Source organism: Phascolarctos cinereus, unplaced genomic scaffold (genome assembly GCF_003287225.1).
Source record: "Phascolarctos cinereus isolate Bilbo 61053 unplaced genomic scaffold, phaCin_HiC Scaffold_8;HRSCAF=390, whole genome shotgun sequence".
NCBI classification, from domain to species: domain Eukaryota; kingdom Metazoa; phylum Chordata; class Mammalia; order Diprotodontia; family Phascolarctidae; genus Phascolarctos; species Phascolarctos cinereus.
The window spans coordinates 27,376,533-27,448,621 of NW_027556291.1; the positions used below are offsets into that span (position 1 = coordinate 27,376,533).

At 42.0% G+C, this 72,089-nt stretch overlaps 1 protein-coding gene and 1 long non-coding RNA gene across 5 annotated transcripts in view; both read right to left on the minus strand.

Annotated features, from left to right (window-relative positions):
- Positions 1-6,404: 6,404 nt before the first annotated feature.
- Positions 6,405-58,208, minus strand: LOC110199980 (uncharacterized). Of its 3 annotated transcripts, XM_020975039.2 has the most exons (6): positions 46,299-58,208; positions 44,956-45,082; positions 40,165-40,266; positions 37,711-39,107; positions 14,957-14,971; positions 6,405-7,750 (listed from the first exon to the last, which is right to left on the minus strand). In XM_020975039.2, exons 1-6 carry the CDS (start codon positions 46,329-46,331, stop codon positions 6,914-6,916), a joined length of 2,511 nt encoding a protein of 836 aa, XP_020830698.1. In that variant the 5' UTR covers positions 46,332-58,208; the 3' UTR covers positions 6,405-6,913. The 3 variants fall into 3 exon arrangements, with proteins under 3 accessions (XP_020830698.1, XP_078004135.1, XP_078004136.1); XM_078148009.1 differs by lacking the exons at positions 6,405-7,750; positions 14,957-14,971 and having other exon boundaries at positions 35,576-39,107; positions 46,162-58,208; XM_078148010.1 differs by lacking the exons at positions 6,405-7,750; positions 14,957-14,971; positions 44,956-45,082; positions 46,299-58,208 and adding an exon at positions 43,038-43,561 and having other exon boundaries at positions 35,576-39,107.
- Positions 58,209-71,194: 12,986 nt separating this feature from the next.
- The window catches only part of LOC110199997 (uncharacterized), a 13,795-nt gene continuing 12,900 nt past the window's right edge, over positions 71,195-72,089 (minus strand). For both annotated transcript variants that reach the window (XR_002322141.2, XR_002322142.2), the window contains exon 5: positions 71,195-72,089. This exon is cut by the window's right edge and continues 3,149 nt beyond it. This is a non-coding gene — a long non-coding RNA (uncharacterized LOC110199997).

Below are 72,089 nucleotides of genomic sequence, written 5' to 3' on the forward strand. Positions count from 1 at the left end.
TCAACTTGTATTTGTGAAATCAATTTTTAAACCCAAGTATAAGATATTTACATTTATGTCTGGTTGAATTTCATCTTATGATATTCATCCCTAAGCTATAGCCTGTCAGGACCTTTAGCGATCTTGACTGTCATCCAGTGTTGGCTAACCCTATTGGTTTTGTGCCACCTGCAAGTTTGATGAGCATCTCTTCTGTGCCTTTATCCAAGTCACAGATAAAAGTGTTAAATAGTATAGGGCCATAGAGGAAGAGCCAGGATGACAGAAACAGTCTAGTCGAGTTACCCTACACAAAACTCTCCAAACAGATCTAGACAACACCCTTGACTGAATCCTGATGGGGAATCCAGAAAGTCACAGTAAGCCATTTGTCCACCCCAGCTTGAAGGCCCTGGGTTACGGTATACTGAGAAAGGAAGAAGTTCAGAAGCAGGGAGAGGCTGTGTGGCTCAAATCCCAGGAAGAGAGAAGGGTCTCAGTTCCAGCATTTAACCCAGCTTACAGAAAAATAACCAGGGCAGTAATCCTAAAACAAAAGGGAGCCTACAATTCTGCCACTGAACCAACAAAGCTTTCCAGCTGGCTGAGAGGAACTGAGCACAGAAGCAATCTACTCATGCCCAAACCCAAAACAAGAACTTGCAGAGCTCACGGCAAGAAAGTAGACTTTGCCCTGGATCAGACTACTTCAGGAGCACTGAAAGGCTGCAGGCCCCAAGCCTATACCTGAGATCTTTAAGTAAGATAGCACAGTACCCCAAGAAAACAACGATAGGACCGGCCTAGACTTAACTCCAAAAGTACTGCAAAGCCTAGCCCTAACATCAAGTCCAAAACCAAGAAGTAAGCTGGGGAAATGAGCAACAAACAAACAGAACCCCACCATAAAGAGGTATTATGGTGCAGGAAAGTTCAAGACACAAAGAAAAAAAAGAAAACATCTACAAGCAAAGCCTCAGGGAAAAAAAAAACACAGTTTGAGCAAAAATTCAACTAGAATTCCTGGAACAGATGAAGCAAGAGTTACAAAAAGAGTTTTAAATGTTTTCAGAAATGAAATGAAGACTGCTTGAAGAAAAACTTAGAAAAGAAATGAAAACTATAAAGGAAAGAATTAGAATGGGAATAAACTTGGCACTAGAGGTACAAAACCTTACCCAAGCAACAAACTCCTTGAAAAATTAGAATGGACCAGACAGAAGCCAATGATCCCAAGAGGCAACAAAAAATATTAAGACAAAGTCAAAAGACTGAAAATATAGAAGAAAACGTAAGGTATCTCATAACAAAAACAACTGACCTAGAAAACAGATCAAGGAGGAAAAATATAAGAATCACTGGACTAGCTTAATACCATGGCCAAAAAAAGAACCTAGATATCCTATTTCGAGAAATCTTCAAAGAAAACTGCCCAGATCTCAGAGAGAAAAATAAAAACAGAAATAATTCACCAGTTACTTACTGAGAGAAACCCTGAAATGAAAATTCCCAGGAACAACCAAAATCCAGAGCTTCCAGGTCAAAGAAAATTTTCTGCAAGCAGCCAGAAGAAAAGAATTCAAGTACCTAGGAGCCACAGTCAGGATCACACAGGATTTAGCAGCCATCGCTATAAAGGAGTACAACTTTAAATATGATATTCCAGAAGGCAAAAAATGTAGGCGTATAATGAATGCTACAGTGGATCAACTTCATGTTGACTGAACTATTAGGTGCATTATCCTACATCAACTTTCATGATGGAAGAGTAGGAAATAGGCCTTGTTTCCTAAATTAGATTTAAGCTCCTTGTGGAGAAGAGACCAGATTTCCTCCTGTTTTAGTTGAATTCAGACAGACTTTGGGAGATAGTGGAGGATAGAAAGGCCTGGCATGCCATGTTCCATGGGATCACAAAGAATTGAACACGACTAGACAACAACTGCCCCAACTGCCCTAGTATGTTACTAGGTACTTAGATAAATGATGAATCAGTTTTTAATGTGTGTCTGCCAGTACTACTGGATGGTGAAGGAAAAATAAAGGATTGGTCAACACAGGTGAGTCTTTGCCAAGGAAGGCTCCTTACTCATGGTAAGAGTTCTTAGAGATCACCAAGTCCAACCCTCTCACCTGCCAGATGAGGAAACTGAGGCCTCAAAAGATCAAACGACTTGCCCAAGGTTACCCACACAAATGTTCAGGAGGAGGGAGCAGAGGGTGGGGGAGGGGCCGATAACTGCAACTCTTTGGGAAAGCTCCCATCACTAAAGCTTGCAGTTCCTGCTGCTCATCCTCTGAACTCACTGCTGGTCTTTCTCATTGAGTAATGAATGAATAAGGCAATCTGATGGCCACACTACAGCCATAGCATTCCCAGATCAGCAAGGCACCTGTAGAATCTGCAGTGGCCATTCATTCACCAAATTAGGACCACCTTCATAAGGCATAATGCTAAATCAATTGAGAAGGTGTACACAGATCTAGAGGAAAAGAACTCAAACGTGAATGGGACTTGTGTGCATGGTCACTAAGGCACTGTGGATCACAACTGGTGAAGATTCAAGACCGGGACTCTATCCCTCAAATGTCCCATTAATTGACACAGTCCCTTTGAGATTGTTAAACAGATTGCTTCTATTTGCATTGAACAAGGTGTAGATGTTGAAAGCATCATTGCAGACATCTAATTATCTCTTTGAATAAATTAGTTAACATTACTAAAAAAAAAAAAAGAAAAAAGAAAAAATATCTCCCTTACTTAATGACGTTGCCCCCCTTCCCCCACCCTTTCATACCTTTAACAGTATGAAATCTCAACTTTCCCTCTGGAAAGAAGGAACAGGGTGGATGTCAGAGATGCATGAGGGTTAATGAAGTATGAACAGGGGCATCGAGATGTAGTGGAAAGAGCTTAGAAGACCTAGGTCCAAGCTCTGCCATTAAATAGTGGTATGATCCTCATCTACAAAATGGAAAAAAGTAATAGTTGTGCTACCTCAAAGGGCTGAGATAAGGCATGTAAAATATAAATGAGAGTGATGGTGAAGGGGCGGAGGAACTAAGTTCCCTGAGGCCAATGAGGGAAAAGACTCAGTGACACTTTGGCTGCTCTTCAGGAGTCTGCAGGTCAAGATAAGTGGGGCCTATCTCTGGGACTCAGATTGCTTGCCCCAAAATCCTGAGTGTGATGTGTTCTCCCTCACTACTGCATGCATAAACTACAACCCTGGGAGAAAAGAATTCCAGAGGGTGGATAACTAAATGGAGAGTCACAAAGCAACAAAAGCATTAGGTGTGGGGGGCAGTGGGCCACCCGTGAAGGAGGGATGGTAAGTCATTGGCACGTGGGGATGGGGATGATGTTGCAATTGCTGATAGCCACTGAATCTGTAACAAAGAGAAGGAGCCTGAGGTTAGGAACTGACTTTTGTGGGCCCCTGCAGGTGCAGTATCTGCCTACATGGAGGAACCAATCCAGCTTTTCACCTGAATTTGCTATGTTAAAGGCAACTTTGCAATGTTGGGGCCCATTGTAATGTAGGAGCATGCAGCTGCTGAGCCAATGTCAAGGACAGAGTGGGGAGTGAAACAAGGACATCATTCTCCTCATAATCATTCTCTACCAGAGAATCCATGAAATAAAGTAAGCTCATTTGTTCCTAGATACAGAGTTGGAAGGGACCTGAGGTCATCTGGGCCAACTCCCTCATTTTACAGAGAAGGAAACTGAGGCCCAGAGAGGTTAAATGATTTGCCCAAAGGCTCACAGGCAGTAAGTAACTAAGTAAATAATTTAAAAACTGAACAGAGGTTCTCTGACTCCAAATCCAGCATTCTTTCTACCACACTATGCATAAATAGAATCATAATCCCAAAGTTTGGCAGACTGCTGGCATTACTTGGAAAGGGAGATTCCTACTTTTGCTACAGGTCCCATTCACTACCACCTAAGGCATGCTGCAGAGTCCTGCTTTGGCCAGCTGCCTGGCTATCTATGCTGTCTTTCTAGTTCTACCCTGGCCCAGTTAGAGCCACCCCCCCACACCCACTCCACTCCCCAAACTGGTTATGGAAGAAAGAAAGAGGCTTTCTGTCTGGTTTGTTTGAAAGGATTTGTAGATCTTACCTTTGAAGCTGACCATAACGACAGTCTGGCCTACCCTCATCACCCACCTGTGCCGAGACTTGCCTGGAATTGGTTCTCCTTGCATTTCCAGCTTTACTTGACTTCCTCATCATCTTCCCTCCTCCTTCCGGCCTTACCTAACTCGGTTTTTCTTTCTTCATTTTTCTTCCCGATTCATTATATATCATGTTCTCACTCACAGTTCTCCTCTTGCTCTCTCTGTCCAATCTGTCTTGTATCTTATCTGATGCTACAGTTCTTCCCAAATGAAAATGTGTAACTCTATACATTTACACTGAATATACATAAAGTGGCTCCTATCTTTAAGTCAAAAGTGATACACAGAATCCATAAACAATTGGAAATCTTAAATTATTAAAACAGGAATCAGTGAAGCCTTTCCCCGCTCCCCAAACCACGCTCTAAAGAATGAAAAGAAGTTGGTCCCTTTCAAGCAGAACCTCGGGACTATTTGGGCCAAGTGTTTGTGAGCAGGGTCTGTGGCAAAACGGTGAATCTTTGGTGCTTCATTTTTACTTGTTCTTCCCCTCAAGTGAAAAGCTAGTGTGGTAACCTGCAGAAATATCTGAGATCTATAGTAGCAGTGGACCTTAGTGTCCTAAATATGAAGCTAGAAGAGACCTTACAGATCATTTTACAGATTTGGAAACTGAGGCCCAGGAAAGTTAAGTCACATAAGAAGTAACAGTAGAATCAGAGTCAGGATTTGAATCCGGGCTCTCTGACGCCAAGTGTGATGCTCCTTCCACTATCACCAATACAACCTCCAAGCAGGGAGAGATCCCAGGGAGAAGACAGAGTTAGAATGTGAAGCCCCAGAGCTGAAGAAACTGGTGGCCAATAGATGAGCCTCTTTACAGATCTGTTTTATTTAGGGAGAAGACTGGGGAAGAGGGTGTTTTAGTAGGTATGGCATGCCATGCCAAGGTGCTGTGTGCTCTGGATTTTGTGAGGCTCATTTGGGAGCCCCAGGCCAGCCAACGATCTCGTGTGAGTTGCAGGAGTGACTGAAGAAGCTACGTATTTTGGCTACCATCCCCTCCTTCACCCTCAGCTCAACATACTAATTTGTGTTTGTGAAGAGAAGAATAAAGACAAATTAGATTAATGAGAGTGGAGACAACCACAAAGTCTCATACATATGAGGTAGATCCTTTACAAGCCAAGCAACAACAGACTGGGCATTGGGATGTTTAGCTTCTAATCTCCTTCTTTCTATGTCTATCTCCTTACATTCTAGTCTCATTATTTGGAGAAGGCCTGGGATGAGAATAGCTCTTGGCATTTATCGCTCTTCCTCAGGGCAGATATCTTAGAGTTTGTAAAAAAGGAACCATCTTTCCCATAAGGAATGAGCCCAAAGGCTATCGTGGACCCTGTCTGGCCCCCAGATGTTCTCCTGGTACTGTCCCAGGAATGGCCATGATGGGACAACAGAGCATCCATTCCTAGAATCCATGGTCTGTGTAGAGAAAACATAGAGGAACACAGCTGGATCTAGTCTGGCCAATAAATACCATTATGTGACTGACCCAGGAGCTTACCGTTCCCTTGCTTCCATTCCAACACCTGCATTCTCCCCTAATGGAGACTTTCAGAAGGGAGAAAGGACCGATGTTTTTGCCCATTTGTTAGGAGATAAAATAATAACAAAGATAACTAAGTTGATCTCAAAGTACTTTAGGTAACAACGAAAACATGTCTAAAATGTTACAGACAATAAGTGCTACAAGTTCAGAAAAGGGAACAATCAGTGGATGTGCTTTAACAATATAGAAGAGCTTGGGAGGAAGTAAAAGTCTAGGTGGACCTTTGGCAAGCATTGGAGAAACATTTCAGGGCACTCAAGGCTCTTGGCCTGTCAATTCCCACTCACCTTTCCAACCTTATGCTTCCCCTTCATGAACTCTACATTAATGTCATACTGACCAACTAGCTGCCCCCTCAGCTCAACACTCCATTTCCTCCTTCCGTGCATTTGTCCCATGCCTGGACTGACTTCCATCCTCCTTCTACCTTTCAGGTCTCAGCTGAGAAGCTGCCATCTCTGTGAAGCTTCCTTGATCCTCTGTCCCACCTATCCCTCTAGGAGAATAATAGCTCTTTGAGGGCAGTCCCTTTTTGGAGTTTTCATCTTTGTACTCCCCATGCCTGACACTGAGGAGGTGTTTAATAAGTGCTTGGTGACCTTGAACAGGAATAGAAATCAGATTGGGAAGCCAGACATAAAACATAGCAGGCAACTGAGTGAAAATGATTCAGTCCCTCCCTGTGGAGCTTACATTTTATCTAGAGAAATACCATGTACCCACATAAGTAAATACAAGTCATGAAAATTGTTTGAATGGAGAGGACTTTGGCCTGAAAGAATGATGCTGGCATTGATGGAGATGACAACATGGGGATGGAAGCACGTGAGCATAAAATGGTTGTCTAGGTTTGGAGCACGAGGGGTTAAGAGGCAGACACACAAGAAGCAATCAGCAACAGACTAATCACAAGCAAAGGTCATACCAAAGTGGACTGAAGGTGAGAGTGGGGATTTGCATGGGAAAGATTTGTCTTTCAACTATCCCCTGGTCGCTATTTTGATACAGTGATGCCAAACCGCCTTTACTAGGTGCTCATCCAAAATTGCACTTAACTTACCCTATGGAACAAATCAGAGACATAAGCTCTGCCTGTGAAAAAGTTTGAATCTTTTATGGAACCTGCCCCTGCTATGTATTTTCTGGGACCCAATGAAACAAGCCTGATGGAAGCTTCTCTATTTGCTAAACTCAGTTATTCTTTGTGAATTTTTCTGTGCTGAATGAGGCCTGAATTCTGATTGAAGCCTTTCCCACAATCACTACATTCAAAAGGTTTCTCTCCAGTATGAATTCTCCAATGTTTAGTAAGATCAGAGCGCCCCCTGAAGGCTTTCCCACACTTAATACAAGCATAAGGCTTCTCTCCCGTATGAATACTCCGATGGTCATTAAGGCCGGAGCTCCATCTGAAGGTTTTCCCACAGTTTTCACATTTATAGGGCCTTACTTCACTATGAATTCTCTTATGTCTAATAAGGTCTGAGTTCACCCGGAAAGGTTTCCCACATTCGTTACATTCATAGGGTTTCTCTCCACTGTGGATCCTCTGGTGCTGACTAAGGCCTGAGCTCCCTGTGAAGGTTCTCCCACATTCCTTACATTCATAGGGCCTCTGTCCACTGTGAATCCTCTGGTGCTGACTAAGGCCTGAGCTCCCTGTGAAGCTTTTCCCACACTGTTTGCATTCATAGGGCTTTATTCCACTATGAATCCTCTGATGTTGAATCAGGTCTGATCTCCCTCGGAACTTTTTCCCACATTCATTACACTCATAGGGTTTCTCTCCTGTATGAATTCTGCGATGCTCAGCAAGGCCTGAGCTCTCTCTGAAGGTTTTCCCACATTCATTACATTCATAGGGCTTTTCCCCAGTGTGAATCCTTTGATGTTTAGTTAGTGATGAGTTCTGAATAAAGGCTTTCCCACATTCACTGCATTTGTAGGGTCTCTCTCCACTATGAATTCTTTGGTGTCGAATAAGGTGTGAGTTGCCTCCAAAGGCTTTCCCGCACTCGTCACATTTATATGACTTGTCCCTCCTTTGTTTGTGATTAAAGCCTGAATGCCAACTGCCATCTGTCCCCTGGCTATTGGGCTCCTCTTCATTACTAGTTACCTGCTGACTGAGAGCCACTGCATTTTGTCTGGGCCCCTGGTTAGAATCCCATCTCTGAGCTCTTTCTCCTACAAGATTGCTTTGATGTGTAACAACCTTGAGGTCCAGATTCTGGTACCCCTCCTGCTTCTTGAACTCCTGGCATTTCTCCTCTGCAGGACCATTCCTCTGGGTAAGAGTCACATGTCTGAGTCTGTTGCCTGCCGGGCTTCCCTGCTGCAGCTCTAACCTGCCTTCACAGTCAGAACCTTCTGGAAACTCTGGGCCCTGGACAATAGCCCTTGAGACTCCTGCTGACAACATCCTCTGTGATCCTATATCTTCATTAATTTCCTGCTCTGGATTACAGGGCTTATTTTTAGCCTCTGTCCCATCACCTGAAATGACAAAGAGAAAATAATAACCTGTTCCCTATATTATATCAGTTCTTCTTACATGGACTATTTGTGCCAGACCTGTGGTAGAGCCTCCCAAGTCTGATCAGCCACAGTCAGACACACCATACCTTGACACCAACATTGTTTGGGTGCTCTTTGAGAACAAAGGATAACAATCAACCATCCAATTCTTGTTACCACAACATTGTCTAGGCTCTGAGAGGTTGGCCAAGGAGATCTGTTTTTAGAGGGGGGGGAGTGACTCAGAGGAAGGATGGCAGCAAGGTCACTATGGCCCTGAAATAGCACATCTCTGCATTGTAAAAAATCTGAGGGAAGGATTTCTCTTTGGTGAGGAGGTGAAGTTAATTTAGGTTCATTTCCTTTTGTTAATGTATTCCTTTACTTATTGGTCCAGATCTGTGATTTCATTGGCATGGAAACTCCCTCCACCCATGCAGATCACCAACTCATTTGTAACTTACAGTTGCCATGGATACTGAGAGATTAAGTGGCTTGTTCATGGTTGCTAGCCTGGTAAGTGTTAGAGGCAGGCCTTGATCCCAGGTCTCCCCGACTCCAAAGCCAGCTCTCTATCCAGGATGCCATCCCACCCTGGTATTTATTTTGTGTGATGAAATGTAGACACTGCTACAAAAATTAAGGGACACCTGTCACTGAGTGTGATAAAACATGGTGCACAGTAGGAAGACGTTTACTAGTTGTGTAACACTGGGCAAGACATTTCACCTTGTTTGCCTCCCTTTTCTCCTCTGTAAAATGAGCTGGAGAAGGAAAGGGCAAACCACTCCAGTATCTCTGCCAAGAAAACCCCAAATAGGGTCATGAAGAGTCCAGACAGGACTGAAAAACAACTAAACAGCAACAACAGAGGGAAGGTGTATGGTACATAGAAGTCCCAGGGGCCAATTCTGGTCCAAAGTCCAAATACTGTGTTACCATGAACCAGTTGTTTGCTTGACATTATTCATCTAGAAAATGGAGATAATAATATTTGCACTGTCTCCCTTGTAGTAAAACTTTTTGTAAACATGAAGGTGCTGTGTAATTGCATTTATTCCTTGCCTTAGGACAAGGTCAGATGGGGTCTGTTTGAAGAAAAGAAACTACTTTTCACTAGGGTTGAAGCTGGGGACAGTTTCTTGCATCCTTCCCCCTTCTCTCCACTTACCCAACCTCCACCCTAGTTCAATCTCAAATCACGTCTCACCTGGACTATTGCAATAGAACCCTATCCTCAAATCCTCCCACTGCAACCCTAAATTGGTCTCCCTGCTTCCAGTGTCTCCCCTCCAATCCATCCTCCCTGCTCAAAAAATGTAAGTAGCTCCTATATAGTGCCTGGAGGATAAAATGCAAATTCCTTTGTCTAGCATCAAAAGCCCTTCCCAATCTGGCTCCAACCTCTTTTCAGATTGGTTGCCTATTACTTCCCCCTGCCCCACCACATACCTGATAGCAATCAAATGATAATCATTTATTAAGCACCTACTATGTGACACAAGTGCAGGTATACTAACAGAAAGACTGAAACAATCCCCACTCCCTGGGAGTTCACGTTCCAGCCAAACTGTCCTCCATGCTCTTGTATAGCACCTGGCCCCAAGCTCTCTGTCTGTCCTCATCAGACAGGACTTCCCCCTACCATACACACCTGCCTCCAGCCCTCCGCTGCACAGAGCCCAAGCACGATCTTCTCTATGATGCCTTTCTCCATCCCCTCCACTGGCAATGGCCCTCCCTCCTGACCTTGTGTGGAGTTACTTTATATTGGTACAGGGGATGAAGAGTTGACCTCTGAGTCAGGAAGACCTCGGCTCACATCCCACCTCTGACACATACATGCCCCTCAGTGCCCTGGGCAACTGGGTAATTCATTGCAGAGTGAGTGCCAGCCTGCATTAATAGGGTTTCCTTATCTTGGCATTCCCTACACTCATGAAGTCACAGGTCTAATTTATCTTGTATATATTTCTATACATCCTTGTTGCCTCCTCCGTTCAAATGAAGGCTTGTGAGTAGCAATTGTCTTTGTGTAGGTAGCCTTTGGCCTGGTACACAATAGGCATTTAATAAAAGAAAAGATCATGAGATGAGCATGAGAAACGAGCATGAGACTCATTGGAATGAAATGAATACCTCTCGGGAGTACTTGGAATGGACTGCCAAACCGAAAGGAATAAGGGAATGCCTTGAGGTGAGATTATGGGGGGCGGGGGGGGGGGGGGGAGAGCAGACCAAAGCAAAGGTTAAAGTGGACACAGATCAGAAAGAGAGCCATCGAAGCTGGGTGAAGGCAAAAGACGAGAGGAACACAAAAATAGAGCTGGGAGACTGGCAAGGGAGGCAAGATGAAGCCTAACAAAAATTGTTGAGAATACGGTTAGAAAGGTGGAGAGAAAAGGGGACAAGCAGTGAAGTGGAAGTGGAAAATTCTTGTCAGTGTCTAAGCAGGGGGAGAGCCACAGAAAGGCAGACTGCATGGGCCCTGCCTAGAGAGGCGCTAGTTCAGGCAGCCTCATTTCCAATCTCTTGGGTTAAAATAGGAGAGGAGGGGGACCAGCACCCTTGTGCCTTATTCATTTAGTACCTCTTCTCTAGAGTGAGGAATCAGTGATATCTTGCCCAGGCTGGGTATTTAGGGATGAAATTTATTGTACTACAAATTCAAGGGTTCAAGGGGGGGTGGGAAGGAGGCACACCTTCAGAGATAAAACAAAGGCCGAGCCAGTGCCAAGGAAGCTTAAATAGGTGGGTGCCATAGGCACAGTATCACCTGTCCCAGGACACATGTCCTTTGGGGAACTGTGACAGACATAGACTGAGGCACCAGAGGTCCAGCTGGCCATGGGCATGTATCCTTGGGTCACTGAATAAAAGTGAAGTCAAGGGCACATAAGGAGGTGGGTTGCTAGTCCACTCTGAGGGCAGCACAGAGTACCTCTCTATAAATTTCAGAAGTGAGAGAGATAGATTACAACACTCCCCTTTGTAAAAATGGAATAACAGGCCTGCCCCCCAGAGCAGTGCCAGAGCTAGCCCTAGAGCCCGGGTTTACCCCCACATCCTCATAATGGTGCTTCTCTTCCTTTCACTTGTTTCTAATCATTCTCCCCCTCCCCCCCACTCCCCCACCCCCAGCTTCAGCATCATGTCCATCTAGGTTTCTGTCTATTGTTTAGCTGTAGGGTCCCTGGTTCAACATTTACAAATCAACATTCACAAATACATTCACTTCCAGAAGACACTGAGAAATCAGTCTCCTGCTCACAAAAGGGGATCCACCCAAAGCACACAATACACTGGGCAAGAGGCCTGCTTCTCACAAGAGCTCCCCATTCAAAATACCCAAGCTATCTGGCACCTTAGCACCCCCCTCCCAGCAGGACTTCTCCCCCTGACTCTGATGTGCAGTGGGCCCGGCCTATTCCTCACTTACCCGGTCGGCAGCAGCAGCTCCGTTTCTTTTTCTTCCTAGGTCTCTGCAGAGCTGAGCTCCATGTCATCTCCCCGTGTTCCAGATGCACAATCATTGCTGGCTTGTTAAGAAGGACTCCTGTTCATAGGGAAGCAAGCAGCACCGTCTAGTTTAGGTGAGGGATACTGAACCATCCCAGAGATCAGTGCCTGTCCAGAATACTCAGGGGGCAAAGGGGGGGGCGGAGGAACTATCCAGAATGGTTCTCTTACAGGAAAGCCCAGAGGGAGATTCGGAGCTGAGGGAAGAGAGGCAGTATTTCCCTCTCCTAGAATTTAAGCTAGCATTCCAATAGAGGAATCTCATGGCAAAGCTGTTTAACTCCTTAAAGGCAAGGTTCTATTGGCCCTTCATCAAAGAACAAGACGACAGGTCATTTCTCTTGGCTCTGCTGAAGCAATGACTAACAATGAAATATCCCAAGGACTCCATCAATTCAGAGAGCTAGAAGGAACTCTTCATTTTACAATGGAAGAAACTGAGGCACAGAGAGATTAAACAGCTTGCCAAAGGTCAAACAGGTATAAGTGGCAGGATCTGTACTCAGTCCTTTGATTCCAAAGCCTGTGCTCTTTCTGCTGTAGTCTGCTACCTCTCTGTTCGGATTTCATGTTAATAACTTATTCTCCTAAACAGGTATGCTATGGTCACCCACCAAGTCCAGTGTGCAGCAGCCACCTCCCCCCAAGTCGGATGTGCAGCAGTTACCTCCCAAGTCAGGTGTGCAGCAGCCACCCCCCCCCCCAAAGCTGGGTGTTCAGTAGCCGCCACTCCCCCCCCCAAAGCTGGGCACACACACCCTCCTACATCTGCCTCAAAGAGTCCTCCACTTCCCTTAAGATGAAGCTTGGGCATCATTTTCATCTGTATGAAGCCTTTTCTGATTCTCCCCAACTGTTATTTTATACCCACTCTGTAAACACTTAAATGTATACCAGTTATCTCCCCCCATTAGGACATAAGCACCTTATGAGTAGGCATTGTCTTATTCTTTGTATTTGGGTCCTGACACAGAGTTGGTGCTTAAGAAATGATTGCCATTTGATAAATCTTTGCATGATCTTATGACAGTGAATGCATTACAATAATCATATGTTACTTTTATAGTATGTTTAAGATTTGGAGGGGGTTATACAAACTGTAATAAAGTCTTAATTTTATTAGAATAAAATATGATCTGAAAAAATTACTTAGATGTTTTATTGAAAGTGGGATGGCAGGCTCAATGGTGCTTATTAGAAAGGGGCGGGTCATTGTCACATAGTTTGGAAACTATTGACATGAGGTAAAACTTGTTAGTTATGAGAGCTCTTATGCGGGAGTGGCGCATAGCATATGAGGTGCACATTGCGGGAGTGGCGCAGAACATATGAGGCGCACATGTGCGGGAGTGGCGCAGAACATATGAGGCACATATGAGGTGCCTCCCAATCCCAAGGTTCTGGGATTCTGGGGCCATGAATTATATAGCATTGGTTAGAATGAACTAAAGAAAGTCATTTCCAAAAGGTGCTTGGTCCCTTCTTCAGCTTTCTGGGCTTCCTTTCTTTGTTCTAAAATTCCTTCTCAAGCCTCAAGACTTCAAGTCCCTAGTTTGAATCTATCAGGAAAAATATTTTCACTTTATTCATGCCTTTGAGGATTTTGTAAAGTTCTATCCTATCCTTTTATCAAACTGTGCCTTTCCAAACTCAAAGGATATGTGTTTTTAGGTCTTCCTGATCATTTTTTAAAAAATGTTTATATATTTCATTTTTTCTTTTTTTATTAATTTTTCAATTAACAAGCATTACTTTTCTTTCCTTCCCATCTACCCCCACTCCACCCCTCATCAAAAAAAAAACCCCTTATAACAAATAAACACAGTTAAACAAGACAAATTCCCACATTGTTCCTAACCCCAAATGGGTGTATCATTCTGCACCTCAAGCCCATCACCTCTCCATCAAAAGATGAGTGGTTGCCTTCCTCTAGAATTAAGGTTAATCATTGCATTGATACTTAAGTCTTTCAAAATCATAAGTTTCACCAATATTGTTGTTAGTGTATAAATTGTTCTCCTGGTTCACCTCACTTCACTCTGCAGCAGTTCATATGACTCCTTCCAGATTTCCTTGAAGCTGTCTCTTCCATCCTTTCTTATAACACAACAGTATCTCATTCCATTCCTATGCCGTAAGTTGTTCAGCCATTCCCCAGGTGATGGACACCTCTTAGCTTCCAGATCTTTGCAACCAGAAAGAGCTGCTTCCAACATTGGACCCACCTCTTGGATCCACCTTTCCCTCTATTTCTCTTTTTTTTTCATCAACTTTACCATGCTGATGAGCGTGCATTGGAGCCTCAGAGATGCTTTCATTTGCATTTCTTTGTTAGTGATTTAGAGCATTTTTTTTTTGATATGGCTATAGACAATTTGGGCTTCTTCCCTTGAGAACTGCCTGTTATACCCTTTGACCTCATGTTAGTTGCAGAATGACTGTCGGTAAAATTATTTAAATAGCTTCCAGGAAGTTAGCTTTAATATTGTCTTTGTAACCCAACATGGTGTGTCTAAACCTAGAAGACCGTTTTCAGTGCTCCTCAGCAAACCTCAAGAAAGAAATAACAAAGCTGGAGAATGTCCAGAGAAGGGCAATGAAGGAGACAGGGCCGAGTTCAGATTAATTGCAGTGATTGATCTTGATTCTGGAGGGCAGAGAGTGAAACATTCCCCTCTTGTCAATACAGAGTGGGGGCTGGGCACCCTTTCAGACACTCTTGGTGGATTTGGCTTAACTCTTTTTAATATGTTACAATGGAGGGAGCACTCAACTGGGAAATGACTTGTATAAAACAAAAGCCATCAATCACTTTTTAATTATCAGAGACAAAGGTCCCGTTTCCAAGATACATAAGGGAATTAATTCACATCTATGAGAAGTTTAATAATGGCTTTTCCAGCCATCATGGAAAGCAATCTGGAACTATGTCCAAAAAGTCACATACCTTTTGACCCTGCCCCATACATATCCTGTGCATACACTTTGACCCAGCTATACCCTAAAGAGAGCAAAGGAAGAATAAAAGACAGGTCCTATATATACAAAAGTATAGCACCTTCTTCGAATGCCAAAGACCTGGAAACTAGATAGGTGCCCATCAACTGGGGAATGGCTGAACAAATGATGCTCTATAAATGTAACAGAATACTATTGCTCAGCACAGTGCCTGGCACATAGTAGGCCCTTAATGAATGCTTACTGATCTACCATTGTGCTTTAAGACATGGAAGAGATTTGGGGCAGCTAGGTGGTGCAGTGGATACAGCACCAGCCCTGAAGTCAGGAGGACTCAGACCAAACACTTGACACTTACTAGCTGTGTGACCCTGGGCAAGTCACTTAACCCCAATTGCCTAACAAAACAAAACAAAAAAAGAAATGGAAGAGATGGTTTCAGAGAAACTTGGGAAGACTGATGCATAATGAAGTGAGCTGAACAAAAAGAATTTATGTAATAATGTATACAATATACAAGAATAATTTATATAATAATTTATAATGTACATTACATATTATATGCAATATTTTACATAATTTACAATATACATTGTAAAAACATACAAGTTTGAAAAACTTAAGGACTCTGATCAATGCCATGACTAACCATGATTTCAGAGGACTCATAATGAAGCCTGCTGTCCCCTTCCCAAAAGAAAAGTGATGGAAAAAATAGGTAGAACAAGACACACATGTTTGGATATGGTCAACATGGGAATTGATTTCATTTGACTGTGCATATTTGTTACAAGGGATTTGTTTCTCTTTTTTTAATAAATGTGGGTGAGGGGGTGCTTGTTCATTGAAAAAAATAAATTTTTAAAATAACATGAAATTATAATAATTTGTAATTCTCTAACAAATGCATTTAATTTTTATGATTTTTCCAAAAGAAAATTCCCATGGACTTTTTCAGTTGGCAAGGAGGGATTGCTGCCTGCCTCCCAACAGAAGGTACATCCCTAACCTTCAGAGACACATAGACTTGAAGGTAGCTTGCCATAGTCACCCACAAGCAATCCTGAGGAGCTCGTGAAAGAGCTAGACCACTGAGATTTTTTTGGTCATCTTCATCTAACAAAATAAGTGCCCTCTTCTCTACATAATATACCTACACGGCTGGGCAGAGATGCGCAACTTACTGAGCAGCTCAAGAGCTCATCTGAATACTGGGAATTTACCCTGAAGACAAAGGGATGATTTTTTTTAAAGGTACATTATTTGTGAACTGTTGTTCTTACTAAATCCAGTTATTACAAACTGAGGTAACACATGTTCTTTTTTTTTTTTTTTTGCTTTTTTAGTGAGGCAATCAGAGTTAAGTGACTTGCCCAGGGTCACACAGCTTGAGTAACACTTGTTCTTTAAAGACAGAAATATTTTAAAATACAATTGAGAGAATTAAAAAAAAAAACCTGATTTGTCTGGCTCAGTTTCAAACATGATGAAAAGAAATGCTAGCTTGCAGTCAGGAAGACGAGTTCAAATCTTGGCTCAGAAACTTACTAGCCGTTTACCTCTGGGCCATTTAACCCCTCTCTGCCTTTGTTTCTAAATGTGTCAAATGAGACTAATATATGAGGATCAAATGAGATCCTAATTGTAAAATGCTTTACAAGCTTCAAAGCACTATCTCAATGTTGCTATTATTATCAGCAGTTGCCTTTATTAACGAATGAAACCAAGGACAGATTTAAATCCTAGGGTAGGGGTAGAAAAAGGAGCAAAGTGGCACTCTTACCCACTGAGACTGCATTGTTGTAATTCTCCAGCATCACCTCCCTGTACAGTGTCTTCTGATCAGAGTTCAGTCGCTCCCATTCCTTCTTCACAAGATACACTGCCACATCCTCAAACTTCACACAATTCTAAAACAACAGGGGGTTGATTGTTTGTTTTTAATCGTTCTGGAGCATGTACAGCAGTGATTATGAGGGCTAAGAATACAATGGGCCTGCCACCATAGTAGGAATAGCGGGAATCCTTGGGGGGGGGGGGCTGCTTCTGTGAAACCTTAGACAAATCATAACCTCCTCAGACCCATTCCCCTACAACAAAATGGGAGCAGGAATATCTGAAAATTTTAAAAGTCAGATTGTATCTTTCAGGAAGGTATTTTTCATATTAGATGCCTGGGAGATGCCTGGGAGAAAGGAAACAGACTGGAGGAAAGAAGATAGGATTCAAGGATGTTGCTTGATACAGTGAGAGTGGAAGGGACAGACCAGTAATTCTTAGGGAAAGAGCCATGGATGGCCACATTCAATCATCAGAGATAAGGATCCCACTCAGTAAGGACAAAGTCAACTAGAGCTCACCTGAGACCTGACTGTCAGGTCAGTAGCTGCTATCACTTCTTCTCCCATGTTGCCTCTGAGAGGTGGGAAGAAGAGCAACCTAATACATATAAGTGGAAATGGAAGAGAAAGCCATGAGTGAGTTCAGGCAAATCCTATGGATTCATCACTGGGATCTCCCTTTGCCACCCACAGATGACCCCAGAGGAACCTGAGAATAGTTCCTCTGTCATATCTCAAAGATCAATTTACTAAATATGTAAATCTATTTTTAAAATGTGGTGTTCTCCCCACACAGTGTGAGGAGAGCTAGTCCACAGGTACAAATGGAGGGAGGGAAGGTGGAGATAGGAGGAGTACTGGGTCATTGACTGGGTCATTCCTCCAAAACACATTCCTGTGTTTTGAATCTAGAATATCCCCTTCTGCCTCCTCAACCACCTGTTTTATTTAGGGAAATCTAAGCTTGGTGTTGCCAGAACAACTCTCCAATTTTCTTCAACAATAATGGACATTATTGTTCACCTCCTGGGCCCCACCACCCCCAAAAACCTGTGAGCCCAGGATCAATAGGCTAACCCTTAAAAAAGCTCTGTAGTAGACCCCGGGATGGAATATTCCTGTAATCCTATTGACTGGGGGTGTCCTGGGGAGGGAATGTGTCTGATGAGGCATCAGACGTGACAAACATGGGGCTTGTTGGCAGCAGATGACTCACAACACTCCTGAGTTCAGCCTAAACCAGAATAAAATATAATTGGGAAACATTTAATAAAATAAATGAAAATACAATAAAATATAGATAATATTACACTTTAAAACTAAGTCAATAAGCCCCCCAGGGATCCTCATCTAATGATTAGTGGCCCCTGATTCTATAAATTTGACCCTACTGCCTTAGGAGACCCCAGGCACAACTGTTGTTCAGACTACCAACCAGATGTAGCATGTTGTAATGCAAACATCAGTGAATCTGGAGTCAGAGGGACTAGGTGTGAATCCCACTTTTGCTACTTGCTAACTGTGGGACTTTAGGCAAAGCCTTTTCCCTCTCAGGGCCTTTCTTTACTCCTTTATAAAAAGGGAAGGGGTGTCAGCCTGCTTATATGGCCTATGAGGCTCTTTCTGTCCAGCTCTAAACCCCAGGGTCTAGATTTACAGAAGTGGGAAACTTGTGGCCTCGAGGCCATACGTGGCCTTCTAGGTCCTAGGGTGCGGCCTTTTGACTGAGTCCAAGTTTTACAGAACAAATCCTTTTAATGAGGGGATTTGTTCTGTGAAGTTGGGATTCAATCAAAAGGCCACACTTATGAACCTAGAGGGCTACATGTGGCCTTGAGGCCGCAGGTTACCCACCTCCAGTAGAAGGTTGGTTGGTGTAAATCCGGAACGGCCACATGGCATACAGAGGAAACTGCTCTTGTCCATAACCCTCTGGTAGACTTGGCTCCCATTTCACAGAAGGGCAAACTGAGGCTAGGGGAGAAGGGGTTTATCCTGGATGAGAGAGTTAGAACCCGGGTTCCTGACTCATAGACTAAGGCTATTCCCTCGGGGCGGGAGGGGGAGAAAAAGATCACGAGGGAAAGCGGGGAAGAGGAACGGGAAGGGCAGGATTAAGATGAGGACGAAGAAGCAGCAGGAATAGCGGTTAAAACGGGAGCTGTCCATCCCAAAGGCCGACTGACCAACCCCACCACCCAACCAAGTGGCCCCACCTCCCGACTGACCGGCCCCACCTCCAGACTGACCAGCCCCACCTTCCGCTGGGAAAGAGTTGGTGGGGCGGAGTGCTGGGGCGTTCCGCCGGCAGCGCAGGGGGCGGGGCCTCCCATAGCGCAATGGGGAGGGGGCCCTAGAGTGGCGCAGAGAGCTGGAGGGTGGGGGGTGAGAGGGCTTCTGTGGCGCGGGGGGGGGGGGCGGAGCCTCGTGTGGCACGGGAGGGCCTCCTGTGGAGCAGAGAGGGCGGGGGGGGGCTCTCGCGTGGTGCAGAGAGGGCGGGGGGCTGGGGATCGGTCGTGTGGCGCTGGGGGCGGGGCTTCTCGTGGTGCAGGGGGCTGGGTGCAGGGGCGGTGCTCCCGAGCTGAATCAGATCCTGCTCCCGAGCTCATCGCCTTCCCTGGGAGCTTTTTTCCCGCGAACCCCTTTCCCCCACAATCTCCGAGCATGGATTCTCCCTCCCCACTGACAGAAAAACAAACAAATGAACAAACAAAAAAACAGTGGAGAGGGAGGGTAGCCAAGTGTACCCTCCCTGAGATGTCCGCCAGGGGCCTGCATCCCTCTATCCCTGGGTCAGGCGTCCCTAGAACTTTTGGGAGGCACTCGCACATCGCCTCCCTGGCTGAAGAGCCTGGGCAAGGCTGGGGAGAGGAAGGGAGCAGAGGGAGACCATGACAGAGGAGCGCCTGGAGGGTAGGCAAGGGTGAGGTCGAGGACTAGTTATTTTCCTCGAAGTGACCCTTGAGGTAACAAGGTGGCCCAATAGATAGAGCTCTAATCCTGGAGTCAGGAAAACCTGAGTTCAAATTCGACTTCTTGTTAGCTGTGTGACCTTGGGCAAATCACTGAATCTCTGCCTCACGTTTCCTTATCTGTAAAATGGGAATCATAGCACATACCAAGGATCAAAGGAGATAATAATTGTTAAGCCCTTAGAACAGTTCCTGGCATATAGGGACTCTCTAAATTTTTATTCCCTTCCCAAATCGTTATTTTTTCCCTGGGCTCAAAAAAGATCCTAGTTCTGGATAGTGCCCTCTTCCAGGGAGGGTGCCTCTCTCAAAATTATGAATCCTATTTGGGTGGATCTCCAATTCTTTGGTGGGGCGCAGGGGCGGGGTGTGTGTACCATTTCTCATCTCCCTTGCCAAATACTGCACTTAGCTGACTCCCTTCACTCCTTACCCACTTGCCACTTGGACCCCTTCCTCTACTCCACCTCAGCAGTGATCTCAATGCCACACCCAAAGGCCTCTCAGTCCTTTTCCTTCTTGTTAACCTGTTTGGATAAGATACTTAGTGAAAAGGAGAGAATGAGGAGATCGTGGAGTAGGCAGCTAGCTGAAACTCCAGGTGCCTTTGTTTTTTGGCTAGTGTCTTTGCTTGCCGGTGAGGGGGAATCAGATCACCACTGACCCACAGGTTTATTTTGTGCCTTCTGCCTTTCCCCTTTATCCCCATCTCTCTTAGTCCCCTCTCCCTTCCCTACCTATTTCTGACATCAGCAACGCCTCAGAAAAAATCCAAACACATCCACAAAAACAGGTATATAAAGGTTTTAAAACATCTAAACTTTTACTTCGAGGTGGTTTTGCCACCTGCAGGACTTAGCCTCTTTTCCCTCGATCCCGTTACCCTCGACTTCTTCAGCATGGCCTTAGCAGCTATGGTTCCTAACTGAAAAGCACGCAGAAGAAAGAAACAATGCCTTTTTGAAATATTGCCATTATTGATCCAGAAAAAGTATGCACTAAGTTTTTTCAGTTTGAAAACTATGCATCAACATTGTGACTTAGGATGACTTAATATCCCCTGCATAACTTGGGAGTATCAGTCTGACTTAAGGAGCACACTGGAATCCCCATCATTTTATGCTGGTGATGTGTGACCCTGACAAGCTGCCCTATCTTGACTATTCTTATCAGTGTTGCAGACCAGAATTTTTTCTAAATTCATTTGAAATCATGCCCTTTCTTGTGTTTCTTTAGATTTACTCATCATAAGGTCCAAGTTTGTAAAGTTCTCAAACTACAACTTGCACAAGATTGCCACCTTTTCCAATCCTCAGTGTGTGCCTGTAAATATTCAGTATCCCATGTCACTGCTAAAGGGCAAGGAAGCTTCTTTGATGGTGGTGGAACACCTCTCATGGTGCTTTAAATTTTGAATATTGTTCATGGAAAGAAGAGCACCAAGTCTGGTATGCAATAAATATATTTTCAAAATGCATATACATATATAAATATATACACATATGTGTGTATATATATATATATATGTATATATATATATATATACACATACATATACACATACATACCACTGAGTGACTCTGAAATTCTCCAGATGTGTCTGGCATCACAGCCTTGTTAAAAACAAAAACACAGGGCAGCTAGGTGGCACAGTGGATAGAGCACCGGCCCTGGATTCAGGAGGACCTGAGTTCAAATCCAGCCTCAGACACATAACACTTACTAGCCGTGTGACTCTGGGCAAGTCACTTAACCCCATTGCCTAGCCAAAACAAAAATAAAAAATAAAAACAAAAACACTTTCTTCTACTCCTGCAGGGTAGGGAAGAGTGACAGAATATCAAGTGATCATTGAAGAGGGCTGGGTGTTTGAATAGGAATATGACAGTACAAACCATCTACCTGAGGGTTGTTAAGAGCTTTTAAACAAGAGGGAAATAGGAAAAAGGAAGCCAGTGTTGGAAGTAGATGTTGCAAATTATCCAAGTACTAGATGTGTTTACAAACCATGAGTTAGAGTAAGGGAGAATCTAAAAGCCAAGATTGAGAACACTCAAAGTCATGTTTATGCTATATGTATCTCATAATCTTCAGATATAATAGGCAATGGAATTTACAAATAATTCTGAAAAGCAACTTTGAATACCAGCTAGCATTTATGTAGTATTTGACAAATATCTCATCGGATCTGCACAACAACTCTGGGAGAAAGGTGCTAATGTTATGCCCATTTTACAGATGAGAAAACTGACACAGGCAGCAGTTAAGTGATTTGCCCAGGTCACATTAGCTAGTAAGTGTCTGAGGCTGGATTTGAAGTCAGTTCTTCTGGATTCCAGGTCCAGCATGCTACCCAGCACCTTACTTTGTCACTGCCACCAATTTGTAGCTCCCTCTGAGGCGTTGCTGTCCAGGATTTCCCCTCCTTTCCCTTCTAGGACTGATCCTTCCCCTGTAGTATATGGTTTTTGCTATCAAGTAGCAATGGACAATTACTACATTCTAAGATTTTAGTTTTTTTTAATTGCTTGAGTAACTGGCTAAAAAAGACTGAATTAATCAACAAAACCCTCTCACTAATGTTCCCCTGTTACTAATCCCCTTTTTGTGACTGTATTGAGCTGACAAGTTTCCTAGATCCTGGCATTGGACTGAAGACTTTCCCACATTCCTTACATTCATAGTGTTTCTCTCTCCTCTGAATCTTCTAATGTTGACTAAGGCCTGAGTTCTGCCTCAAAACTTTCCCATATTCATTGCATTTGTAGGGTTTCTCTTCACTATGAATCTTCCAATGATGAATAAGGGATGACCACCCACTAAAGGTTTGATCACATTCATTACATTCATAGGATTTTTGCCCCTTCTTTGTATTCAGATTTTGTATACATTTTGAATTCTGCCTGAAACCTGGGGTCCTATGACTCAGATATTCAGGTGTTCTCTCTTCTAGTATTCTTCTTGCCTATAATAGGACTTGAACATTTATCACACTTGTTCCATTCATAGCCTTTCTGCTCCAAAGAAACATTCCAATGGGTGAGGCTCAGGTGTCTCAAACCTATCTCTACAGAAAAGGGTGCATGCTCCCTTCCCCATGAGGTTCCCCTGCCCTCATTCTCAAAGGCTTCCCCCTTGAAAATGGACCTTTGGAATACTTCCAATAAGATGCCTTGTCATTGGACTTCTGCTTTGGACTAGCTTCCTTGTTCTAAGCCTCAGTACTATCATCTGAAATGATAAAGAGAAAATACCAGCATCACTTGTTTTCAGTGCTGGGAGAAAGGAAATCCCTTTTGTGAAATTGAGGAAACAAAGCCAGCTGAAAGAATGCCCACAGATTGAGGAGAAGATGAGAGAGAAAGGTGAGCAGAAGAAATATAGGGAATGGAGCCTGGAGCCTCTGAAGAATAAATAGGACAGAGAAAATGGGGACAGTCAAGAATGGCCCAGGAAGAACAGTGGTTGGGAGAAGGGAGAAGACGAGAACTTGAGTCACCTGAAGATGAGCGTTGAGGGAGTCTGGGGAGGATGGTCAGTCAAGGCAGAAAAGCTGGTTATATCCCTCCACTTCCCTCCAGTCTTAGTTCCCAGATCGGGCACTCATGGCATTTTGCTTCCTTCCTCATGAGAGTACAAGTCAGCTTTGGAACCTAGAAATCCTGCTTTGGGAGAAAGAAACTGTACATTAATCCATTATCAAGTAACTACTGAGCTTTTCTACATATACCTACTACGTGCAAGGCATTACACTTAGCCACTGATGGAGATGTAATGTAGAATATAACCGTTCTTACCCTCAAAAAGCTTATAATATAAACAAGATGGGAAGATTAGACATATAGGTAATGAAAAATTAATGAATATTATAAGTCTACATCTAAGTAGCAAATGCTAACCGGTCAGTGGAGAGAGAGCAGCGGATATCAAAGGATGAAGAATGTTGGTGTCATGGGAGGGGGAACCATAGTACAATAAAGGCATTCCTAATGCAAATCTAATCCCAATGACTGTGAAGCCTCCACCACAGGGTGAAGGAGACAAGTAAAATAATCGATAGGTCCATGAGGACAGTCTCCCTGCTGTCTCCATGACCATCCCATCATTGTAGACCCAAAGGAACTCTACCAAGCCCCATGTGCATCCTTAGCTAGTTTGCTAATGATTGCTCTATTCAAAACCTGGAGTCTGTTGGGGAATTTGAAAACAAAACAAAACAAAACCCACAACTCCAGCCACCTTTGCCTTCCACAACACAAAAGTGCAGTATTCCTAACCATGGCTGCCATTTTGGACCCATCTGGTATTCTAGACAGGGCTTGCTAGACACAGCGAGGATCTACTAGGACCTACATGTGAGCTATTTCACCTCTGGAGGAACCAGACTAGACACTTGAGAACTAAGAAGCTCGAAGAACTTGGCACATGCATCTTTTTTGTCCCATTGACTATCTGGATGTTAATAGGCACTAGAGAGTTAGATTTAAGTAGTATAAAGCTATTGACCTATTCCTTCAGATCTGGATTAGGCCTACTTTACCAGTGGCATTTATTAAAGGAATAATGTTGAAGGCAAAGGGATACATTCCAGTACAGGGGCGGGGGGAAGGGGGAGTGACGCTCTATAGTATGACATGATATACTAATTGAAATAACATCAAATGTTCCAGAAGACATTACATATATATCAAGGAGTCCTACAGAAAAAAGAAGGCTAAAGGTATATGGCAGGGGTGGGGAACTTGTGGCCCTCTAGGTCAAGTGCAGCCTTTTGACTGAGTCCAAATTTTACAGAACAAATTCTTTTATTAAGGGGATTTGTTCTGTGAAGTTTGGCTTCACTGAGAGGGCAGCACCTGAGGACCTAGAGGGTTTATGGGAAGGGGCACAGACCCATATGTGTGCAGGAAAGGGAGAGGGTAGAAGCCCAGAGCAAAGAGCCAATAGGGCAAACCTGGGCTAGGATAGATTCAAAATCCTGGCAGAAGCCAATATAAAGGAATACATAATCTTTGACCATCACTATTCTACCACTAGGTAAGATTATAGGAGTGAAGAGCTGCACTGTATGTCAGAGATCATTTGGTCCAATCCTCTCATTTTACAGTTCTCTCAGCCTCTGTGACCTTCTCACCATAAGCCATCCCTCCACCCCCACAGATCCTTTCTCCCATTGATGAGTATTCTCAGAACCTCCACTTTGAGGGCGAGCCCAGGCCATCCAGCCTCCATTCCTCTCCCGGCTGTTTCTGACTTTATGGACTTCACCACCATGCTCCTGCCAAGGAACACCACCTCCTTCCTCCCACGCTGTTGTCTTCACCCATTAGAATATCAACTGTTTGAGGGCAGGAGCTGCCCTTTTGCTTATATCTGTATCCTCAGTGCTTAGCACAGAGCCTGGTACATAGTAAATGCTTATTGACTACAGCCTAGAATTCTAGATTAAGTGACTTGCCTAAGGTCACACAGCTGGTGATAACAGAACTCTAAATATAACCAATGTGGCTGCAGAGGGAACATTCCAATAAATTCAGGTATGAAAATGACCTGCACCGAACAGCATGGAACTAAAAACAAATACAAGGGGGGCAACTAGGTGGTACAGTAGATAAAGCTCCAGCCTTGGAGTCAGGAGGATCTGGGTTCAAATCCGGCCTCAGACACTTGACACTTACTAGCTGTGTGACCCTGGGCAAGTCACTTAACCCCAACTGCCTCACCAAAAAGCATAAAAGCATAAAAATTTTAAAAATTAAAAAAAAAAGAATATACATTGAACAGTCAAATTTTTTGAGCACTTACCAGAATCAAGACATTGATCTCTAACAATGGTTTCAAAAAGGTCTGGCCTTTATGGATTGAGGGCTTACAAAAAATACTAAAGATAACAAAAATGATCTTTTGAGCTATAGTTAAAGCAAATGGTATTATGTTTGAATACACCAAGAAGAAGTGGAACACAATTCAAGCCCTACTTTGTTTCCATAATTTTTTTATTAAGGAAAATGATCTTCAAATTTGTTTCTTATCAAACATATTGAGAAGGAAATTGAAACTCAAGATAGGTACAGAGACAGATAGACAACAGCCAACAGCTTTAATTGACTTTAAGTCTTGGGGCCACATAGTAATAACAATAACAGCTAACATTTCTTTGCAAAGTGCTTTACATGTCATCTCACTTGATCCAGATGAATTCTGTCCAAGGAAAATGAAGGAATTTCCAGATGGAACCATGGAACCACTGTCAGTATTTCTTTGGGAATTGTAGAAAACAGGAGAGGTAGTACCCCAAAACTGGTGATAGACTCACATACTGTCATGTTTTTTTCTAGAAATGACATACCAGAAATGAATTCTCTGGCTCCCCAAAAATCTAGGATCACTTTGGCACTGGAGGGACCTTAGAAATCTTCTAGTACATCTAATTAATTTCAGCAGCATAGCTTCATCATGCCTCTAAGATTATTGTGTCAGCTGTTTTGACCTTTTTTTTTGTGAGGCAGTTGGGGTTAAGTGACTTGCATAGGGTCACACAGCTAGTAAGTGGAAAGTGTCTGATCTGAGACCAGATTTGAACTCAGGTCCTCCTGAATCCAGGGCCGGTGCTCTATGCACTGCGCCATGTAGGTGTCCCTTCTGGCAGCTGTTTTAAGGATGTGTAAGAAAAAGGAAAGAAAGAAGCCTAGAAGATAGGCTAGTTGAAGGGGTGAGGAACCTGCAAACTTGAGGCTACATGTGGTCTTCTAGGTCCTCAGATGTGGCCTTTTGACTGAGTCCAAGTTTTACAGAGCAAATCCTTTTATTAAGGGGATTTGTTCTAGGAAGTCTGAATTCAATCAAAGGGCCACACTTGAGGACCTGGAGGGCCACATGTGGCCTCAAGGCTGCAGGTTCTCCACCCCTGTATAACCTATTCCAGGTATTGTTGTGGCTTTGAGGGTTCAAACTAGGTAAGGTGGTAGCAACATTTGTAGAAAGGACAGGACAGATTTGAAAAACATTATTGAGAAAAATTTAAAACTCCAAAGCTTATGGAAGTGACTGTTGATAATTCAAAATAAACTAATTTTTAAAAATACTGTTTAAGAAAAAGAAAAATATTATTGAGGTAAAATCTACAGAACCTGACAACTGATTAGATGTAGGGGATTGAGGTTGAAGGATTTCATGTCTGGGTGAGTGGGAAGAACAACAGAAAAAGATCAATGGATGGCTCGGGCTCTTCCTTGAAATGGAAGTTCTGGGAAGAACTCATCAATGGGAGAAGGGGACTATAGGGTAGAGGAAAGTTCCAGGGTGAAAATGCCACAGAGGCTGAGGGGACTTTCAGTCTCCTCTCTATGTAAAGTGCAGAGATTGGACTAAATGATCCCTGATGTGCCATCTAACTTAGAGTCCTAAAACTTACATACTGGTCGGATGGTGGTGGTAAACGATTGTATGTACCTATGTTCCATAAAGACATATAGAGAAGTTAAGAGCACAGGTAATATTTGTGGGGAAGATAAGTCAGTTTGGGAAATGATGAGTTTAGGCATTCAGCTGGAGATGTGGAACTTGAGTTCAGGAAGAGAAAGGAGATAGATAGATAGATAGATAGATAGATAGATAGATAGATAGATAGATAGACAGACAGATAGATTGATTGACTGATTTGGGATTTGAGAACTACTCGAATACTCAAGTACTACTTCCACTACAGTGGAAGTATCTTGATTTAAACCATGCATTTGACATTGGCAAATTCTCTTCCATCTCTGTAGACAAGATAGAAATTGAAAAATATAGAGTCTAAAATTATATGCGCCAATGGATTCATAGCCACAGGCAATGCGGTGATTAATGGGTTTGAGTCAACTAGAAGGAGATCTTACCACCTAGATCTATTTTCAACTATGTCCTTTTCAATTTGATCACTGGCTTGGATGTAATGTGTTTATCAGATGTAAGAAGAGCACAAAGTCGGGAGGAACAGCTATAAAACATCAGGTGATAAAATACTGATTCAAAACAAACATTCTGAAAAGCTAGTAAAATGGACCCAAAGTACCAATATTTCATTTAATAGGGATAAGCATGACTTGAGAGGCTTGATATAGTGGACAGAGAGCTAGCTCCAAAGTCAAAAGGATCAGGGTTCAAGCCTCTGACACAAACTGGCTGTGTGACCTTTGGTAAGTCTCTTACCCTCTCAGTGCCCCAGGCAACTGTCTAAGATTATAAATTGCGGACCAGCTCCAGATCTGCATTGGCAGAGTGAATTTTCTCACCCAGGAGTCCTCTATGAAATCATAGGTCTAGACCCCCCCCCCAAAAAAAAAGTCATCTAGGTAAACAAACAAACAAACAAAAAACCTAACTGCAAAGCCCAAGATGGAAAAGATCTTGCTTATCAGTGGTACAGGTGAAAGTAACCTAGGGGTTTTACTGGACTGGAAGCCCCATAATGTGAGAAGGCTGCAAAAACAAAGCCTGTTTGATCTTCAGTTCCATCAGTGGACAGATCACATCAAGGAGAGGGGAGGCAGCAGTCCTACTGCACTGCCCCCTGGGCAGAGCCCATGGGGAGGATTCAGTTCAGTTCTGGGTTCAGTTCTGCCCATTTTACTGATCAACTGCAACGATTTTTGAACCTGAAGCATAATCAAAAGAAGGCAAAGAGGGCATTGAAAGGACAGGAGGAATGGCTGGCCAGTCTGGAGAAGTTTTAGGGGAGATGTGACAATTTTCTTCCAATAGTTTAAAGGCCATGTGGAATAGGAATTAGCCTTATTCAATTTAATTCAACGAATGTTTATTAGGAGTCTATTATGTTCAAGGCAAAGTATTAAGGGCCAACAATACACAGATAAAATGGAAAAAAATGGCTCTGCCTTCCAAGAGCTTATTTGCTCTTTGTGGTGACCCAACATTTAAGAAAGATGAAGGGAGTCATTAGCATGGTGCTCAATAAACCCCAAGACCCCAGGTACTTCCATAAAGATATAGAACATGGCATGGACAATTTTGATGATATAAAAGTTAGAAGTTTTTACACAAATAAAACCAATGCAGTTAAAATTAGAAGGAAAACAGGGAACTGGGAAAAAATCTTTGCAAGTTTCTCTGAGAAAGGTTTCATGTCCAAGATAGATAAAGAATTGATTCAAATCTATAGGAAAAGGAGTTATTTCTCAATAGGTGAATGAGCAAAGGATATAAACAGGCAGCATTTAAAGGAAGAAATTCAAGCACACTGTCAACCTCCCGATGGAGAGCTGGTGGACTCAAGATGTAGAATGAGACAGAGATTTTTGGATATGGTCAATGTGGGAATTTGTTTTGCTTAACTGTGCATATGTGTTAAAGGGGCTTTGTTCCCCATCCACCCACCCAAAGGGGGTGGGAGACAGTGATAGTGTATAAAAACAAAGAAGAGAGAAAAGAAGGAAGAAGTAAAAAGAAAGAAAGGAAGGAAGGAAAGAAGGAAGGAAGGAAGAAAAGGAGAAAATAAGGAAGGAAGAGAAAGAAAGGAAGAAAAGAAGAAAAAGAAAGAAAAGAAGGAAGAAAGAAAAAAAGAAAGAGAAAGAAAAAGGAAGGAAGGAAGGAAGAAAACAAGGGTCACTGAGGCATCTTTCTTTAAAAGTGCAGCAAACAGAAGGAAAGCCAGAAAGCATCACGGATAAGCAGGAAACCGTTGAAAGCTACAGATTAAATACTTACATACCTAAAAAGAAAAGCAAATTTGTACATAATAGAGATCTGCAGTCCTCTTTTTCAGTTCTGCTATATATATGGAAATGCCCACTTTTGGTGTTTGTTAAGTTCACAATAGAAATGCATTTTTTCAAACAATAAATATTTGGGAGTGCAAGATAATCTGAAGAGCAAGGCAGCAGTAACAACTTGGGGAGGTGGGTATCAGGAAAGATGTCCTGTAGGAAGTAAAATTCATAGTTTCCTTCAAGACTCACCTTAGGTGCTGAGAGGTGAAAGTGACAAGGGAATGTATTCAAATAAGATAATATATGTACAGCTTTTGGTGAACCTTAAAGTGCAATATGAATGCTAGTTATTATTTTTATGTTTTTATTGATATTTTCTGTTATGTCGCCATGGCATCCTATGTATTCTTCCCCTTAACCCTCACGAAGAACCATCCCATATGACAAATAGTGTTTTTTGCAGAGGAAAAACAATGTCAGCACAATTGGTCAATACATTGACAAAGTCCAAAAACATGTACGATGTGTATCATGTGTGTAGTTAATAGAGAGATCACCTCGCATCTGCACTAAGGAGTGAGCTGAAGGTGTCTTCTCATAAATCTCCATTTACTTTACGTTACTGTTCTTCCCATTTACATTGTTACAGTCATCATATAGACTGTTTTCTTAGCTCTGCTTACTTCTCTCTACATCAGTTCATGTTGATCTTTACATGCTTCTTTGTATTTATCACACACATCATTTTTTACAGTAGAATATTACTATATTCCATTACATTCGTGTACCACAACTCATTTAGCCATTCTCCATTTGATGGGCCTCTACTCTGTTTCCAATTCTTAGCTATCACGAAAAATGTGGCTATCAATATTTTGGGGCATATGGGGACTTGTTCTTATTGATGCCTTCCTTGGGGTACAAACCCAGTAATGGAGTCTGTAGTTCAAAAGGTGTGTGCATTTTAGTCACTTTGCATAATTTCAAATTGCTTTCCAAAGCCATTAGACCATTTCACAGCTCCCCCAACAATGAATTAGTGTGCTTATCTTTTTCACAACCCCTCCAACACCGAGTGTTGCCATTTTTTTGTCATTTTTGCTAACTTGCAGGGTGTGCAGTGAAACCTCAAAATTGTGCTGATTTGCATTTCTCTTATTAGTGATTTGGAACAGTTTTTTGGGTGGCTGTGAATTCTTTTCACAGGGTCAGGAGACAGAAAGTTTGGGAACGGCAAGTAGCCAAGTTTGGCTAAAATGTGAAATAAGTCTGGAAAGATGGGAATAGAGAAAGGAAGGGAACAAACGTTTATTAAGCACCTGCTGGACTAAGGACTTTACAAATGTTATTTCATTTGTGCCTCACAACATCTCTGGGAGGTAGGTGGAAGCCAGACCATGAGAGGCTTTAAATGCCAAGTTAAAAAGAAAGTATTTTATCCGAGCGGCAATAAAAGTGCGAATCGTGCTTAGGAGTGACATGGTCAGACCTGGGTCTTAAAAATATTACTTTGACAGCTTTCAGTAGGGAAAGACTGGGAGCTGGGAAGGAGACCCATTAGGAGGCTATTGCAACAGTCCCAGTGAGAGATGAGGCCCCGAACTAGGGCAGTGACCATATGAATGGAGAGAGGGATGGATACAAGAAATGTGCAGGTAGAATCAAGACATCTTGTCAATTAACTAGGAGGGTGAGGGAAAGATCAAGAATTCTAAGGCTGCCAATTTGAGTGCCTGGAAAGACAGAAGTGAAACAGGGAAATGAAGAAATCTGGAAGTGAAGAAGAGTGGGGGATTTGAAGGGAGAAGTTAATGAATTCCATTTGGGGACCATTACGTTTCAAATGCCTCAGTGGAAATGGCAGTCAGGGAGCTAGTGATGCAAGCCCAGAGGGATTAGAGCTGAGTACATAGATCTGGGGGTGATCTGTGTAGAAATGATCACTGAACCCATGTAAACCAATGAGATCTCTGAGAGAGTAGAGTTTCGGAGTGTCAATGGGTGGAACTTCCAGGGAAGGCAATCTCTTAGCAAAACAGGATTTGTAGCTGGAAGAAACTGTAGATATCCCCTAATCTAATCCTTTCATTTTACAAATGAGAAAACTGAAGTCCATAAAAGACAAATGTGTTGTCCAATTTTATATATTTGTGGTAAAGGAAAATTCAAACCCAGCTCCTCTCACTCCAAATCCAGTACTTTTTTCCTTATCCCACACTGCCCTCTTTGGGCTCGAGATGATAGCAACAATGTGAAGGAGCTGTTAGGAAGTGAGTTCCCTATCACTAGAAGTATCTGAAAGGCTAGACAAATACCCATCAGGGATATGGTAGAGGGGAAACTGAACTAAATGGCCACAGAGTGAGTTTCTTCTCCTATATTTTCAATTTTGTTTTCTCTCATCCTTTCTTCTCCGTGACTTTCTATTTATTACTTTCCTTCCTTTCTCTGCCACTTCTCTACCCTCCAAATTTGCTATAATAGAGAATTAAAATCAATATATGGAACCAAAATATTGGTTGTATTCATTCAATAAGGTTTTCTTTTCTGTTCTTATTTTAAAGAGCAAGAGGCATCATTGTGTAGTACAGAGTCAGCCTTGAAGGCAAGGACATCTGTGTGATCCTGGGCCAGTCATTTAACTGCTCGAAAACTTGTAAGTTGCTGAGAAGGTGCCAACTTGCATTGATAGTTTCCTCATCTGGGATTTCCCTATACCAATTTAAGAACAGGTAAGTCTAGTCTTTTATATGTTTTCCCAAAAAAAATTAAGTTAAATTATTTTTTACTTCCATATGGTTCTTGATTTTTCTCCTAGTGTGTCAGATCTTCGAAGAAAAAAGCTGTCCACTCCTAGAAAGGAGATTTTATAGGATGCTGTGATATTTACATAATTCACTTAGAAAATGTTTTAAATAAATCAGTTCGTTTTCTTCTCATTTCTCAATATTCTGCCTTCATAATGTTTCTCATATGTGCTTCTTTCTGTTCCCTAATCCAGGCTCATATCCCAATACACCTGGATTATTCCAGTGGCCTAATTGGCTTTTACATTTAATATAGCAGACACAAAAGGAAGTATTTTATAGTGGCATGCTGGACTTGAAGACAGGAAGACTTGGGTTCAGGTCCCACCTGTTACTTACTGCTTGTGTGACCCTAGTCAAGTCACTTCACTTTTCTGAGGATTAGACAAGTCTCTTAAGACTTGGGATTATGGGGTCATAGATTTAAAGCTGGAAGGGTTTTGGAGGTCAAATGGTCCAAACTCTTCATTTTACAGAGCAAGAATCTGAGACCCATTAAGGAGAAGGGCCTTGCTCACAATCACACAAGTCATAAGTGGTAGAGCCAGGATGCAGACCTAGGTCTCGAGGGCAGCTAGGTGGCGCAGTGCATAGAGCACCAGCCCTGAAGTCAGGAGGACCTGAGTTCAAATACGGCCTCAGACCAAACACTTGACACGTACTAGCTGTGTGACCCTGGGCAAGTCACTTAACCCTAATTGCCTAAAAAAAGGACAACAAAAAACCTAGGTGTCTGCCACTCCAACATACTGACTCATCTACTACTTAGAGCCAGACTGAATCTGTGTCTGGGAAGAGAACTTCTACAGGTCCAACCTGGACATTCCTGTATCTTTGACTGATGAATGTATGTAAACATAGTGATCAGTCAATGAACAAGCTCTTATTAAGCATCTACCACGTGGCAGGCACTGTGCTGGGAATACAAACAGGAATCGAACTATCCCTGCCTTTAAAAAAAGCTTGCAACTATATACATAAAAGGACGTTATATACATCTTTGTTTCTAAATTAACAAAGGGACTAGTAAAGCTGGGCACTCACGTCACTCCCCCAAGGTTTTTCTCAGGTTTCTCCTTTCCCTTTCCCTGCCTCCTAACGGGGAGAGGGCACCGGAGGCCCTGCCTCTATCCCCAGCCGCTCAGGAAGCTGACTGCCCGAGCCCAGGGATGCAGGTCGGGCTTCCCCGGGGCGGACTGGCTGCCCACGGAACCTCTGGCCCGGGAGAGGGAGCTGCTGAGCGCCGCCCTCAGTCCGACACGAGGGCTCCCGCCCGGCCAGACACACTCAGCCAGCAGAGGCGAGAGGGAGCCTAGGGCGCAGCCGCAAAGGACGCACATGCGCGCGGGACAGACATGCGCGCGGAACGTGCGCGACGCTCTCGAGAGCGTCTCGCGTGGGGTCGCGGGCTGCTGAGCGGGCCTTTGCATTGTCGCTCTGGGATACGGTGGAGGTCTTGGCGTCTCTGTGGTCGGCCGGAAGACAAGCCCACCGAGAAAAGGGAAACAGAGGTTGGAGAGGGCTGAGATAGGCTGGAAAGAGGAATTTGACATGGAGAGTATGGAAATACATATGAACAGACGCAAAGGAATATAGCAGAATCAGAAAAAAACAATATAAACAAAGACAAAAATGTATATGGAAACAAACAAACAAAAAAAACCTGAATGATCTAGGTCAGGGGTGGGGAACCTGCAGCCTCAAGGCCACAGGTGGCTTTCTAGGCCCTCAATTTCGGCCTTTTGACTGCGTCCGAGTTTTACAGAACAAATCCTTTTATGAAGGGGATTTGGCCTGGGAAGTTTGAATTCAGTCAAAGGGCTGCACTTGAGGACCTAGAGGGCCACCTGTGGCCTCGAGGCCACAGGTTCTCCACTCCTGGTATAAAGAATACCCCAAAGAGATTTTTTGAAAGTACATCTCTTTTCCTCTCTACAGAGGTGGGGAACTATCAGGATACTGTTTAATGCTGGACATTTACTGTATTGATTACTTTTGCTGAGCTATTTTTTTCCTCTTTTAAAAAATTATTTGCAATAAGGGATGGGACAGGGGAAGGAGAAAGATTGGGAAATTAAGTGATATCAAAAACATAGTAATGCAATCTTTGAAAAATTGTCTGGCTGACTCAGTTCAGGCCTTCTGGGGTTCTATAACTCGGTGGAGGCACCACCATTTAGCTTCTCACCCTCTCTCAGCTTCACAGATCCAGAAACTAGATTTTACTATTTCAGGAGTAAGCGGGGCCCTGGTAAATTCCTTCCCATTAACAAAACACAAGAAACTGATTAAAGTAAGATGCCCATTTGGTAGTTTATAATAATTATATGACAACATTGTAAAAACAACAATTTGGAAAGATTTAACTCTGATCAACATAAGGAGTAACCACAACTCCAGAGAATCAATGATACACTCCTTGCCTAACAAAGTGGTGGTGGATACAGGGTATGGAATGAGATATACCTTTTGGACGTGGCCAGTGTGGGGATTTGTTTTGCTTAACTATGCATATTTGTTATAAGGGTTTTATTTTTCCTTCCTTTTTTTTTTCAGTGGAGAGATGAGAAAATATTTTTTGATAAAAAAAAATTGAAATTTAAAAAAAGATGAGTACCCATGCACATGGGTTGTCTAAATGTGGATCAGGGGAAGGCATAGACAGATATCCCTGGAATCTGGGCCATCCCTCTTGAAAGATATAACGAAAATGTTTGTTCCCATAAATTTGGAGCAAACAGCTACAGAAGTAACTAAGTAAAACAGTAGGTCTCATGTTTTGCTGATAGAAGTTAATCAGAACAAAAGATTCCATAAAATTGAAACAAATGCTAAAAGTAACTAGGTAAAATGAGATAAAGCTGGTCTTACCTTGTTTTGCTGATAGAAGTTAGTAAGTAGGACAAGGTTAAGCTTTGCTTAGAGTGTGCATGCTTAATAGACATAAATATTAGCTTCTCCACCTCCAGGAGGGGCTAAGACACCATTTTCTGAACATGGGATGTATGAAGAAATGACATGTCAAGGAGTAGATGTGTAATAGGTCTACTGGAAAGTTGTACACTCTGGAGTACTCAGCCAATGAGGAAACAGAGGAGGGACTTTGCAGCCAGGATTAGAGATAAAACTCCTGCTTTGGTACAGTGTGTCCTAGTCCATAGGACCCCCAAGGCTAACTGCATAATAAGTTGGGCTTTTAAATTCATCCCTCCTGAGTCTGAATGAGTTATTTCTTATATTCTCCAACAGAGATTTTGATATCTTCCTGGACATGAACAGAAGTTGATATATGGTTTCTCTGTGTCCATTCTCTGTTTTCTGCTGAGAGGTAGTACTGGATTAGAATTACATCTATCTGCCCCCTCAAATATTTCAGGTCTAGGAGAAAAATCTGTTGTTGTTGAAAAGTAACAAAGCCACTAGCTTCTCTGATCACTATCCCTTAAAGGGGAATCATTCAAGATTACTTTTTTCAATCTTGACTCCTTTCCATCAAATGCTAGTTACACAAAAGACCATGACATACATAGTGATTAGAGTAAATCCATTTATCCAAAGAGAGAGCAAACAGAAATCAGAATTATACAGAGAACATTACAAGAAATACATAACAGTGAATGGGCTCTTTAGACGACAGCCACTTGAGAACTTGCTCGACCAAGAGAGCAACCTGTCTCACCCAAGGGGAAGTGCACTACAGTCTCCAAGAAGGCAAACTGAAAATTATCATGTCAAGGTACCAGCATCTCCTTACATGTCTACAATAGAGTCTTTCACTTTCTTCTCCCTGGAGTTGGTTCTAAAGAGAGTTTAGAACCACATGTGCCTATCTCCCAAAACAAGAATAAAAAATGTCTCTCCTCTCCAAAGCTCTCGAGCCAACTCATATAGTCTGTGAGTCATGCGGGGTCTTGTCTGCTTCTCTCCACCATATGAGGAGTCACACCTGGGCTTGAAACCCAAGTCAAAAGTACAGCCATCAGAAGGAAGCCTACTTAGAAAACCAAAAGGTTTGTTTGTTGAATCATAGCAAAGGAAACTAGATGATTTTGGGGCCACTATCTTTGGGCTGACAGTCTGATACACCATTACCCACTGCTAAGATTAGTCACAGCAGATTCCTTAATTTCCAACCCAAGAGTGATAAAGCAAACTTTAAGTTTACTGCTTACTTATGATGTATATGAAAGCATCTTGATTTCAGCAGCAAATTATCTCCAAATTATACTGTAGGATGGGTTGTTCTTGGAAAATTTTCCTATACTTAGTGTTTCCCAATTTGCTCATTTATTGGGACAATATAATGGTTTCTGAGGTTTCCTTCTCTTTGGCTTCAGGGAGTTTATTTTAGATGAAAAGTTATGAGTTCAATCACAATCTCTCCAAACCCCTCAATTAGGAAAATTCCTAACATTTGTACACAGGTTGGCCTTTTGCATTTAGATCTATTGTTAGTTACCCCCTGGCCTGCTGACAGTTGAAGCAAAACTCAATTTACTGAAAATACATAGTGATAAAAAAAACCCAAAAAAACCACTACTTCACAATGACTATAGACAGGCACTGAGAGGGGAATTTGGGAAAAGATGCAACTTTATCCCCATCCACACTGTGCACATCCTTGCTGGTAGGGAAGGTTTTCCCACATGGACTGCATCTAGTTTCATCATAGCTAGTTTCAAGCAGACTTAGCTGTTCAGGACTCTTCCTGACTTCTGGCTACATTTAAAAAATCTTTTTCTTCAACCTGTTGTTCTCTGTCCACTGAACTGATACTGTACAAGGTACAAACTTCCTCTCACCTCTCTCCCTCATTCATAAGGTTTTACTCCTTTTTGAAACCTGATGGTTAGTAAAATAAAATCATCACTTGAAGATTTCTCATATTGATCACTTTTAGAGAGATTTTTTCCTATATGAATACTGCTTCATAAGGTTTTCATGTACCTGGAAAGCTTTACTGCAACTATCACATTCAGGGTGGTTTTCTTTTGCTGCTGCATTTAAATTCTTGTTGTTTTATAAGATCTAAAGAGCTCCTGAAAGTTTTGCTCCTTTATTACATATATACAGTATTTTTGTCTTTATTGTCTGTGTGGTGACTTAATTCTTTCTGTAGATTTCTAATTTGTTACGTTCCAGAGTTTCTCTCCAACATAAATTCTTTCATAGCTAATAAGGTCATATGAATATGGTAAGTCTAAGGCTTTGCTCACATTAATAGGGTTTCACTCCACTATGAATTTTCCAATGCTTAAGAAATTCTGACCATTTAAGGCTTTCATAGTCTTAGCATTTTCCTCCACTATGAACTTTCTAGGTTATTTGATCTTCAATAAGTTGTGAGCTCTGGTTTCCCCAAATTTTTTCCCCTTCTTATATGCATACTCCAATGTATAGAAAGGCCTGATCGCTCCCCTAAAATCTTCAGTACTTCTTTATGGGGCTTTTCTCTTTATAGAATTGTTTAACAAATAGTAAGGCCTAAGCTCATTCTCAAGGCCTTCCCACATTTGTATTTTTCTTTGATGTTTCATAGGTTTCAAGGCCCCTTGAAGATTTTTGTACATTTGTTACTATACACTTATCACCTAGATGAATATTGTTATTTTTAATAAAACCTGAATGTGCCCTAGAGCCTTACCCATATTTGTCACAATTATAGGGCTTTTCTTCCATGAGTTCTCTGGTGGCTAATTCGAAAAGCTTTCCCACATTTCTTATACCCATAGGGTTTTGCTCCAGTATGAATTTTCTGATGTTTACTAAGGTCTGAGTTCCCCCTGAAGGCTTTCCCACATTTATTACATACATAGGGTTTCTCTCCTGTGTGAATTCTCTGATGTTCAATAAGGTCTGAGTGCCCCCTAAAACTCTTCCCACATTCATTACAATGATAGGGTTTTTCTCCTGTATGGATTCTCTGGTGGCTAATAAGGCCTGAACTGACCCGAAAGGCTTTCCCACATTCATTACATTCATATGGTTTCTCTCCTGTATGAATTCTCAGGTGTTTGACAAAATCTGAATTCACCCTGAAGGCTTTCCCACACTGCCTGCATTCATAGGGTTTAGCTCCTGTATGAATGCTCTGATGCTTAATAAGGTCTGACTGTGCCCTGAAGCCTTTGCCACATATGTTACACAAATATGGTTTTTCTCCTGTGTGAATCCGATGGTGGCTAGTAAGGCCTGATCTAATCCGGAAAGCTTTGCCACATTCTTTACATTGATAGGGCTTTTCTCCAGTATGAATTCTCTTGTGTTTAGAAAGGTCTGAGTGTCCCCGGAAAGCTTTCCCACATTTGCTGCATCTATAGGGTTTTTCTCCACTATGAATTCTCTGGTGTTCAATAAGGCTTGATTTTCTACTGATGGTTTTGCCACATTCGTTACATTCGTAAGGTTTCTCCCCACTATGAATTCTCTGATGCTCCAGAAGGCTTGAGTTCCTGTTGAAGGCTTTCCCACATTCATTACATTTATAGGGTTTCTCTCCACTGTGAATCCTCTGATGCTCAAGAAGGCTTGAGTTCCTACTAAAAGCTCTCCCACATTCATGACATTCATGGGGTTTCTCTCCACTGTGAATTTTCTGATGTTCAAGAAGGCTTGAGTTCCTGCTAAAGGATTTCCCACATGTATCACATTCATGGTTTTGTTCTCCCTTGTGTTTACTCTGATATCTCATCAATTTTGAACCCTGCCTGAAACAATGGTGAAATGAATCACATATCTTAGATTTCTTTCGGACAGGATATCTCTGTTGTGTAACAGAGTTTGAACCAATGTCACTTTTAATGCATTTGTGCCTTCTTGTTACTTTAAGGCCACTGCTATAAATACCAGTCACCTGCTCAAAATCAGTCTCCTGGAAAAGAGGGCTTCTCGGTTCCTCCTTCAGAGTATTTCCAGGAAGTTGGTCTAATCTAGCCTCACTATCCGAATTTTCTTCAATGGTATGGCAAATGGTCCTGGGAACTTTTGCTAATAAAATCTTCTGCGCTTTGCCTTCTTCAGCAATGTCTTGCTTTGGAATACACACTTTCTTCTCAGACCCACAATCTGAAATGATACAAAGAGGACAGTGTTGGGAGAAAGGAACAAGGTCGTCTGAAATAAAGGACAAGATCACTGAATGAAGTAATGGGCCTTTAAAATTTTGACTGTATTCCGTGGGAAGAAGGTGGTAATGTTAGGAGTAGAGAGGGATTGGGGCCTGTGCTTTCATTGGAATACGAAACTCCCAGTGAGGAACTCTCATACCAAATGCAAATCGGCAACAACTATTTAATTTATAGTCTTAGAATTGCCTAGAGTACTCAGAGGTTAAAATGACTCACATAGAATCACATAGCCAATGTGCTAAAGGTAGGATTTGAACCCAGGGCTTCATTAATCTGAGGCCAGCCCTCCATCCACTATACCATGCTGCATTCCATATGGTCACCCAAACCAAATAAATACAAACAAAGTCACAGTCATCTAAAGAATGAGAATGAAACAAGCAAGCCACAGAATAAAAATATTTAGGAATGAGTGACAAAGAATAAAATAAACTCAAAGGATGAAGAAGAGCCTTGTGGTTGACATAAAATAGATAAAAGAAGCAAAAAACGGCAGGAAAGGGAAAAGAGAAGGTGAACTCGATGAAGATGAGATTTGAAGGAGTGTGGGAGTGATGCCCAACGGAAGTACAAAGAGATAAGCCTGAGCATAGATGAAGGGCAATATGGGAGCAACTGTTTTCTTCCATGAGAAACTGCTAGCCTAGCTAGAAGAGCACTGGATTTGGAGCCAGTAGACCTGGTTTCGAATCCTGGCACTGTCACTCATCAGCTAAGTGACCTCAGGCCAGTCATTTTATGGTCCAAATAAGTGAGTAGAATTAAGAGCTGCACTGCTGCTTTGGCTTAGAAAGGGGGTCATGATGGTATAAAAAAGTAACCCTGGAATCTGAGACTGAAAAAGGAGGTCATAGGATCATAGAATTTAGGGTGGGTAAGCTGAAGTGGTACTGGTGTTTCCTCTCCATGCAGTAACTTAAGACTGCCTCTACTTTAACTCACCTATTTTTATTCCTGTTGACTCCCATAGATGTTTATGTTGTTCCCTCACTCACCAAAACGAATCACTTGAATCTTCGTTCTCAGCAGAAATGGCACACATGGTATTTCCCCTCGCTCCAGCCGAGAGATTAGGTCTGGTTTGGGAATTGGAAATCCTGATCATGAGAAAGGAAGCAGATTATAGCCATTTGATTTTAGGACAGAGAGCCATGGCAGAGCTCAACCCCAGACACCTTCCCTCTGAAATTACCTCCAATTTATCCTGTATATATAGTTAGAATGTGAGCTCTTTGAGAACAGACCATCTTTTCCCTCTCTTTATATCCCCAGTGTTTATTTAGCATGGTACCTGGCACACAGTAGGCACTTAATAAATTCTTGTGACTTGTTGACAGACACTGTATGTTTAGGGATTGGGTGAAAGAAATATACACAGGAATATCTCTCTACAGGGACTTCAGGAGTGTTCTACCTAGAAGGGGCAGTGGTAGGCAAGGGATTGCAATGTCAAGGAGCAAATGATCTGGGCAGAGAAGAACAATTTTTTTTTTTGTCTTGGGAAACTCTTGGGTCCTAAGATATGGACATTGAGAATCACATTCATAGAATCCAGAAAGCTTTCCTCTAGGGACTCACTGGGGCTGGGAAGAGGCAGACCTAGGGATAGTTGCAGGATGCCCCCATCTCCACCTCTATATCAAATGAAATAATATTTCTAAAGCACTTAGCTAATGCCTGGCATTATATAAATGCTTATTCCTTCCCCTTCCTCCTGCCCCCGGCCTCGATAAAGGCCAAACCAATGACCTGAGACTAGGGAGCAGAAAAAGGCCCTGATAGAGGATGCAACAAGAACTGGGAATTTTCATTCCTGAAGCTCAAGTTCACTGAGTGCATAACAAATCTCAGAAATAAGGCAGAAACTTCAGAGAGGTCACAGGAAGCAAAGGATCAGAGGATGAAAGCTGGGAGTCCAACCTCCTCATTTTACAGATGAGGGCAGTGAAACTGGAGGAGATAAAGTGACTCACTGCCCTTACCTGTAAAATAAGGAGGTTCTGTGACTCCAAATCCCTTTGCAGGGAGACATGGCACAATATCAATTAACAGCAAGGAGCTAATGCAATTTTAGGTTAATTTCCAAGAGGCAGAATACCCAGGATCAGGGAGTTGACAGTGGAGTTGTGTACGGCTGGCCCAGGCAGACCTCACCTGAAGTATTCACTCAGTTCCAGGTGCCTCACTTTGGGAAGGACACAGGTAAACTGGAGAGAATCCAGAGAAGGGAACGGATCAGAGACTTAAGAGTTGGAAGGAGACTTTCAGGCTTCCAGCTTCCAAACCCCTTCATCTTACTGATGAGGGAAACTGAGGCATAGAGACGTCAAGTGTCTAATCAGCTAACAAGTCACATGGCTAATAAGTACCTAAGGCAAGATTTGGACACAGATCTGCCTCACTCTAAGTCCAATGATCTCTGCACTAAGGCAATGTTGCCTCCAAGAAGGTGAAGAGTCTTTGAGATCACACCATATCAGGATGGAGGGAAAGAACTGGAGAACTTAGGAAGTGACTATTTCAGAAGGACAAGTTAGCTACCCTCAGGTATCTGGAGGGCTGTCACATGGAACAGGGATTTGGCTTACTCTTCATGGCCCCAAAGGACAGAATAGGAGTAATGGGTAGAAGTTGATAAGATGCAGAAGCTCAATGTCAGAGAAAATGTCCTAACAATGGTAGCTACCTAGCATTGAAGTAGGCCACCTCAGGAGTCAGTGGGTTCCTCCTCAATGGAATCCTCCTAACAAAGTCTGGGTGACCAGATATCTGTTATGCTATATAAGAAATTCTGGGTGATCTAAGGGCCTCTAAGGCCCCCCCCCAATTCTGAGAGTCTGTGATTCTAGAGAACGGTCAGAAAACCAGAAGAACAGGATATCACAAAGATATAGAGAACCAGAGAGGAGAGGCCTTCAAGAAAGGGGTGGAACAGTAGTGTCAAATTAAGAATTACATACGCACACAAACCATACACATACACATGTGCAGAGCCATTGGACTGACTGATAAAGTCATAAGCAACCTTAGAAAGAACAAGCAAAACAGGTTTGACCACGTTCCCGTTCCACTTAATATACTCCAATGGCTCCCTAGTACCTCTAGGATAAGATATAAATTCCTCTATTCGGCATTTAAATCCATTTACTACCTGGTCTTCTTACACTTTCCTCCTCCACAGAGTCTATGAGACCACTTTCCTCAAACAGTATGATTCTATCTCCTGACTCCATGGCAGAGGCACTGGCTGTCACCCCCTGTGCCCAGAATGCTCTGCTCTCTCACCCCTCACTGCCTCTTACTTTCCATGGCTTCCTTCAAGACTCAGCTCAAATCTCACATTCCTAATGTGTCCCAACTCCGACACGTGTTCTCACCCCACGCTAGTGCTTTCTTCCTATATTATGTTCAATCTACTCTATATATTTATTGAATGTACATATTGTTTTCCCCATTAGAATATAAGCTTCTTGAGGACTATTTTTGTCTTTCTTTGTATCCCTAGCACTTGGCCCAGTGTCTGGAACACAGTAAATGATTAATAAATGCTTGTTGACTAACAGTTTCAGTAGAGAGGTGGTCATAGAAGCCAGATTGCAAGGGATGAATGTGGCAATGGAGTCCAGTGAATGAAAAGAGCACTGGTTTAAGTGTTAGGAAACCCAGGTTCTAATGCCAGCCCTGCCACTACCCAACTTCAAGACGAGAGTTCAACAGAACAAATTTCTTTAAAAAGATGAAGTTTAAGTTTTCAAGTTTACAAAGTTGAGGGGGGATGTTCTCACAGTCTAGAAATATCACCAATCCCCCCCCTCAGTCTAGTCCAAGCAATCTGGTGCATCACAAACCAGAGAGGTTCCTAATTTACCTGTCAAGGAAACAGCTCTTGAATCAAGCAAATCAAGTCCAACTTGGGAGAGCATCATGTCAAAAATTCCCATCCAAAGTTGTCATGAATTACACAGAAACAGTCTTGATAATTCTGTTGAATGTGTTACTTTGCTGCCATGTAAAGTCCCATTTATTTTCATTTGTCTCAAAATTCTGTTTCAGTCACATGGGGTGGCCCCTTGCTCCACAGGCCAAGTCAACTCTTTTTATGCTCTTCAGATGTTCCAACCTTGGATCACGTCCCATGTCTTGGCCTTTGGCTCTTAATATAGGGTGTCCTAAAAGTCTTAGCGTAGTTTTAAGCTATTAAAGCTTAAAATTTCACTAAGGCTTTCAGGACACTCTGTACTTAAAAGTTCTCATTTTAATGTTCTGTCCCCATATAGAAACTCTCCCCTTTGATCATTCCAGGTGTCCCTTTCTAGACATTCTTTCGGTCATTAATGTCTTTCTTTAGGTGTGGTGAACAAGCAGTCCATGTAATCACTCTTAGTAGTCATATAAGGACAGGATAGTATTGAAATCCTTCTAAAATGAAAAAAATTAACATTTATTTAGTTTAAATTTGCCCTTTGTAATTACTTATGAAGGATTTCTGGTGAAATACAGAAAAGAATTACAAAGGCTAAGAAGGCATGGCACATAGGCCATTACTTCAGAGAGCTGGGGGTCATTAATGGAGCTTTATCATTTCCCAAAGAATTTCCCTGTTCTCTTTCTCCTATTTAATTCTGAGTCCAACTCACTGTCCACTTGCAGTGTCTATTCAATATACTATATATGTGTGGATCTCTATCTTTATAGTGGCCCTGCAGTGGATAGAGTGCCGGGCCTGGAGTCAGGAAGACCTGAGCTCTAAACTGCCCTCAGACACTTAGCAGCTGTGTGACCTTAGGCAAGTCACTTAACCTCTATTTGCCTTAATTCACTAGAGAAAGAAATGGCAAACCACTCCAATATCTTTGCCAAGAAAACCCCATGAACAGTATTGGCATGATATGATCCACAGGGTGATGAAGAGTCGACCGTGACTGAATGACTTAACAACAATATATACATCATACATATATGTGTGTGGATATTATGTATATGTATACCTACACACATATATACATATATATACATATGCATGTACGTATGAATAAGTTCTATAAAATGTCCATCTAACTTCATGTCACCATTTGGACACTAAGCATTCTTCATTCACTTGGTTTTTCTAATGTAGATGGTTAGTCAAACCCTTTGTGTGGTTATGGATTTTATCCGGGAGGCTGTGTAATATTCTGGGGCTTAATATGTGGAAAATGGCAGTCTCTGGAGGGAGATCTATACAAATGAAATCATAGATTTGCCAAAGAACCATACTATTTATTAAGTTTTTTAAATACTTCTAATTTTTATGACATTTATAAGTCCATATCCAACAGGGCAATTACCACATTTCCTTAAAACACTCTCTTGATGCCACTGTCCAAACACAATACTTTCTTTGTATCCTCAGCACTTAGCCCAGTGTAGGGCACATTGTTGTCGTTGAGTTGTTTCCGACCCTTTGCAACCCCATTTGGGGGTTTTCTTGGCAAAGATACTGGAATGGTTTGCCATATGCTTTTCTAGCTCATTTTACAGATGAAGAAACTGAGGCAGACAGGGTTAAATGACTTGCCCAGGGTCACACATCTGGTAAGTGTCTGAGACTGGATTTGAACTCAGGAAGATGAGTCTTCCTGGTTCCAGGCCTCACACTCTATGCACTGCAGAGCCACCTAGCTGTCCTAGGGCACACAGTAAGCATGTTGATTAATTATAGAATTTTTCACATAATTATGTTATTAACAAATGAGGAAACTGAAAATTACTCTTATTTCCTGAGTGGGACCGGAGAGAACACTTACCTTGTAAAAGCACATTCCCATAATTCTCTAGCATCACGTTCCTGTAGAGCCTCTTCTGTGCAGGGTCCAGTAGTACCCATTCTTCCTCTGTGAGATATATAGCCACATCCTCAAATGTTACCAGCTCCTAAAAGCACCAGAACAGAGGTGAGGTCTCTCAACTTTACATGGCTAATTGGGGGGCAGGGGGGCGGAACGTATTAAAGAAAAGATGGATACAAGGTAGAGTGGGAAGCATACTTAATTAGCTGTCAGGGAACCTGAGTTCCAATTCCTGACTCAAAATATAAATAAGCATATCACCTCATCACTACCAGCAACAACTGCTAACCAGCTGCCACCAACAGGCATATAAGCAGAAGAGCCCTGGGAGTGGTCCTGCTTCTATCCCAGCCCTCACATCCATCATCCAGGGAGACAACTCCTATGGAGAAAGGTTCATCCATCCCCACCAAGTGCCATCCAAATGACACTCACAGGGCAGGCAGGCCAGAGGGTACCCTGAGAGACTGGAGGCAACATATGCCAGACAGGCTTAACCACCATCACCACCACCTTGACCACTATCTCCCTTCAGATTCTGATGGAGACACTCCAGAACCCTACATCCAAGAGCCTCAGGAATAGCAATGCCTTCAGGCCAGTATCCATAGCCATCATCCTAGGAAGCAACCCCTTGTGGAGATGTAGCCTGGTCACTGCTCCTGTGGGTACCATGGACAACAAGTTCTTGTCGCCAGAGTCCTTGGCACTGTCAAATGGTTTTATCACAGAAACTGACATGATTTTATCAGCAGAAATTACATTAGAAGTATTACCATCTACTTTGCCACTGTACCCAGAAGACCATGGCACCTTTCCATCTGACTTGCAGCTGAAACTGCCCAGATGTGTCATCTCCATTAGAATCTGAGCTCCTTAAAGCAGGGATTGTCTTACTATTCTATCTTTATCCCCAATGCTGAGCACAGAAGTGGTCACATGTATTCGAATTTGCATTATTTGAAGTTATAATTATGTAAAATATAGTAATTGGTTCCAGGCCAATGGAAACATGCAGTATAAATTCAAATGATGCAATCACTATGGGGGATTCATTATTCATACTAATTGGGACCTAGGGTTGTAGTAAGTGCTTAATAAATACTTTCTTCATACATTAATTTTCTCCACCCATAAAATGAGATAATAATAGCAGCTACCAACCATCACATAGCAACTCCTAATGGTTAGAAGCGGGGGTTCTGGTTCTTGAAGGGTACATCTCTGGAAGAATGATGTTGAGGATAGATTCAACTGGTAGTGATGACAACTTGGGAACACTAGAGGGAGCCACAGCTCACCTGGGATCTGGCTGTCAGGGGAGCACCTGGCATCAGCTTGTCTCCTTTGCTTCTGCACAATTAGATGGAGCTAAGGAAAGTACAAAGCGTAATGAGTAAGATCAACCTTGCCCAACTGCCTCATTGCCCTCCCTCCCACTCAATTATTAAAACCTATTTAAACTGAGCTGATTCTGTGGCCCATTACAATGGTACATAACTATGGCCCTCATTACTGCTTGACATTCCCTTTACTCTTATGAATTCTCTCATTCCCCAAAGCAATCATTCCAATCTTTTTTCTCTCCCTCTCACACTTAAGCATGGCCCCACTTCCTACAGCTACACCCTCCTGATTTATTCAGAAGACTAAGACTATCTGACCTGAGGTCCCTTAACCCCCTTCCTCTTTCTTAAATCAACTTCATAGCTCAATCTCTCTTTGGACAAAAATATCCATCACAAAGGTTCATCCCTCTATCATATGCCCTTGATGTCACTCCCTCCTGCCTCTTGTGGGATCCTGCAATCATCCCCTCTCTCTTGAATCTTTCATCTTTCCTTTCCCATCTACCTAAAACATGTCCATGTCTATCTCACCCTAAAAGCCTTCTTTTGACCCTGCTACCCCATCAAACTACTACTCCACTTGGCCATTCCCTTTCCTTCATTGTCAAACTCCTTGAAAAAGCTGTTAACACTCAATGCCTCAACTTCTCCACTACCCACTCTCAACTCAAGCTATTGTGATCAGACTTCACTTCTGATAATGAAATTGTTCTGAGGTTACACAAATCCAAAGGTTTGTTTTCCAGTTCTCATCCTCCCTGACTTCTCTGTAGAATGACAATGTTGACTACCTCCCTACTACTAGTATTCTCTCCCCCTTGGCATCACATAAGCTCATTTAGGGTGCCCTCCTAGCTCTCTAACCACTGCATTTTTTCACTGGTTCCTGTTATCTTAAGGTTGGTATTTCCCACAGTTCTGTCTACCGACTCTAAACATAACCTCCTTCCTCTATATATACTCTTTCCCTGGACAAGTTCGTTTCCTCTTAGGGCATTGATTCCCAGACCTCCCTTCTGAGGTCCAATCATATCTACAATTGTCTATAGGGCAGCTTCAGTTAAATGCCCTAGAGATGCCCCCAGGTCAACACATCTAAAAATGAGCTTATCATTTCCTCCATTTAAACTTGCTCATTCTTCTGACTTCACTAGCCTGGTGGCACCACCATTTACCCAAATATCCATTTAAAACTATGGGGTTCTCATAGCCAATATCAGCAAACTTAATTATCTTAGCCTTTCTACTCCCATGTCCTGGTATTGATGCTCATTATCACCCAAGACTACTGTAAGGGGTGCCTTACACATCTTTCTGCCACCATTTCCCCCCTTCTTCAATTTATCTGAGCCTAAAGTTGACTTGACCCATGACCATGCTGATGCTGACATGTAATGAGTAATAAGACAGAGACAGAGAATAGGTAAAGTCACCATAAAAGGTTAAAGCTTTAGAGGCAGGTTAAATCACATAAGCATCAAATTCCCCAACATACTCCCACCAGCTTACCCCCTGACTCAATACTGACCACCCTTTCTGCCCAAATCTCTGCTCTCTCAGTTGGTTTCCATCTCAGCCTCTTCTCTTTTACTGCTCTGAATAATCTCCGATTTAGGATTGATTGGATATAGACTCCATTCCCACCCTCCTTTTCCAGAGAGGACTGCCTCCCCTTGGACTCAGCGCTACTCTAATCACTGGCAAGTGGAAGTCAACTAATACCAGTTTACCATCCTTGTTCCACCCATGATGCTGCAATGACAATTGGAAAGAGGCTGCATCAAGAGATCTATTACACTTGAAGGAAATAATCTATTTCATGTTACAGTCAGTTGCTCTAAACTCTGATAGTAGAGTTCTAGAGTCATCTGGATTGTTTTGATAAGTGACAGGAATCCTTAAGGTTCCTGGTCCAATGAAAGACATTTATAGACCTTCCCACCTGGGGATCCTAGACTACCTTCATTCTGTTCTGCCTAGTGAGACTATTTAGGGTTCTGATAAGCCAACTCCCATTCTATTACACATAAAAGAGCCCCCTATTAGGCAATTTGGGGAACTCAGGAGACTTTTGAGCTCATTTCTACACCTCACTCATCACCCCAACCTGCCTCTTAAAGCAAGGACTACTAAGAGATTCACCTGCAGGGGTATTATAGTCTGGAAAAAACCCTGTTGTTTCTGGCCTTCCTATCCTCCCTCCAAAAAGCTGTCTATATCCTAGACATGTCTTCCCTAGCCTGCCTGCTACCACCTATACTCCTGCTCTGTAACCCAATTTATCTGGATATTCTACACTTGGAAGGTCCCAGTTTCCCAGCTGACACCTTGCTGTCTGTGATTTTGGACCTGGGAAACCAACCAGTCCTGACTGATCCAGACCCCTTCCTTCCCCATAAACTCTAGGATTGCTCTTACTCTGAGCTTCCCCCAATTTATGAAGATAAAAACAGGAGCAAGCAAGAGCTTGCTGCTACAGGATGCCAGTTCTGTTATAGACTCCATCCCTCCTGCCACAGGCTGAAAAGCTCCTTACTGAAGGTTCTCTAACAACACCCCTGGTTTATGTCCCTCCCCAAGGTTATGTGGAAGTTATCAGTCCCAGTTCAAGTGTGTATGTATGTGAGTTAGGTAGGACGGGGAGAAATCAGCTATCCCAATACCACTGTCCTGTTGCCCCTGACTTCTTTCCTTAAATGTATCAATTGCTCTCAGCATTCAGTAGCTCGTCCAATATTTCTATAAAGCCACTTTAGTCCAAGGAACCAACCCCAAATGACAAGGAATAGTGGAAGATGATGTCGCCTCCTCCTGAATTCCAGGGCAGGATTTCCATTGGCTTTCAGTGCCCTGGAACCGTGCCTGCTTGTGAAATAATCCAGGCAACTATGGCCATCAACCTACCTGGGTTATTCAGCAATTTAAGAGTGCTGAATCATGACTTTGATTGTAGCCAAAGTTTTAAAGTTTTCTTTCATCCCAATCCCTAGGAATCAACTGCATGTGCACACAGCAGGGGTTTTATTTTGATTGACAGGGGGCATGGGCACAGCTTGAAGGAATGCCATGTTCAGCCCACAGCTGCCAGCTGGATCATAAGAAGGTGGCAAGTCTCAAAGATATCTGCTCCCCAGATACTAGTCATCATGCTGAATCGGTCTGAGTTGTCCTTGAGCACCCAGGCCAGCACCTGCTAGTTGCAGAAATTGCAATTTGAGGAGGAAATGGTGATTTCGGGGCAAATAACAGAAGTGATGCCACTCGTTACTAGTAGTGCTACTTTATATACGTCTCAGACATTCATATTTTTTAAAGTTGCCTCTCCCATTAGAATGCCAACTCCTTGAGGGCAGAAACTGGTTTTGCCTTTCTTTGCTTTTCCAGTTTTATTGCCAGTGTTTTCCTGGCACAGTAGAAGCACTTAACACTTAATGATTGATTGCTTTCAAGTTTCCAAAGCACTTTATACACATTATCTCATTTGCACCTCAGTGAATAGGCTACAACCCTGTACTACTTGAAAGTCCTACAGGTATAATTATGCCCACTTGAGAGATGAGCAAGCTGAGATTTGGAGGGGTGACTTTGCTATGGTCATCTAGCTCATTTTAAAGGTAGGATTTGAACCCAAGCCCTCCTGATTCTGTGGCACAAGGATGGTGGGGAATTCATATAGATCCACACAAATTGGAAACTACTGCTACGTAGCTTGCAGCATAGCCTTCATGTAGTCAAAGCAGTGAACATTGTACCCCTACGGAGCACATTATTGATGGGAACCAGTTCTGGCTATCCTTCTATAAAACCCATACCAGCTTAACTGCCTAGAAATGGGCAGGAAGTAAACTCACTCTTTTCCAAATTTGTAGTAAGGCTTACAACCTGCTAGCTAGGATTATTCTCCTCATGCCTCAACCACATTCATGTTACACAAGTCTGGTTAATGTGTGAAGGTGGGCAAATTACTTAACCTCTCCGGGTCTCAGCTTCCTTACTTGAAAAGTGGGGAAGACTGAGGTGATCTCCAAGGATCTTTCCAGCTGTAGGTCCTAGGATACTCCCTACATATAGCAGTCACAGTGGATGGGCAGGAAAAATATATTCTTCAATACAACTGTAACTCACTGAGGCAGTGGAGGCCTCCTCCAGTGCCTGGCAGACAAGGAGGGGCTTACACTGGAGAGAACATGGAAGCTCTAATGAGCACAACCTGGAATTAGTAGGAGTCTTCCCCCTAATCTACACTCTTAAGATCTTAGATGTTTGGGGGAAGAAAGAGTTCATCTCTATTGCCTTCATGGCATGGCAGATCATGCTGGCATCAGTGCAGGGTGGGAATGGGGACTGCACGTAACCAACAAAAAAATGGGCAAATTTTGGGAGAACACAGTAAGTGAGACAGTGTCAGCTCCCTGCCATTGGCTTGCTTCCCTGATCTGACACTGACCTTCCTGGGCTGAGTATCTACTCCTGCAATCCAAAAGTCTTCAGTAGAACCTCATGTCTTATCGAACATCCCTTCCAGAAGTAACCTTGTGACCCTTTAAATTGTAGCGCTCCAAAGAACTTGCTGATACCAAACCAGCTGGAATCCAGAAGATAACCAGCACTCATACCAGAAAAAAATGGGCATTTAAGTGCTATCAGGTACAAAGTGTAAAATTTAGGTAAGGTAAAATTTAGGTAAGAAACAGTTCCCTTCCATCAAGAAGGAACTTAAAGGTGCAGGAGAAAAGACACTAACACAAATAGCTATAATATATTAGTAAACATACACATTCCAGATTTTTAAAAAGTCCTTGGATGGTCTGGAAGAGAAAGTCAAAACTGACGATGGAGATTCAGGAAAGGTTACTGCAAGGAGCCATTTGGGTTGGGAAGGAAATCAACAAGCAAATATGGTAGGGAGGAGCAGACCAGGTATAGGGAAGCCTGAGCAAAAGCATGGAAGGAAATATGCAAAACAGTATATGTCTGGGTGGCAGAGGATAGACTTTGGCTGGGATGCCCAATACATATAAGGAAGCAGGAGACAAAGTTGGCAAGGACATGTACCAGATCATGGAGAGCTTTAAGTTAGAGTCAGTTTGACTTGACTTAGAAAGCAACAGGAAGTCATTTGAGATTTTCAAGCAAAGGAGTTTTATGACCAGATCTGGCATTGTTCTGGCAGCAGTATGAAGGGAAGGCTGCAGAACAGAAGCTACTGCAATGGTCTTCATAACCTGCACTAGGGAACTAGCCCAAAAATGGGGCCATTCCCCAAGAGCTCCCTCTTCTCAGCTCCTATCATACAGATGCCTTCTGCCACTATCTCCTCCTTCACCTGTCTCACATAAAGTGGTCCTTGTCCTTGCCAATGCAAACCCTTCTATGTGCATTCATGATCCCATTCTCTCTCCTGTTCTCCAGAGGGCTGTCCCTTTATCATCTCCATTCTCACTTCATTCTGTCTACTGGTTACTTCTCTATTGCCTACAAACACGCTCACGTCTTCCTCACCCTCAAAAAACCCCTCACAATCCATTAATCTCCACTATTATTCCACATCCCCTTCCTTTAATGGCTAAACTTGAGATATTATATCGAGGTGCCCCGACTCCTTTTCATTTTCTACTATCTGGCTTCTGACCTCATCATTCTATTACAATTGCTCTCTCCAAAGTTACTAACAATTTCTTAAGTGCTAAATCTAATGGCCTCTTCTCTCCAGGGGCAGCTAGGTGGTGCTGCAGTACCAGGCCTGCAGTCAGAAAGACTCCTCTTCCTGGGCTCAAAGCCAGCCTCAGACACTTATGAGCTGTTTAGCCACTTACTACTTGTGTGACCCTGGGCAAGTCACTTCACCCTGTTTGCCTCAGTTTCCTCATCTGTAAAATGAGCTGGAGAAGGAAATGGCAAACCACTCTAGCATCTTTGCAAAGAAAACCCCAAATGGGGTCACAAAGAGCTGGCCACTACTGAAATGACTTAACAAATCTTTCTGGGTTTTTCCTGACACTACTCTATCTTGGTTCTCTTCCTATCTGACCCACTCTTTCTCAGTCTCCATTGCTGGATCTTCCAGTAAGGGTGGATATCCTACAGAGCTCTGACTGGGCCCTCTTCTCTCCTCTCTCTACACTTTCACTTGGCAATTTTATTAGCTCTCTTCTGATACTGCCATCACACTGGCGTAAGCCTTCATCCCCTCACATCTAGCTTGCTCATTGGTCACTGTCTCAAGTCTCTCCCCATTCCAATAGTCCAGCCCCCACTCAGCTGTCAAAATGATATTCCTGAAGTGCAGATCTGACCACATTACCTCTCCCCATTGTCCTCAACTCAGTAAACTGCAGTGGCTCCTTATCATCTCCTTAAGGATCAAATATAAAATCCTGATTGGCATTCAAAGCCCTTCATATCCAGGACTCCACCAACACCACTTGTCTTCTTACACCCTGCATCCCATACCCTGATTCAGTGTCACTGGCCTCTTTACTGTTCCTTGAATAAGACCCTCTTCTTGGCTCTAAGCATTTTCACTGGCTGTCCCCCACGCATGGAATGCTCTCCTTCACCTTTACATCCTGGCTTCCCTGAAGTCCCAGCTAAAATCTCACCTTCTACAGGAAGCCTTTCATGATCTCCCTTCCATGCTGAGTATCTCTATAATTTATCTTGTATATAACTCATTTGTACAGCTCTTTGCATGTTGTCTCCCTCATTAGACCATAAGGCTTCTTGAGAGCCAAGACTACCTTCTATCTTTTGTACCCTACAGTGTCTGGCTGGCCATGTTAAAAAATCTACAGTGGCTCCCTAGTGAGTCAAGGTCAAACTCCTTTGCCAGACATTTAAGGCTCCCCTTGTTTAACCCCCCTGCCAGACTTATATAATGTGACTCTGCAATTTTAAGTTTGCTCAAAAGGGACCATTGCTTTTCTATTCCCATGCAAAATTTGCTCATGCTAGTTGCATAAAGGGGAGTAATAAGCCTAAAAAGTTAGATTACAAATAGCTTTAAATTCCAGGACTTTGCATATATTAAGACGCCCTCATCACTTAGTCCAGGAACTCCTGGAGGTCATGAGGTCAAGACTATTTTCATGACACCAAGATGTTTTAATGTTTACTAACAGTAAATACTGGGGCAGCTAGATGGCACAGTGGATAGAGCACTGGCCCTGGAGTCAGGAGGACCTGAGTTTAAATCTGACCTCAGACCAAACCCTTGACACTACCTGTGTGTGTCTGGGCAAGTCACTTAACCCCAACTGCCTCAACAACAAAAAAAAAGTTTAAAAAAAAAACACCAGTAAATACTGATAGACATAACCTACATAGACAAAAGCTCTTTGGGGAATCTAAAAATTTTTAAGAGTTGGAGCAGCTAGGTGGTGCAGTAGATAGAGTGCCAACCCTGGAGTCAGGAGGACTTGCATTCAAATTCAGCCTCAGACCAGACATTTGACACTTAATAGCTACGTGACCCTGGGCAAGTCACTTAACCCCACTGCCTAGCAAAAACAAACAAAAAGAAAAAGAAAAAATTTAAGGATATAAAGGAGTCCTGAATCCCAAAAGTTAGAGAACCATTAACATATTGCAAAAGCCTCCTAATTAGTCTTTCTGCCTCAAGTCTCTCAATACTTTGACTATTGGCTACGCCATTTTAAACACTGCTGCCAAAGCATTTTTTTCTTAAACAGAGAGCTTATCACAGAACTCCTTATACAATTAACTACAGTGGCTTCCTATTCTGTCTAGACTAACATATAAACTCACCTCTTTAGCTTTGAAAGCCCTATATAACATGGCTCTAACTCTCCCAGCTTTGATGGACATAAGTGACTTCTGTGTAAGCTCTCTGTTCCTTCTTTCTGTACCTTTGCATTGGTCAGTCCCCAAGCCTAGGATGTGCCTCTGTCCAAGGTCCTCTCTTCACTTAAGATGAGGCTCAGGCATATTTGGCATGAAGTTTTTCCTGATCCCCACTCTTTCCCCAATTACTAGTGCCCTTACTCTCAAACTACCTGTAACTTCTTGGGGGGGGGTGTACATATACACACACGTATATACATTTATTAACTTTATATTTATGCTGTATTACTGTATTTATTTGATACATACTTGTCTTCCCACTTAGAAGAGACAGTCTCTCTGGGAAAGTAAGCTCATTTCAAGCAAGGATGGCATCCTTCTTTGTCCTTATATTCCCCAGTACCTGGCATATAGCAGCCACCTAATACTTGCCGACCAACTTGAGGCAGATAATAAATTATTCAACTATCCAACTGAGAGGTGATGAGGGTCTGAACTCAGGTGTTTTTAATGTTAGTGAAGGAAAAGGATCAGATGCAAGAGATGTTATATACCCTCAATCCAACTCCATCCCATCCTCTCCAGCAAACTACCCACTTTCTCAATCTTCAATCTCTCCCTATCTACTAGCTTGCTTTCTTGCTGCCTAGAAACAAACCCTTACCTTCCTCTACTCCTGAAAAAATCCTCATTTGATCCTACCACCTCCACTTGCAAGTGTCCAGTATCTCTCTTCCCTTTAGTGGAGGAGAAAGCTATCTACAGTAAGGGTCTTCACATTCTCCTCGACCCTCTGCAGTCAGGCTTCTCACCTTGTCATTCAATATGGAGTGCTTACTCTAAAGTTACCAAAGATCTCTGAACTGTCAGATCTAACTGTGTCTTTTCTCAGTACTCCTCCTTAACCTTTCTGTGCCTCTGACACTGCCAATAACTCTCGTTTGCTTGACATTTAGGTTTTCAGCAACATTACTGTCATGGTTGTCCTGTCTGACTGCTCCTTCTCAAGTCTTCTTTGCTGGAGCTTCACCCAAGTCACGCCTACTAGCTGTGGGTATCCCCAAAGTCCTGGCTTTAACTTCTTTTTGCCTGTACTATTGCACTTGGTGATCTCAACAGCTTCCATGGATTTAGTTATCTCTATGCTGGTAATTCTCAAAGCTATTTATTTAACATGAACCTCTCTCCTGAACTCCAATCAAATTGCATATCCAACTGCCTCTTGGGCATATCAAACTGAATGTCTCCTACAGATATCTCAAACCCCTCCAAAACACAACTCACATTTAACTTTCCTATACACACATATATATCGTCTTCTCTCATCTGGTTCTGTCACCATTCAGGTACAGGTCCTCATCACCACACACTCAGTGTATTGTAATAGTTTTCAGATTAGCTTACCTGCCTCAAGTAGGTCTCAGGTGAAGTGTAGGTAACCTGTTTGTTGTACTTATAAATTGCAGCTGTCAAGCTTTAGAGCAGTGGTATCAAATTCAAGTGAAATGTGGGCCACCAATCAAGACATAAAAATCCCTGCAGACCCCATATTGACTTAGTTTTAAAACATAATATTGAGTATTTGCTAGTTACATTTTAATCTGGTTCAGGTCATACTCAGGAGTATTTTAAGTCACATCTCACATCTGACACTTCTGCTATAGTGTCTGAAAACTAGCTAGTTGTCAGAAATTCGAGTATGAATAAATTTAATGGGATCTTTCATTACCCACTCCCCCATCTTGGTTAACCTTATATTTCTTGAACTGAGGCTTCTTATCCAAGCACACGTTTGAAGAGGTGGCCACTCTTTGCCAAGTCTGCCTCCAAGTACACCCCTGATTCCTTCCTCTGCCATATTCTTCAGCAGAATAGCTTACCTTATCCCTTTTATCTCAATTGCTCCCCCATCTAACCAATTCCTTCCAAGTTGTCTTAAATCTCGCCTATACATTATAAACCTCATTAGAACTTTCCGTTCCCAATATGTACCATACTTTATCTCTCCCTTTCTCAAAGGCTTTTTAAAAAATCAAAAAGTTTTAAATTTACCTCCATTTCCTCATTTTTAAACCTCTTAAAACTGACTTTGACCTTCTCCTCCCATACTCTTTCCTCTCTGGATTGTTACAAGTGCTCTTAGTTCTCTTGGTACCTGACTGTTCCTTCGGAATCTCCTTTGCTGCACTATCCATGTTGTGGCCCCCCAATTGTAGGCTGACTGCACAGCTTTGCTCCTGACCCGCTTCTCTTCACAATGACCTCTGAAGCATCCCTAGCTTCAATAGCTCTACACCTATGACTCCCAGATGCCTCTTCAGAGTTACTGATGATCTGACTGTAAAACCTAATGGTATCTTCTGTCTCGACAACCTTTACCACTACATAGTACCCTCTTCTCCCCAGATTTTAGGGGTGCTGCTCTTTTGGTTGTCCTCCTACCTTTACCACTTTTCCAACAACTCCCATTGATTCAATTATCTCTATGCAGATGATTCTCACATTTATGTATCCAGTCCTAATCTCTCTCCTGGCCTCAAGCCTCCTATCTCTAACTATCTATTAGATAACTGATTATTCTCCAAAACATATAAACATATCCAAAACTGAACTCATTATCTTATCCACAAACCCCTCCCCTCTTCCTAACTTCCTTATTGAAGGCACCACTATCCTACCAGTCAGGCTCACAATGTAGGTGTCATCCTAAATTCTCACTCCCCATTTTCAATGTTTGCCAAATCCTGTCAATTTTACCTTTCTAGCATCTCTCACATATGCCTCCTTCTCTCCTCTGACACTGTCTCCACCTGGTGCAGGACCTCTAGCCTCAAGTCCCTCCTCATTTCAGTCCTCCTCCATTCACCTGTCTACCTATCTCCCTAAAACAGGTCTGACCCTTTTCTTCCATTCCCTCAGCTCCAATGGCTCCATTACCTCCAAGACACAAAACCATCTTCAACTTTTTATAGCCCTACTCCCTCCACCCTTATTATTCCCAAACAAGCCATCTCTAGGCATTTTCACTATCTGTCTCCCAAGCCTAGAGTTGTCTCCCTGCTTGTTTTCATTTTACGGCCTCCTTGGCTTCTTTCAAGTTCCAGCTAAAATCTCACCTTCTAAAAAAGCCTTTCCTGGTCTCCCTTACTTCAAATGTGTCCCCCTGCTGATTATTTCCAATTTATTCTGTATAAATTTATTTGTACACAGTTGTTTACCTGTTGATTCCCCCATTAGCCCAAGCATCTTGAGAATAGGAACTTTTTTTTGGAGGGGTGGGTGGGCTGTTTTTGCCTTTCCTTGTATACCCAGCATTTAGCAGCACCTGGTACATAGTAGGCACTAACACATAATACCCAGCCCTATTATCCTTCCTGAGCTTCAGTCCCACATCACATACTGGACATTTCAAATAAGCTACCCTGTAGACATCTCAAACACAAATTGTCTGAAACTGAACTCATTATATTCCCACACATACACACCCTTTTCCAAATTTCCCTATTCCTATTGAGGATCCCACCATCCTTCCAGGTATCCAGGGTTAACAATCTTGGTGTTACCTCCAATTCCTTAACCTCATCTACTAAAACATCATCAGTTGCCAAATTTTGTTTCCACTTGAACATCTCTCATATACATGCTCTTCTCTCCACTACCTAACACTCAAATTCAGGCTCTCATCCCTCCTTACATCACCTCTTTATTGGTTTCCCTATCTCATCTCTCCCCTCTATCAGGAAGCCATCCTGACAGAGCTATCAAAGTGATTTTCCAAAAGTACAGATTGTCACCCACTTGCGCAATAAACTCCAGAGGCTTCCTACTATCTGTATGACAAAAAGCACATTTTCCCCCATTTGATATTTAAAACCCTTCACAGCTTGGGCCTATCCAACTTTCCCAATATTTTCGTGGTTCATTCCAGAGTAAGAACAGGCCTTCCTGCTGTTCCTCATACATATTTCATCTACCCCAGTGCCTTTGCACTGCTTATCCTGAATGCTTACAATGCACCTCCATACCCTTTCCTAGAATCCCCGATTTCCTTAGACTCTAGTCAAATAGCACCTTCCCCTCCCATTTCTGCCCCCCCCATTATTTACTTTGTATTGAGGCCAGGGGTCTCATCATTATTTGTAAAGCACTTAGTACAATGCCTAGCACATAGTAGGCAATTAAAACATTCCCCTTCAATTTTGTCTTTGTATCCCCAATACATAGTACATGGTTAATTAATTTTAAATGATTTACGTCCACCTGAAAGCCAAAAGAGGTCTTCATTTCTATTCAGTGAGGATGTTGGTGCTGGTGTCTCCTGATATACCTCGTGAATCACAAGATCATATTGAAGCCCAGTGAAATAAAATTTTAAAGCTGGAAGGGTCCTTAGAGATCATATAGCTGTACCCTTTCATTTTCCCTATGACGGACCTAAAATTATTAGGTAACTGAAGTAGCAAAACTAAGGTCCTCCGATTCCATATCCAGTACTCTTTCCACTGTTCCACACTGCCTCCTCAATGCAGGACACCCAATGGGAAGCACTCAAATGGGCCTCGGTTTAAGTTCTAAATCCTGGAGAGACTGGAATTTACCTTCAATGGCACAGATGCTGAACTGTTCTCAAAATAAGGCCTTCCCCTCCCATTTCAGAGCCACTCAAACTTTCTTATAAGCAGCCATGAAAAGTACATTTCAGGTGATGATCCATCGAGGTAGACAATCAGCTAGCCAAGGAAGTGGTTATGAATGATCCTTCCCCCTCCTTAAGAAAATCCTTTAGCAGAAGCAACTGTTCTTATCTCTGGCATATGATTCCTCTCCTCAGCAAGAACCCAGATAAGAGCATCTGTTAAATGGTCTACCTGCATTATCATTTTACAATTCAATAGTGATGATGCACATAGATCTGTATCATATATATACACACACATATATACCCATATATGCATATGCACATATAATCTTATCCATGTAACTTACTTTGGGTTAGGTGCCTTTTCCTTTTACTGAGCAGTACCGGAGGGAGTCTTGTCCTTTCTCCTCCCACCCCCAGCAAGAAAAACATTAAACATCTCTGTTCTTGCCTTGTCTTTCTAGAGATCACTTTCTCTTCAAACTAGTCTAATTCAGAAGGGCAAGGCCTGATAGTAAGTGGTGTCCTTTCACAGATTCAGGCTAAAAGACTGCCAGGTTTGGTCTCTGATCTCATGTGCCTGAAGTAGGAGAAGGGAAGGAAGCTCGTGGAAGGATCCAAAATTTTTTCTTGCTTATAAGGAAAGACTAACTCACCTCCCTCTTCCCAATTCAGGCTGCTGGGAACTTCAAAGATCTGTATCCCAACTATTAGCAATTACATGTGCCACCCTCCTGAATCCCAGCACCAAGGCCAGAGCTAAAAGCGCTCTGGGCTGATTTTTCAGTAGCCATTCTTCTTGCTGATCTGTTTTTTGTTTGGGGTTTTTTTTTGGGGGGTTAGGCAATGGGGTTAAGTGACTTGCCCAGGGTCACACAGCTAATAAGTGTTACGTGTCTGAGGCCAGATTTGAATTCAGGTCCTCCTGAATACAGAGCCAGTGCTCCATCTACTGCGCCACTTAGCTGCCTCCTTCTTGCTGATCTGAAAACAACGATCAGCTCACTGCACCCCGTAATTTCATATTGATAAATATGGCTTGAATACATAAGCTTTGTGTGTGAGTTTCTTTTCATTTTGCTAATGTGGCTGCTAAACTTGCCAAAAGTTTGGCCAAAAGTAATGAGCAAACTGGTAAAAAAAAAAAAAGTCATGGAGTTATTAGCCAGACTCCACTCCTACCTCTTTCTTTCCCTCCTTCACCCTCTCAACTAAATATACTACTAAAAGTTCCCAAAGCAGAGATTTGGAAAGAGAGGCAACAGACAAAATCTTGTCTCCCCATCCATCACTAGTCTAGAATCCCTGGGAAGTGAGGGAAACTGGTGAAACATCACTGACACGTGTCAGAGATGTGAACTTCCCTGTATACAAAGGCAAGTTGGGAAGCCATCTTTTGATGCTGCTGTATCTCACGAACTGATCTGAGGACGTTGGAGCTTACGTGGCACAGATGGTTGTCGTGAGACTCGTTCTACAGACCTGGAGCAGGACACAGTCTTCCTTCTAGAAGCGCCTGGAAGAAAAATCCTCTGTACCTGTGTCTTTGACCTTTGACCTCTCATCAGAGGGCCCAGCTGATGGAAAAAAATACTTTCCAATTAGTCTCATTAGGTTATATGAGTAGGGGAGGGAGGGCCCTGTCATTCATGTTTCTTCTATACTGGCAAAACTTACCACATAAACCATCCGTTAAGTGGGCATTTGCAAGGGACTGCTCAACCCTTTCCAATGTCCAAAAATAAGCTTCTAAGCTCTAAAGCACCTAGCACTGGTAGTAGGGTGTTGTTTTTTTAACCATGGTAAAGCCAATTAACTTTGGATTCAGTAATGGAAAATCTTTCTTTTCTCTGGCTTAGCATTTCTAATTTTCATGCATAAAAAAATGTATGCTGTAACCTTCCTTAGGAGGAAAAATCCATAAACCTTAGAATTATTTCAAATGAGATCCAGCCCTGGACCCACCCCTTCAGTAAGGTACATGGCCCCCCAGATTTGCAGTAAGCCAAAGATAACCAAGGGAGTGAGGGAAGGCTTTCTGGTGTTCGTGAACTTAACAAATGCTTAGGAAAACATTAAACATGCTTATTCATTTGATGCCAGAACTCCTCCCCACAATTTCGTTCTCCCCGCCTCCTCCAATAACAAACAATGTATAGGACAAGAGAAAAATGCCCAGATGGGAAGCTTCAAACCCCCATAAACAAGCTCAATGCTTGTCCTCCTCTCGAGTAGCTTTAAATTCTTTTAGAGCCTTGAAGAAAATTCTCCTATATGATAGAGGACCTCAGCAACATCTTTCTTGTGTTAATGAATCTAGAAGAGCTTGCAAAAAAAAAAATTTCCTCAATCTATATAAAAGAGTTTAATCATTTCACTGACAATACCCAAACCACTCTTAACTGATTGCTGAGAACAATATATAGTACATATAAAAGAACACATGGATAGAAGTGAGTTTCCTTCTCACTTTCCCTATCTCCAAGAAAAGGATAGGGAAAGTGGAGAAAGTCATAAGACATGGCATGTTATCTAATTACAGTTAACTAACTAGTGCCCAATTTTTTTGGTTGCATGGATGAGTGCAAACCAACCAATTTCTATTATTTCTTCATGCATATCTGTTTGAATATGATGACCCCGACCCTACCCCCACCCCTTTCAGTGAGAACGGAAAATAACCTGTAATTAGAAAAAAGAAATGGAAGGTTTTCAGTAAGCAATTCTAAGCTATCTGTTCAGAATTAGGGTCTGATCTGAGCAGTTATTTTGTTTCATGTCGTCTATTTTTTCCCTCTTGGTCTGGGCAAATCAGTAAAGGAAAAAGGAAAAGATAAAGCAAAATATAGAAAGAGCAAGCTGTCTCACTTGCACCCAAGATCTGTGGCACTAAAATCCCAAGCTTCCATAAGTAATCAAGGAATCAATCATTTTAAGTAAGTTTGGTGCCAATAACAATGAGAAATGCATATAATTATCATTAATATATATTAGTATTTCATTATTAGAATTTCTATGCTAAATTTAATGAAGTTGCTCTGAATGGTCTTCATTATTGAATAGATATTTCCAAGTTGTCCATTTGCACCCAAACTGCACTCTTGACAACACTCTCTCACCCTCTCCAAACCATAAGTCCCTGTTTTCACAGAGACTGTAGGGGAACAGCAATTCTCCCAAAGTCTGTATTGACTCTGCTTATAACCTAGGCAGGTGACACACATTGATACACGCCTCAACTGTGCTCACCTTTGTTAGGCTTCTCAGAGGATCACAGGGCTAGGGTTGGAAGACCATCGAAAACAGAAATTCAAGATTTAAGTAGAACTGCCCAAGGTCACATAAGTAAGTAATGTCAGAGGGAATATCTGAAAGTATTTTTGTTGTTCTGCCTTCAATAATCAGAAGCTGTTTAGGGTAAGTAACAATTCAATTGAGAACATTCTCATTTTGCTGAACAATGATTTGAGTGTAACATTCCTGTCCCTAGTGGATGGTTTCCTGAAGGACAGCCCTATGATACTGTGCCCATGTAGGGACTCTGAGAGTCCATTTTCTATTCCGTAGTAAAGGCAGAAGAAAATGAAGACCTGATAGGCAATACCTACATTATATTCCAGGTCTAACATCACCAACATTGACTGAATAGCAAGATGTGAACTTCATAATAGGGACACACTAACTCCTGAATGGGAAGCTGCACCAATTGCCCATGAGGGGCTTATTCCTATAGGCCTTAAGGAACTGGATAATTTCTTTCTATATTGGCAAACAGAGCCACCGTACATTTAAGTCATATAAATATTGGATGCCAAACTACCTTCCAAAGCCCTGAATGCAGATGCACCTCCCCAGTTATGAATGCTAAGAACTCTGTCCCAAAACCTGACATGAGAATGCCCTAGGAGGGATGGCAATTCTGGACTCCATGATTTCCATAATATTGTTAATAGTTTCACTATAGTTGTGTAGGAAACGCTTTCCCTTGTGGATTAAAGAATGCATAAAACAGAGGGCTTCTGAGCCTATACATTGTGCCTGAAAGGACTGGCTATGTAGAATACAGCTATGAAGAGAAGGCAAGTAGAAATTAGCTGGCCATCTTGACTTCATCTTTTCATATTTTCAATATGGCCCATTCTTATCTTTAAGAAACACAGCCCCTCCATTCACAATGTCCTCCAATAGACATCTTATCTCTCCCAGCCAGATCGAGAAATAAGCCTTGCTAGAAAATGACTGCAACAAGAGATGAAATATCAATTATGCTGAAATTTGTGATTTGTTTCTTAGAACATGAGTATAGGTTGGATAGCATCCAAATTCCACTAGAAATTGTGCAAACATGAGTTCATGGAATGGAAATCATGCTTTTAAAAGTTTTCCTGTCTAATCTGTATTAGTCCAATTACACACACACACACACAGACACACACACACTCTCGAAAACTGCATTTGCCATTGTTTTACTTCTGATGTTACAATATGACCATGGAAATAAATTAGCTGTGTAATGTTTACATATGCGATCTGAGAACCCTCCTCATGAGTGTTAACAGTGGCACTTACTATGTAATAGAGAATCTATTAAGACCATGGATGCTTTTTAAAACTATTTGTGATCTTTCTTGGTACCACTGTGATAAAGGTGACCATCCTCACCAAAAACCAACTCAACATGCAAAGAAATATCAAGCTTTTTCCTGGAATGCTTTGAGGGCACATCTGAGCATTAAATCAGGGGCAGGTAGATGGACAGAATCAACAAAAAGGAATAGGGAAGGTGGTGGCTGAACCTTTCTGACTTATTTCACAACACTGTCTCCCCCTCTCTCAAAAGAGGGATAGATCCACTTGTTTGACCACTGGCCGGGCTATTACATTCTTTGGATAGAGTGATGCTGGAGTGCATGAAATGGTTGTATTCTAAATCCAAACCCAAAAACAAGTTCAAATAAAAACAAAGAAATTTGGCTTGGTATACCCTAATCCTCAGATTCAGATGGAATGGGACAGTTATTGCCACTACAAGAATTTTTCTCCTCCTCACAGTAACATCCTTTAGTCTTAAAAGACATTTCCACAGCTGTTCTATGATGAACCCCAGTGTAACTATATATACACCAGGATCCACAGAGGTGGAACAAGGGTGAAATATGGAAGAAATATAACCTCAACAATTTCCTATAAAAATCAAAGTATGCTTCCACTATACCGTACATACAAATACCAAAGTAACATCCAATTCAAGGATGCTGGTGTGGAGTACAGAATCCATTAAAGAAAAACAGTTAAGGTAAACCTTAATTCATGAAATACCAGAGGACACCATATGGTCCTGCATGACTCCAGAGTTCCCTTCTTCCTGTCCTGCAAGAGCTCCCCAATAGCCCAATGTAACTTGCCTTATGCGATAGACTCAATAGTCACGAGTAGATGCAGTGGAAGCATTTTCAAATAGCCTTGTTTCCTGCTGATCCATTTCCCAAATGCAAGATGTTCTGATCTATATAGTACTGGACATTAGCATGGCATGCTTTAGAGTTTGGAGACTAGCTGAAGAGAGTTATGGATCAAGTCAGAAATTCAGGTCATGAACAATTTTAATGGTACCTTTGGGGTGGGGAGGTGTTTGTTTCGCCATTTGCTAACTTTGTTTCCCTGAGCCATAAGGCTCTAGTTTTAACTCCCAATGAGCTAAACTGTATAGGTGAATGTCATCTGTTTGGAGCAGTGAGCTGCTGTGCTTTGGGAAATTTACAAAACCAAAGGGCAAGGCTATGAGAACACATACTCCCTCTCCCCACATCCTTCAACTCTAACAAATTTGCAAAGCCAACTATAGAACTAGCCAGACTCCACTCCCACCTCCTTCAACCTCTCAACCAAATATACCACTAAAAGTTCCCAAAGCAGAGATTTGGAAAGAGAGGCAACAGACAAAATCTTGTCTCCCCATCCATCACTAGTCTAGAATCCCTGGGAAGTGAGGGAAACTGGTGAAACATCACTGACATGTGTCAGAGATGGGACTTCCCTGTACACAAAGTACAAGCTGGGAAGCCATCTCTTGATAATGCTGTATCTCACGAACTGATCTGAGGACGTTGGAGCTTACGTGGCACAGATGGTTGTCGTGAGACTCGTTCTACAGACCTGGAGCAGGACACAGTCTTCCTTCTAGAAGCGCCTGGAAGAAAAATCCTCAGTACCTGTCTTTGACCTTTGACCTCTCATCAGAGGCCCCAGCTGATGGAAAAAAATACTTTCCAATTAGTCTCAATAGGTTATAGGAATTTTGTGAGGGGGAGAAAGGGACTTGTCATTCATATTTCTGCCATACTGGCAAACTTACCACATAAACCATCCATTTAGAAGTCATTTTCTGACAGTTGGTGAACAGGATAGATGAATCACCTCTTCAATGCCCAAAAAAGCCCCCAGGACCTAACACACTGGAATATCCTAGAGCCTAGACTCCAATCTCCTGACCCCAGAACAAGAATTCAAGCTTAGCAGACTGGTAGAAAGACTAAACTATTAAATGAACTACTGTAAAAAAGGATAAATTCAAAAAAGATACCTTCAATGGGTATAATTACTATTAATATAAATGTTTGTTGAAGTGAATATTTACTACGAGAAGAAAGCAGATAGGGAGAACAAAAAGAAGGAAAAATTAGATAACACATCTGTTATGAATGTACAAAAGTATCCGAAGACAGACCTTTTGCTCATAAGGAGGCTGAGATCTTAATGTTCCAACTACTCCAGAAGGAAATGATACAGGAATATTAAAAGAGAATAGGCTGGAAATCATGGTAGCCAAATAAGGAAAATAGTAAGCATATTCATATAATTGGAATGAGAGAGCAAATAAAATTAAGAAAAATTACTTCTGTATCTTTTCTAATGATTTAACTTAAGATTATTAAAAAATGTTCACTTAGAAATAACCTCTGATGTATAGAAATACTAGCAGACAGGAAAAAGAATATATGAGTTAGGGCAAAAAAAAAAAGTCAAAATATTCTATAAAACAAGCAGATGATTGAAAATAATGGAAGAATTCAAAGAAAAATGAGAGGAAAACCCAAATAAAACAATACCCATACAGGGGGAAAATTTTTGAATTTCAAAGTTAAAGGAAAAAAATTTAAATAGAAAAAAATTATCACATAAAAAAGCTACAAATTTTGCAAAAGTCATGCTACTTAAAAAATATATACATATTCCCATACTTCAACAAAGTCACAGAAAAAGAAATACAAGAAGCTCCAAGTCCTATTTTCAGCTAAAACAATCTAATGATAAAAGGAAAGTTTTTTTTTAAATACCAATTTAGGAGCTACAAAAGTTCACGAGCATCCAGAAGACCTTGGCACTATATACACACACACACACACACACACACACACACACACACACACACACACACACACATATATACATATATATATGTATATACATACATACATACATATATATATACATATATATACACACACACACATATATATATATGAGAATAAAGATGTGTTCCAAAAGAAAATAATACTGTCTTAACATGATCATAAGGGGAAATACTGCAAATTACATTAGGAGAAAAGGAAAGTGCTCTCTCTACTTCTCTCCCTTTGGGCAGATAGTGCAAGCTGAGAAGAGGTGTTAAACCTCTATCAAGAGTTAGGACAGACCCATTGTTTGATACAAATGAAGTAATGTTAACCAAGAACAGAAAGAGCAAGTCTTTTTTCACTGTCTTCTGGATTTTGGACAATGGTCTACAGACAAGAATGGGTAGGAAAAAAATAAGATTAAAAGTATTGAAATCTAAGCTAGGTAAGTAAACAATACACTAATCATCTAACTACTTTAAATAATTTCAAGTCTCCAGGTCCAGATGGACAACCTCCTCAGACACTGAAAGAACTTGTAAAGAAAACTATGGAACTACTGTCGGCACCCTCTGAGAAGTCACATGAACAGGAGAGGTGCCACTGAAGAGATAGGCAATATTCCCATTTGGAATATGGTGGACTGTGTAAAATATGGACTGGTGAGCTTAATGCCAGGTCCTGGCAAAATTCTAGAATGGATTTTTAAAATACTTTTAAGTAGTAGGAAAGGAAAGCAATGATCATCAAAGAACAAAGGGCATTTAGGCTGGAAAAGTGAAGACACAGGGGTAGGCATGATCACATGCCCCAGGGGCTGTCATATGGAAGAAAGACAACTTTTTCTGTGCAGTTCCACAGGGCAGAACTGTGACCCAATGCAATCTGCAGGAAGACTGATTTTGACTCAATAAAAGAAAGAACTTAATAACAACTATAGTTGTCTAAAATTGTACTGTCGTGTGGTAAGGTCATTGTCACTGGACACATTCAAAACGAGGTTGTTTATAACAAACTGCCAGGGAAGTGGTAGACTAGATTTCTCTTCAACAGATGGTGAGGAGTTGGACTACATGACCTGTGAGGTTCCTTACAACTCTCTAATTTTATATAGGATCTTAGCTCTTACAAATTTCAACTAACAAAGCAATGTAAGATACAGGGGGGGGGAAACCGCCTGAAAGAACTAAATAATTATTTTTCATAATCTTTTGATTTATTATCACCTAAATAACATCTTTAAAACACATCACTAATACATAAGTAAACTAAATTGTCCTAAAAGATGACCAGGCATACTAAAAAATATTATTAACATGCACATAATATAATCAACATTCCTGGAAGCAAACTGCATACAGGATTACCACATCATGTGAATGGAAGCTTTAAAACGAAGAAAACAACTTTGACCCAGCTATTCAAATAATAAATGCATGTAATATTAAGACATATAAGAGAAATGATACAAGGTAATTTTGACTTCATAGAAAATGCAAAGTTAAAAAATCTCCACTAAAAAAATTAATAAAGTATAGATGAATGGCATTAACAAATTAAAACTGACAAAGAAACCAGCAAAAATATCATAATGAATTAAATGTAAATCCTCTCATCTGCAGGAGAAGCAAAGTACGTTACTAAAAAGACTCCACTATCAGTTTTATAAATAAAAGTCATAGAACCAATTTGACCAAATGGAGCTAAAAAGCCGAAGGCACTGAGCTGGGAGATTGAATCTGTGAAGGTCTCCTCCTCCTACCTGCAGCCCCACCTCCACTGGCACTGACCAGTCAATTCTTCCCACTGTAACCAAGCCCTTCCAACCACCTAGGAGATGGGACTTTCTTTAGTCCACGTTGTAGTTGGAGCCTTTCAACTCTCTCAGACCCTTAATTCCACTGCCTAATTCTCCATTTATGCTCTAAGTATCAGCTTCCGGAAGCTATTCAGCACTCCCTATTCTATAGGCTGCAGATTATAATCTACTGCTCCCTTGCACATTCAGAACCACCACCTAACTCTGCAAAAATCCCTTTCAATGCTCCTTTGCCCACTCTCATCTTCAGCCACAGACATGTCCACCCTTGGCCCTTGGATCTCATTCTGCATTGTTTTGTACTTCTCATGTAATATTTTTTAACTATTTCTATTACCTAGACTGGTACAGGGACTGTATCTTATCTAAAATTCACATCTCTCATTCATGATCCTCACCTCTCCACCCTCTTGGAAAACCCTCTTTCCTGTTAACAAATATTCTCAATCTCCTCCATTTCTCCTACCTACTAGCACTAATTGAAAGCTGGCTTCATCCTCTTTTGATGGCAACCTCACTGAGTTACAAGCCCCAGCCATCAATCAGCACGTCATGTATTGGCACACTCTTTGCTGACCTGAATTTTTTAAACCTGCTACCTTCACATCCTTGCTCTTCCACCATCACTCAACATCCTTTACTCCTTCAGAGTACAAGGCATCTAATTTTATTAACCTCTCCCTAAGCCTTGTTGCTACCCTCTTCAGATCTCTAGGATACTCTCTCACCTTCCTGGAAAACTTTAGTACCTGGCTTACTTCTTTCCATCCCAACCCCTGACACCATACTCAATGGCTTCGGGATTTTTGTTGACTGCAACCACCCTGTCATCTTGGTTCATCAAAATCAACTGAATTCAATTCCTAACACCCATCTCCACTCATCTCAGTCACTTAGAAAAGTGGTCACAGCTTAAACCTTACCATTACCTGAAACTGCTTCACCTCCATGATGCTGAACTCTGAAATTCCCAAGTCCTCCATTATCTTACTCCTGCTTAAGGTTCTCTTCATCCTCATGATCTCTAGTTTCTTGCTCTTACCTCTGTTCTGGATTCGATTTGCTCCCTTCTGTCTTGATCCTATAGTCAGTCATTTCAAAATGCATTGTTTCCACTTTCGAATCCCCTCACCTTCCATTATTCCCACGCTGATGAGGCTTAATCCCACTTTATCACCATATTACCTCTTTCTCTACTTTTTCAAATGCAACAGTGATCACTCTCAGAGGAAGTCCCAAAACTAAGCTGATTTCCCTAGAAATTCCTGCTACTTTATCTGAGAACTCAGCAGTACATGACAATTCTTTTACTCCTGTCTCCCTATCACACTGTGGCCAAATTTGTCTTTCCATCCTATCAACAGGTCACTTTGACTTCTATTTTTCTATTAGATTGAAGCCACCAGTCATGAGCTCTCATTGTCTTTCTCCATATCTCAAAATCTCTTTATTTCCTCCTTCATCCTTTCCACTTTCCCGCCAGTCCCAGGATTAAGTGGCCCTCTTGATTCCATGCCATCCATTCAGCATTTTCCAGGACCTTCCTCTGGCAGTAATTTTTTCTTCTTCTCATGCTTAAATCTCTCCCTTTATGGCTCCTTTCCTTCTGCCTACAAACTTTCACCTAAAAGAAAGCAAACAAGGTTCTTGACTCTACTACCTCCTCAGACCATTGCCTGTATCTCTCCTCCCCTAATTACTAAAGTTCTAGAAAAAGTAGTGCATTACTCACTCACCATCCATTCCTTAACCCCTTGTGATCTGGATTCTATTCACAACACTCTAAAGAATTCCTCTCTGAGATCACCAATAGCCTCAATTTCCAAATCCAACCGTCCTTCTTTTAGTCAGCAATCCTCCTTAACCTTTCTATAACCAATGTCAACCTCCATCCTTTTCGAAATTTTCTCCTTCTAGTTGTCATGATACTGCTCTTTCCAGGTTCTTCTTCCAAATGACCATTGCTTTTTACTCTCCTTTGTTGGTTGTTCTTCCTCCTCCCTTTGCTAATCTCATGTACTCCTACAGCTTCAACTATCTTAACAGGCAAGTCGTAAATCTACATATAACGAGCTGCTGGGGTGCAACAACTGCAATCTACATGCCAAACATCACCACGTGGATGTCCTGCTAGAAACTCAAACTCAAGAAACTGAAAATGGAGCTCAACATCTCACATAAGCCCATTTCTATAATAAAAGTACTACCATCCTTTGAAGTCATCGAGAGTCAAAATGTTTTCTCTCAGTCTTCCCTCTCTCTGTAGAGCTAATCAACTGCTTAGTCCTATTAATTCTACATCCATAAATCTCTTCAGTCTATCCCTTTCCTTCTATCTACAAAGCTACTGCCTTAATTCAGACTTATCTCCTACCACTTGAATGACTGGAATCTCATTCCGTTTTCCCCCATATTTCTTTCCTCTTCAAATCATCCTTTCTACAGCTGCCAGAAACTTTCTAAGGCACAGGTCTGACGTCACTCCCCTACAAAAAACACTTTCAGTGTCTTCATACTGCCCTTTGGACAAAACATATACTTCTCAGCCTGGCACAGCCTTACCTTTCCAGCCAAACTGGACTACAAGATATTCCCCAGTCTCTTCTTGTTTATTCCTGTCTCTGTGCCTTCTCAAAGGCCATCCACCACACCTAGAGGCCACGTTCATTAGATCTCTGCCTGCTGAAGTGCTTCTCATCCTTCAAGGCCCAACTTAGTTACCACCTCATACAGGAAGCCCTCTGATTCCTCACCAGAAAAGGGGGAGGGGGGCAAAAGAAAAAGATCTTACCTGAGGCCCCAACCTATTCCCCATGAACCCCCAAACGTAGAGTGTTCTCCCCTTCCTATTTCACAGAGCTTAATCTCAATCTTGTTCTCTGCTTTTATTACATTATACCTTACATATTATACCACACTTGTTTGTGTACATATAGAACGCATGCTCCTTGATAGCAGACACTCTGTCATTTTTCCACCTCCGTATCTTCACTACCTACCTAGCACAGTGCCTTAGGCAATTAATACATTTTGGTGAATCAAATGTTGAACAGTTTTACAACTGGTGGAAAAAAGGACCTAAATAATAAAAGTGATAAAGACATATCCCCTGCTGGGCACAAGTTGTTCCATAGGAGAACAGGACCTAAAGAAATTCAAGACAGAAAATTGAAACAAATTACATTCAGAATGACATTGGCAGCAAATTTATTTTTGCAGCACAATGAAGAAAAGAGTGGTATCATCTTTAAATGCATGGTTTAACAAACGTATTTTTTGTACTATTAGGAAAGTAAATCACAATAATAAACAAGACATATGACAAATCAGAGATGCCAAAGCCTACATTTAATATAATGAAAAAAATCTAAGTTCAGAAAAACATTTTGTACCCTCCTAAAACAAAATTTCAAAAATACCAAAGGGCAATTAAAAAAGCAAACACAAATACTTTCATTAGTCAAAGAAACCTACACTCAGCAACTTCAAGTTCACACTACGAAAACACAATCTATTCATTTCCAGGATATTTGCCAATCCTGCTCAATGATCTCAACAAATGGCTGTCTTCCTCTTCATCCTCAGTAACTGCTGAATCCATACTGATAGCCCTCTAAAACTCTGTCCTCCAAGTTCCTTAATCTCTTCAACTCTACTATTTATCTGCATTTCATTTCCATCACTGCCTGGCATCCCCCTGTTCCTTCTCTGAAAAATTCCTATTTGCAATTTCCTACCTCCTAACATTTCCATTTGCTGACTCCAAATCTAATTTTCACCTTCACTCTGACTTCTGGTCCACTCAGCTCTCCCAAGTCACCTCCCTACCTAGCCTGGACCCCATGGGCAGATACAAAGATTTTTTTTTTAATTCAACCTTACAATTTCTTGCCCCCATTTGAGGGCAGGGGGCATGTAATGCCAATCCCCAACTTTGAGTAACATCGAGTCTACCAGTACTCAAAGCTATCAGGACTGCCAGCCTTGCACATAGAAGCTTACTAACAACTGCAAGTGATATACAGGAGCTTACTTACAGAGGACTCAGCTAGCTTAGACTGCCATGATAGGGGTTTCCTCTGCTT

Bases quoted from the DNA above. Each gene is read 5' to 3' on its own strand.
- LOC110199980 (XM_020975039.2), bottom strand. From the start codon at position 46,331: ATGCCAGGTGCTCCCCTGACAGCCAGATCCCAG. The intron at 45,083-46,298 runs GTGAGCTGTGGC...TGGTGCTTTTAG, and splicing joins CCCTGACAGCCAGATCCCAG to GAGCTGGTAACATTTGAGGA. The intron at 39,108-40,164 runs GTGAGTGAGGGA...GTATCATTTCAG, and splicing joins GATTCAAGTGATTCGTTTTG to ATTGTGGGTCTGAGAAGAAA.